At 41.0% G+C, this 71,509-nt stretch overlaps 2 protein-coding genes across 4 annotated transcripts; both read right to left on the bottom strand.

The window, feature by feature from the left end:
• Positions 1–25,724: 25,724 nt before the first annotated feature.
• Positions 25,725–49,660, bottom strand: LOC117472150. Its single transcript, XM_034117285.1, has 3 exons — positions 45,823–49,660; positions 41,879–44,518; positions 25,725–41,276 (listed from the first exon to the last, which is right to left on the bottom strand). Exons 1-3 carry the CDS (start codon positions 49,218–49,220, stop codon positions 26,411–26,413), a joined length of 20,904 nt encoding a protein of 6,967 aa, XP_033973176.1. The 5' UTR covers positions 49,221–49,660; the 3' UTR covers positions 25,725–26,410.
• Positions 49,115–70,272, bottom strand: LOC117472202 (trichohyalin-like). Of its 3 annotated transcripts, none has more exons than XM_034117377.1 (3): positions 70,139–70,272; positions 66,634–68,544; positions 49,115–53,756 (listed from the first exon to the last, which is right to left on the bottom strand). In XM_034117377.1, the coding sequence occupies exons 2-3, from the start codon at positions 68,494–68,496 to the stop codon at positions 49,800–49,802; spliced, it is 5,820 nt and encodes a 1,939-aa protein (XP_033973268.1). In that variant the 5' UTR covers positions 68,497–68,544; positions 70,139–70,272; the 3' UTR covers positions 49,115–49,799. The 3 variants fall into 3 exon arrangements, with proteins under 3 accessions (XP_033973268.1, XP_033973270.1, XP_033973269.1); XM_034117379.1 differs by lacking the exon at positions 49,115–53,756 and adding an exon at positions 60,031–60,069; XM_034117378.1 differs by lacking the exon at positions 49,115–53,756 and adding an exon at positions 65,515–66,356.
• Positions 70,273–71,509: the final 1,237 nt, after the last annotated feature.

Below are 71,509 nucleotides of genomic sequence, written 5' to 3'. Positions count from 1 at the left end.
CTTATTCCTGGGTACAAGTGTTATATTTCTTCCCCCTGGGTGTGTGTGAGACAAGTGAAGTGAGTCAGCCTGCCAACAAGCAGCAGTGTGCTGTCATTTGAAACATGTTACCCCACTGTTTGACACAGCTTTACCCACGTTTCGAGGACTCTTTCCTGGGTCAATGTGTGCTCCAATGTGCCCTCTTTCTCCCCCCTGGGTGTGTGTGAGACAAGTGAAGTGAGTCAGCCTGCCAACAAGCAGCAGTGTGCAGTCATTTGAAACATGTTACCCCACTGTTTGACACAGCTTTACCCACGTTTCGAGGACTCTTTCCTGGGTCAATGTGTGCTCCAATGTGCCCTCTTTCTTCCCCCTGGGTGTGTGTGAGACAAGTGAAGTGAGTCAGCCTGCCAACAAGCAGCAGTGTGCAGTCATTTGAAACATGTTACCCCACTGTTTGACACAGCTTTACCCACGTTTCGAGGACTCTTTCCTGGGTCAATGTGTGCTCCAATGTGCCCTCTTTCTTCCCCCTGGGTGTGTGTGAGACAAGTGAAGTGAGTCAGCCTGCCAACAAGCAGCAGTGTGCAGTCATTTGAAACATGTTACCCCACTGTTTGACACAGCTTTACCCACGTTTCGAGGACTCTTTCCTGGGTCAATGTGTGCTCCAATGTGCCCTCTTTCTCCCCCCTGGGTGTGTGTGAGACAAGTGAAGTGAGTCAGCCTGCCAACAAGCAGCAGTGTGCTGTCATTTGAAACATGTTCCCCGACCTTTTAACACACTTTTTACCCATGTTATGCGTCCTGGAGGTATCAGCCTATTTTAAACAACTTTTCCCCGCCTTTCAAACACTTATTCCGGGGTTTTAGTCAGTCATTTTGCGCGATATCATTTAACATTGACAGTCTCCTGAAAAAGCACATATTCTGTGCATTTTCAGGAAAGCGTCAATGTTAAATGATTTCGTGCAAAATGACTGTCTAAAACTCTCTTCCAGACATTTAAAAATACTTTCCCCGACCATTTAAACATTATTTCTGGCTTGTAAAGTGCAGTTATGCGCCCTGGAGATATTATACTATTTCAAACAACTTTTCCCCGCCTTTCAAACACTTATTCCTGGGTACAAGTGTTATATTTCTTCCCCCTGGGTGTGTGTGAGACAAGTGAAGTGAGTCAGCCTGCCAACAAGCAGCAGTGTGCTGTCATTTGAAACATGTTACCCCACTGTTTGACACATCTTTACCCACGTTTCGAGGACTCTTTCCTGGGTCAATGTGTGCTCCAATGTGCCCTCTTTCTCCCCCCTGGGTGTGTGTGAGACAAGTGAAGTGAGTCAGCCTGCCAACAAGCAGCAGTGTGCAGTCATTTGAAACATGTTACCCCACTGTTTGACACAGCTTTACCCACGTTTCGAGGACTCTTTCCTGGGTCAATGTGTGCTCCAATGTGCCCTCTTTCTTCCCCCTGGGTGTGTGTGAGACAAGTGAAGTGAGTCAGCCTGCCAACAAGCAGCAGTGTGCAGTCATTTGAAACATGTTACCCCCACTGTTTGACACATCTTTACCCACGTTTCGAGGACTCTTTCCTGGGTCAATGTGTGCTCCAATGTGCCCTCTTTCTTCCCCCTGGGTGTGTGTGAGACAAGTGAAGTGAGTCAGCCTGCCAACAAGCAGCAGTGTGCAGTCATTTGAAACATGTTACCCCCACTGTTTGACACAGCTTTACCCACGTTTCGAGGACTCTTTCCTGGGTCAATGTGTGCTCCAATGTGCCCTCTTTCTCCCCCCTGGGTGTGTGTGAGACAAGTGAAGTGAGTCAGCCTGCCAACAAGCAGCAGTGTGCTGTCATTTGAAACATGTTCCCCGACCTTTTAACACACTTTTTACCCATGTTATGCGTCCTGGAGGTATCAGCCTATTTTAAACAACTTTTCCCCGCCTTTCAAACACTTATTCCGGGGTTTTAGTCAGTCATTTTGCGCGATATCATTTAACATTGACAGTCTCCTGAAAAAGCACATATTCTGTGCATTTTCAGGAAAGCGTCAATGTTAAATGATTTCGTGCAAAATGACTGTCTAAAACTCTCTTCCAGACATTTAAAAATACTTTCCCCGACCATTTAAACATTATTTCTGGCTTGTAAAGTGCAGTTATGCGCCCTGGAGATATTATACTATTTCAAACAACTTTTCCCCGCCTTTCAAACACTTATTCCTGGGTACAAGTGTTATCTTTCCCCCCCTGGGTGTGTGTGAGACAAGTGAAGTGAGTCAGCCTGCCAACAAGCAGCACCGTGTTGTCATTTGAAACATGTTACCCCACAGTTTAACACACCTTTACCCACATTTCAAGCACTTACTGCTGGGTCAATGTGTGCTCCAATGTGTCCTCTTTCACCCCCCTGGGTGTGTGTGAGACAAGTGAAGTGAGTGCAAGGTTATGGAGGTGCCACTGTTATGGGGACATGCTGGTGGTCATGAGTCCGTCCTTGGGGGCTCTGTGAGCGGGCAGAGGGAGGTGATTTTCACGGTCTCCGCCCTGGAGGTCTGAAATACACAGAGTCCCACTGTTAGGGGAACATGCTGGAGGTAATTAGTCCGTACTTTGGGGGTCTGTGAGCGGGCAGAGAGAGGTGATTTCCCCCTGGTCTCTCCTGGAGGTGCAGAGTCCCACTGTTGGGGACTGCTGCTGGAGGTCTCTAGTCCGTCCTTGGGGGCTCTGTGAGCGGGCTAGAAAGGTGACCTCTCTGGGTGATTTAGTCAGTTTATGGAGCTTAGCCCACAAATCCTGGATGATCCAGGCCGAATTTGGGTGCTCATATGCGTACATATAAGCACCATAAAAACCACCCCCCTTGTAGAGTCACCAGGGGCACGAGAATACCCTCCACAGAAGGGGTTGTGGTGCCGTGAAGAAGGCCGAATATGGATGCTGATGGGCGGACATATAAGCACCATAAAAACCACCCCCCTTGTAGAGTCACCAGGGGCACGAGAATACCCTCCACAGAAGGGGTGGTGGTGCCGTGAAGAAGGCCGAATTTGGGTGCTCATAGGCGGCCTGCTGCAGAGTCATTTTCAGGCTCCTCTCCACAATTGTCCCCCTAAAATGATTTTAAATCATTATTTTTGCATTTAAATGCATTTATTCTATCATTTATATGGTTCCCCAACACAATGCACATAGTCCGGAGCTCACTGGGGTCCTGCATATAATTTAATCAGGCGTTTTAACACTTTTTCCCATGAAAATGATTTTTAATCACTATCATGGGGCTATGAAAATAAAATTCCGGGTAATGCAGAGCACAAGTGCACCTTTTACTATTTAAATGTATTTGTATTATATATATTTGGGCTAGAAAGGTGACCTCTCTGGGTGATTTAGTCAGTTTATGGAGCTTAGCCCACAAATCCTGGATGATCCAGGCCGAATTCGGGTGCTCATAGGCGGCCTGCCAGGCGCCCCCACCCGTGGAAAGCAAAAAAAAGTGAAGAAAACGCTTAATTATATCTTAAAATAATCAAAAATGAAGTTTTGAAAAATTGTCAACATTTTTCTGAGTGCCAACGGGAGAAGGGGCCAAGTGTTTGGCGCTTCGGGCCGATTTTTCCCCTTCTCCGATGGTTGGTGCAACGGATAAGGGAATGCTCTGGTTTTTGGACAAAATTAACATGGGATCACTCCCGTCACCGGACGTACTTCGTCTCACTGGAATAGTAACGGTCATAGTGAATATAAAATCGTCCCCATGTATCCGGCCAATGACGGGAGAGTTTTGAAAGAGACAAAACACTGTTCCATACATTTAAAAACACTTAAACAATTAAACAATGTTTACCTGCCAACAAGCAGCAGTGTGCTGTCATTTCAAACATGTTACCCCACTGTTTAACACAGTTTTACCTGTGTTTTGAAGACTCTTTCCTGGGTCAATGTGTCCTCTTTCTCCCCCCCCTGGGTGTGTGTGAGACAAGTCAAGTGAGTCAGCCTGCCAACCAGCAGCAGTGTGCTGTCATTTCAAACATGTTACCCCACTGTTTAACACAGTTTTACCTGTGTTTTGAAGACTCTTTCCTGGGTCAATGTGTCCTCTTTCTCCCCCCCTGGGTGTGTGTGAGACAAGTCAAGTGAGTCAGCCTGCCAACAAGCAGCAGTGTGCTGTCATTTCAAACATGTTACCCCACTGTTTAACACAGTTTTACCTGTGTTTTGAAGACTCTTTCCTGGGTCAATGTGTCCTCTTTCTCCCCCCCTGGGTGTGTGTGAGACAAGTCAAGTGAGTCAGCCTGCCAACAAGCAGCAGTGTGCTGTCATTTCAAACATGTTACCCCACTGTTTAACACAGTTTTACCTGTGTTTTGAAGACTCTTTCCTGGGTCAATGTGTCCTCTTTCTCCCCCCCCTGGGTGTGTGTGAGACAAGTCAAGTGAGTCAGCCTGCCAACAAGCAGCAGTGTGCTGTCATTTCAAACATGTTACCCCACTGTTTAACACAGTTTTACCTGTGTTTTGAAGACTCTTTCCTGGGTCAATGTGTCCTCTTTCTCCCCCCCTGGGTGTGTGTGAGACAAGTCAAGTGAGTCAGCCTGCCAACAAGCAGCAGTGTGCTGTCATTTCAAACATGTTACCCCACTGTTTAACACACTTTTACCTGTGTTTTGAAGACTCTTTCCTGGGTCAATGTGTCCTCTTTCTCCCCCCCTGGGTGTGTGTGAGACAAGTCAAGTGAGTCAGCCTGCCAACAAGCAGCAGTGTGCTGTCATTTCAAACATGTTACCCCACTGTTTAACACACTTTTACCTGTGTTTTGAAGACTCTTTCCTGGGTCATTCTGTGCTCCAATGTGTCCTCTTTCTCCCCCCCTGGGTGTGTGTGAGACAAGTCAAGTGAGTCAGCCTGCCAACAAGCAGCAGTGTGCTGTCATTTCAAACATGTTACCCCACTGTTTAACACACTTTTACCTGTGTTTTGAAGACTCTTTCCTGGGTCAATGAGTGCTCCAATGTGTCCTCTTTCTCCCCCCCTGGGTGTGTGTGAGACAAGTCAAGTGAGTCAGCCTGCCAACCAGCAGCAGTGTGCTGTCATTTCAAACATGTTACCCCACTGTTTAACACACTTTTACCTGTGTTTTGAAGACTCTTTCCTGGGTCATTGTGTGCTCACCAGGGGCACGAGAATACCATCCACAGAAGGGGTCGTGGTTCCGTGAAGAAGGCCGAATTTGGGTGCTCATAGGCAGCCTGCTGCAGAGTCATTTTCAGGCTCCTCTCCACAATTGTCCCCCTAAAATGATTTAAAATCATTATTTTTGCATTTAAATGCATTTATTCTATCATTTATATGGTTCCCCAACACAATGCACATAGTCTGGAGCTCACTGGGGTCCTGCATATAATTTAATCAGGCGTTTTAACACTTTTTCCCATGAAAATGATTTTTAATCACTATCATGGGGCTATGAAAATAAAATTCCGGGTAATGCAGAGCACAAGTGCACCTTTTACTATTTAAATGTATTTGTATTATATATATTTGGGCTAGAAAGGTGACCTCTCTGGGTGATTTAGTCAGTTTATGGAGCTTAGCCCACAAATCCTGGATGATCCAGGCCGAATTTGGGTGCTCATAGGCGGCCTGCCAGGCGCCCCCACCCGTGGAAAGCAAAAAAGATTGAAGAAAACGCTTAATTATAACTTAAAATAATCAAAAATGAAGTTTTGAAAAATTGTCAAAAAAATGACAGAGTGCCAACGGGAGAAGGGGCCAGACTATTGGCGCTTCAGGCCGATTTTTCCCCTTCTCCGATGGTTGGTACAACGGAGAAGGGGAAAAAGTCCCTGGGCTTCATTTCCACTTCTCTGTTAAAAAGATTCATCCATACTTTTCAAACTACCGTCTGCACGAAATCGGAAACCCAGTTTTTGGGTGCACTCAGAAAAATAACGGCTGTTGCAAATCATGGAAGAATGTATCCGCTCACCAAGCACTTTGAGTGGGCCTAATTTTGTGGCGCAAGGACCCCCCAGCCTGGTTCTCTCAATACTTAAAGTTTGACATGGAGGAATGCGAGGGCACTTTGCAGGTGACTCTACCCGATTATGAGACACTATTTTGGGGACGTATTTTTTACATTTCTCTGGTTCTCCAAATAGTTTAAGTTCGACATTTTGAGCCATGGAGGAATGCGAGGGCACTTTGCAGGTGACTCTACCCGATTTTGAGGCACTATTTTGGGGCGTATTTTTTACATTTCTCTGGTTCTCCAAATAGTTTAAGTTCGACATTTTGAGCCATGGAGGAATGCGAGGGCACTTTGCCAGGTGACTCTACCCGATTTTGAGGCACTATTTTGGGGTATAATTTTTACATTTTGACCCCTTTGCCCGGTTATCACCAAAGTTGAGTTGGATGATTTCGACCATGGAGGAATGTCAGGGGAGTCCGCGGGGGACTCCTGCGGGGTCATGAGGCACTATTTTGGGGTACAATTTTTACATTTTGACCCCTTTTCCCGGTTCTCACCAAAGTTGAGTTGGATGATTTCGACCATGGAGGAATGTCAGGGGAGTCCGCGGGGGACTCCTGCGGGGTCATGAGGCACTATTTTCGGACACTTTTTTCCCATTTTCCCCCCTTTTGCCTGGTTCTTTTTATTTTTATTTTTTTTCCTGTTTTGGCCCGTTTGACCCGGTTCCTTCTGCCGGGGGCACTGCCCGGTCCCGGGTGCCCCCCCCAGGGCTCGCGTACAGCCGTTTCACCCCCCCACATTGACGGATTTTGACCCCTTTGCCCGGTTCTCACCAAAGTTGAGTGTGATGATTGCTGAGTCATGATGCACTATTTTGGGGTACATTTCCCCCATTATCAACACGGACTAGAGATGTCTCGGAGATGGCTCGGAGCCCACACCCTGGTTCTATGTAACCCTGGAGGAATGTCACATGAGTCGACAGGGGACTGCTGCTGGCTAATGAAGGACTATTTTGGGGTACATTTCCCCCATTATCAACACGGACTAGAGATGTCTCGGAGATGGCTTGGAGCCCACACCCTGGTTCTATGTAACCCTGGAGGAATGTCACATGAGTCGACAGGGGACTGCTGCTGGCTAATGAAGGACTATTTTGGGGTACATTTCCCCCATTATCAACACGGACTAGAGATGTCTCGGAGATGGCTCGGAGCCCACACCCTGGTTCTATGTAACCCTGGAGGAATGTCACATGAGTCGACAGGGGACTGCTGCTGGCTAATGAAGGACTATTTTGGGGTACATTTCCCCCATTATCAACACGGACTAGAGATGTCTCGGAGATGGCTCGGAGCCCACACCCTGGTTCTATGTAACCCTGGAGGAATGTCACATGAGTCGACAGGGGACTGCTGCTGGCTAATGAAGGACTATTTTGGGGTACATTTCCCCCATTATCAACACGGACTAGAGATGTCTCGGAGATGGCTCGGAGCCCACACCCTGGTTCTATGTAACCCTGGAGGAATGTCACATGAGTCGACAGGGGACTGCTGCTGGCTAATGAAGCACTATTTCGGGTACTTTTTTTTCATTTTCACCCAAATTTCCCTGGATGAAATATTTTTTAGTTTTTTTAGTTTTTAGCCCAGTTTTGGCCACAGCGTTGCCTGGAGGATAGGACCGAGATATGACAGACTCTCTGGCCGCCTCACAAGTCACTATTGTCGGACACTTTCTTTGCTTTACCCCGGTTCTATCACTCTTTCCTCCTTTGACCATACAACCCGTTTCCTGCTGGGGTGGTGCCTGGTTCCGGGGTACCCCAAACCCTCTCATGGTCGGGGCACCATGTATTGATGCATCGGACCCAATGTTGCCATCACCAGCCCCGCGTTGGTGCGGAAGGTGGGACCATCTGACCCGGTGGTAACCCAATACCTCCCTTCGGTCCATGCACCATGAATTGATGCATCGGACCCAGTGTCGCAACCACCGCTCACGCTAACGCATATAAACGGAGAACTATAACATAATTTTGATCAAATTCATTATGTGTGTTTCAGTAAGGATGTCATCTGAATGCCCGGTGTGCAGACTCTTCTATCTGGCATTGAACAAACACCTTAAGCACAAGCATGCAGTGCGGAACTTGGAGGAGAGGGGAATCCTCCTGAAAATAGCCAGTGGAAGGATAAATGTTCGGACCAAACCCTGTCCCATCGCTGGGTGTTCGTACGCTGGGAAGAGACTGGACCGTCATGTAAAACATGACCACCCTGAGTTGTCCCGACATGAGGCACAGCAGGTCATGGCAAGGCTGAAGCATAGTGTGGCACTGCAGTTGCTCCATGACCTCCGTGAGACTAACCCCATCATTGGAATGGCTACATCATTGGATATAGACAATGAGGAGGAATACCCCGGGCACCCTCCACCCTTCTCCCCACATACCGAGTGTGACAACGAGGACTGCAGGCAGGTGATGCTGGAAAATGTGGCATTGAGGGCTCAGAAGGATGCCCTCAATGATGAGGTGAAGACCCTGCGCTCCAGGCTGAAAAAGGAGCTAAAACCCAGGAAGCAGAGTGCTGCTGTTCTTGAGGAAGAGGACGAATGTATACGATTTAAGGGCCTGGCAATCCCAAGTACCTCCGGCATAAACACAGTAGCCTCAGGCAGCAATACCCCTGTGAAGAGCCCGGTGAAGACTGTCATGCAGTCCCCAGTAACCTCCGGTAGCGAGACCCCTGTGAGGAGCCCGGTGAAGACTGTCATGCTTGCAGTAGCCTCCGGTGGGAAGAGACCGGTAAAGAACCCTGTGAAGAGCCAAGTGAAGACTGTCATGCTTGCAGTAGCCTCCGGTGGAAAGAGACCGGTCAAGAACCCTGTGAAGAGCCCAGTGAAGACTGTCATATTACCAGTTTCCTCCGGTAGCGAGACCCCTGGGAAGAGCCCGGTGAAGACTGTCATGTTTGCAGTAGCCTCCGGTAGCGAGACCCCTGTGAAAAGCCCGGTGAAGACTGTCATGTTTGCAGTAGCCTCCGGTAGCGAGACCCCTGTGAAAAGCCCGGTGGAAACTGTCATGTTTGCAGTAGCCTCCGGTAGCGAGACCCCTGTGAAAAGCCCGGTGGAAACTGTCATGTTTGCAGTAGCCTCCGGTAGCGAGACCCCTGTGAAAGCCCCGGTGGAAACTGTCATGTTTGCAGTAGCCTCCGGTAGCGAGACCCCTGTGAAAAGCCCGGTGGAAACTGTCATGTTTGCAGTAGCCTCCGGTAGCGAGACCCCTGTATGCCGGAAGACCCGTGCCTCTAAGCTGGCTAATGACTTGCCCTCTCCCTCAAATTACTGGTCCACTGGGTGTGGACGGGGGAATACCATGCGTGAAATCACGTTGCCTAGAAGCATGGAGGCGTACCTTCAGACATACTTGGATCATTGTTTGGGTGTCGCTCCGACAGTAAAACAGAAAGACAATGTTGTGTCGAAGATCAGCCGGATAAAGAACTTCATAGTATACATGGCCCATGGTGTTAACCGCCTGTCAGACTGGCTGTTCCTAAGAAACATGAAGATGATCCGTGGCTGGAGCGAGTATATTGTAAAGCCGGGCCGGGCAGTCACAACATCAGAGTTCTTCCTGAAGAATGTGCACCAGTTCATGGGGTACATGTCTGAGTCAAAGCCCCGGGGGTGCAAGCTCACCCAGTCTGATATGACCCACATAATGAGAGAGGTGAAAGCCAACATGAAACACTTGAATAAGGCAGTCACTCTACATCAGTTTAAGGTGAAGAGGAACAAACTGGATCGTCTGCCGAGCCAGGCGGAGCTTCTCGCCGCCATGGCGGCCGCTGAGAAGCGCATCCCGGAGCTCCTCGACCTGATGGCCGGCACGCCGACCTCAACCACCCAGAAGCTTCTCTATGGCTATCTCACCCTCCATTGGAGCCTCCTGTATGGCCACCGTACGGGCGTGTACGCAAACATGAAAAACAGTGAGGTCTTAGAGGCAGCCATAAGGGGAACTGCTGAGGGCTACATCATCCATGTGCAGGATCACAAGACGGCCAAGACATATGGCGAAGCACAGCTGGCGCTTACAGTAGAGGAGTTTAGCTGGGTCATGCGGTGGATGGGGATTAAAGAGGCATTGCTGGGTCCTCAGAATGAATTCTTCCTTTTCACAAGGGGGAATCGGGCCTCCAAGAACCTGAACGCTCACTTGAAGAGGGCATGGGCTGATGCTGGGCTAGAAACAGCCGTCACCTTCACAATCCTGCGCACTGCCCTGGCTGACAATATCAAGCATCACCAAGATCCAGAAAGCCGGTCGATTCTCGCCAGGTTTATGTGTCACGACGTAACCACGGCGGACCGGTTCTACGCGAATGCGCCAGGAATAAAGGAGGCATTGAGAATCCGCTCCATGTTCAGGGCGTCATCAGATGCGGCAGCAGCTGCATCATCATCAGAAGGATGTCTACCGCTGTCAGATGGGGAGACCTCCGAAGAGGGCTGCTATAACAGTACTGCTTCATCATCTTCACCTGATGGGTCATTGGAGCGGCAGCAGCAGCGGAAGCGGAAGCGGGAGGGAAAGAGGCCAATGAAGTCGGGACCGGGGCTGGTTGACACTCCTGATGATGGGGCAGGGGCCGTGGACTCAACCTGTTTGCCCTGGTGCACCGTAAGAATTAGACGCCTAATTTGGTCCCCTGAATCCCGCTAAACTATGTGAATGTGTATATAATTATTATTATTATTATAGTCCCACTGTTAGGGATGGTGCTGGAAGTCATTAGTCCGTACTTTGGGGGTCTGTGAGTAGGTATTGCACTATTTACAAAATGTATACCCAGTTTTTGGGTGCACTCAGAAACAAAACGGCTGTTGCAAATCATGGAAGAATGTACCCACTCATCAAGTACTCAGAGTGGGCCTTATTTTGTGCCTCAAGACCCCCCAGCCTGGTGCTACACAACGTAGGTTAAGACATTTAGTAGTACTGTTATAGCAGCAGTAGTACATGTAAATAGTTGATGTTTTAGTCTGTGTGTACTGTGATTTTTGTTACTGCAACGTGTAAATAGTTGATGTTTTAGGCTGTGTGTACTGTGGTTTTTGTTCAAATAAAATAAAAAAAAAAAAAAAAACAATAACCTTGATGGTTACCAGGGGCAGATAAAGTGCCACTTTCCATCAGCACCGGGGAGGCACTCTCCTTGGTGCTGAACCCTGTGATGAGCGCTCAAGTGTTGGCGGAGGAGGTGTAAGCCAGAGGAGGGTGAACAAAAGTTAAAGTGTTTGAACCTCCAGCCCAGAAGGGGGGGTGGTGGTGCCAATAAGAAGGCCGAATTTGGATGCTGATGGGCGGACACAGAAGCACCATAAAACCACCCCCTTGTAAGACCACCAGGGGCACGAGAATACCCTCCACAGAAGGGGGGGGTGGTGCCGTGAAGAAGGCCGAATATGGATGCTGATGGGCGGACACAGAAGCACCATAAAACCACCCCCTTGTAAGACCACCAGGGGCACGAGAATACCCTCCACAGAAGGGGGGGTGGTTCTGTGAAGAAGGCCGAATATGGATGCTGATGGGCGGACACAGAAGCACCATAAAACCACCCCCTTGTAAGGTCACCAGGGGCACGAGGTTCTGGTGGGTGTGAATACCTGTGTTTAGTCCGTGGGGGAGTGCTTAACTGTGGGGGCCCGGGGACTCAGGGTGTGCAAGGTTATGGAGGTCCCACTGTTATGGGGACATGCTGGAGGTCTCGAGTCCGTCCTTCGGGGCTCTGTGAGCGGGCAGAGAGAGGTGATTTTCCCCTGGTCTCTCCTGGAGGTGTGAAATAAACAGAGTCCCACTGTTAGGGACTGCTGCTGGAGGTCTCTAGTCCGTCCTTCGGGGCTCTGTGAGCGGGCAAAGATAGGTGGATTTCCCCCTGGTCTCTCCTGGAGCTGTGAAATAAACAGAGTCCCACTGTTAGGGGGGCCATGCTGGAGGTCATTAGTCCGTACTTTGGGGGTCTGTGAGCGGGCACAGACAGGTGATTTTCCCCTGGTCTCTCCTGGAGCTGTGAAATAAACAGAGTCCCACTGTTAGGGGGCCATGCTGGAGGTCATGAGTCCGTACTTTGGGGGTCTGTGAGCGGGCACAGACAGGTGATTTTCCCCTGGTCTCTCCTGGAGCTGTGAAATAAACAGAGTCCCACTGTTAGGGGGCCATGCTGGAGGTCATGAGTCCGTCCTTCGGGGCTCTGTGAGCGGGCAAAGATAGGTGGATTTCCCCCTGGTCTCTCCTGGAGGTGTGAAATAAACAGAGTCCCACTGTTAGGGGGCCATGCTGGAGGTCATGAGTCCGTCCTTAGGGGCTCTGTGAGCGGGCAAAGATAGGTGGATTTCCCCCTGGTCTCTCCTGGAGCTGTGAAATAAACAGAGTCCCACTGTTAGGGGGCCATGCTGGAGGTCATTAGTCCGTACTTTGGGGGTCTGTGAGCGGGCACAGACAGGTGATTTTCCCCTGGTCTCTCCTGGAGCTGTGAAATAAACAGAGTCCCACTGTTAGGGGGCCATGCTGGAGGTCATGAGTCCGTACTTTGGGGGTCTGTGAGCGGGCACAGACAGGTGATTTTCCCCTGGTCTCTCCTGGAGCTGTGAAATAAACAGAGTCCCACTGTTAGGGGGCCATGCTGGAGGTCATGAGTCCGTACTTTGGGGGTCTGTGAGCGGGCACAGACAGGTGATTTTCCCCTGGTCTCTCCTGGAGCTGTGAAATAAACAGAGTCCCACTGTTAGGGGGCCATGCTGGAGGTCATTAGTCCGTACTTTGGGGGTCTGTGAGCGGGCACAGACAGGTGATTTTCCCCTGGTCTCTCCTGGAGCTGTGAAATAAACAGAGTCCCACTGTTAGGGGGCCATGCTGGAGGTCATGAGTCCGTCCTTCGGGGCTCTGTGAGCGGGCAAAGATAGGTGGATTTCCCCCTGGTCTCTCCTGGAGCTGTGAAATAAACAGAGTCCCACTGTTAGGGGGCCATGCTGGAGGTCATTAGTCCGTACTTTGGGGGTCTGTGAGCGGGCACAGACAGGTGATTTTCCCCTGGTCTCTCCTGGAGCTGTGAAATAAACAGAGTCCCACTGTTAGGGGGCCATGCTGGAGGTCATGAGTCCGTACTTTGGGGGTCTGTGAGCGGGCACAGACAGGTGATTTTCCCCTGGTCTCTCCTGGAGCTGTGAAATAAACAGAGTCCCACTGTTAGGGGGCCATGCTGGAGGTCATGAGTCCGTACTTTGGGGGTCTGTGAGCGGGCACAGACAGGTGATTTTCCCCTGGTCTCTCCTGGAGCTGTGAAATAAACAGAGTCCCGCTGTTAGGGGGCCATGCTGGAGGTCATGAGTCCGTCCTTCGGGGCTCTGTGTGCGGGCAAAGATAGGTGGATTTCCCCCTGGTCTCTCCTGGAGCTGTGAAATAAACAGAGTCCCACTGTTAGGGGGCCATGCTGGAGGTCATTAGTCCGTACTTTGGGGGTCTGTGAGCGGGCACAGACAGGTGATTTTCCCCTGGTCTCTCCTGGAGCTGTGAAATAAACAGAGTCCCACTGTTAGGGGGCCATGCTGGAGGTCATGAGTCCGTACTTTGGGGGTCTGTGAGCGGGCACAGACAGGTGATTTTCCCCTGGTCTCTCCTGGAGCTGTGAAATAAACAGAGTCCCACTGTTAGGGGGCCATGCTGGAGGTCATGAGTCCGTACTTTGGGGGTCTGTGAGCGGGCACAGACAGGTGATTTTCCCCTGGTCTCTCCTGGAGCTGTGAAATAAACAGAGTCCCACTGTTAGGGGGCCATGCTGGAGGTCATGAGTCCGTACTTTGGGGGTCTGTGAGCGGGCAGAGGGAGGTGATTTTCACGGTCTCCGCCCTGGAGGTCTGCAATACACAAAGTCCCACTGTTAGGGAGTGCTGCAGGAGGTCTCCTGCATTTAAACAGATTCACCAGTTTCTAACAAGACTTTAGCCCTGATCAGAGCCCTGTTTTCTGGGTAAGACAGCGAGGTGCTGTACCCTGGGTCTCTGGCTCTCTGAGACCCTGCTAAAAGCAGTGACTCTGCTGCCTGCATTTAAACAGATTCACCAGTTTCTAACAAGACTTTAGCCCTGATCAGAGCCCTGTTCTCAAATCGTATTTTCAGAATCTGACCCTCTGCCGTAACTCCGCTCCCCAAGGTCCTAGAGATTCGGCGATGGTACCGTTGGATGCGGGATACGTGTAAATGGGGGGGGTAGAGAAAAAGCCTGAACCGAACAGAGCTTGTTATCAAAAGTTATGGATTAGTAGCAATATTTCACAATGGAGCTCTCCGGGGTGCTGGAGGTCTCTAGTCCGTCCTTGGGGGCTCTGTGAGCGGGCATAGAGAGGTGATTTTCCCGGTCTCCGCCCTGGAGGTCTGAAATACACAGAGTCCCACTGTTAGGGACTGCTGCTGGAGGTCTCTAGTCCGTACTTCGGGGCTCTGTGAGCGGGCAAAGATAGGTGGATTTCCCCCTGGTCTCTCCTGGAGCTGTGAAATAAACAGAGTCCCACTGTTAGGGGGCCATGCTGGAGGTCATGAGTCCGTCCTTCGGGGCTCTGTGAGCGGGCAAAGATAGGTGGATTTCCCCCTGGTCTCTCCTGGAGGTGTGAAATAAACAGAGTCCCACTGTTAGGGGGCCATGCTGGAGGTCATTAGTCCGTACTTTGGGGGTCTGTGAGCGGGCACAGACAGGTGATTTTCCCCTGGTCTCTCCTGGAGCTGTGAAATAAACAGAGTCCCACTGTTAGGGGGCCATGCTGGAGGTCATGAGTCCGTACTTTGGGGGTCTGTGAGCGGGCACAGACAGGTGATTTCCCCCTGGTCTCTCCTGGAGCTGTGAAATAAACAGAGTCCCACTGTTAGGGGGCCATGCTGGAGGTCATGAGTCTGTACTTTGGGGGTCTGTGAGCGGGCAGAGGGAGGTGATTTTCACGGTCTCCGCCCTGGAGGTCTGAAATACACAAAGTCCCACTGTTAGGGAGTGCTGCAGGAGGTCTCCTGCATTTAAACAGATTCACCAGTTTCTAACAAGACTTTAGCCCTGATCAGAGCCCTGTTTTCTGGGTAAGACAGCGAGGTGCTGTACCCTGAGTCTCTGGCTCTCTGAGACCCTGCTAAAAGCAGTGACTCTGCTGCCTGCATTTAAACAGATTCACCAGTTTCTAACAAGACTTTAGCCCTGATCAGAGCCCTGTTCTCAAATCGTATTTTCAGAATCTGACCCTCTGCCGTAACTCCGCTCCCCGAGGTCCTAGAGATTCGGCGATGGTACCGTTGGATGCGGGGTACGTGTAAATGGGGGGGTAGAGAAAAAGCCTGAACCGAACAGAGCTTGTTATCAAAAGTTATGGATTAGTAGCAATATTTCACAATGGAGCTCTCCGGGGTGCTGGAGGTCTCTAGTCCGTCCTTGGGGGCTCTGTGAGCGGGCATAGAGAGGTGATTTTCCCGGTCTCCGCCCTGGAGGTCTGAAATACACAGAGTCCCACTTGTTAGGGGAACATGCTGGAGGTAATTAGTCCGTCTTTCGGTGCTCTTTGAGCGGGCAGAGAGAGGTGATTTTCACGGTCTCCGCCCTGGAGGTCTGAAATACAGTCCCACTGTTAGGGGAACATGCTGGAGGTCTCTAGTCCGTCCTTGGGGGCTCTGTGAGGGGGCAGAGAGAGGTGATTTCACCCTGGTCTCTCCTGGAGGTGTAGAGTCCCACTGTTAGGGACTGCTGCTGGAGGTCTCTAGTCCGTCCTTGGGGGCTCTGTGAGCGGGCAGAGAGAGGTGATTTCCCCCTGGTCTCTCCTGGAGGTCCAGAGTCCCACTGTTAGGGACTGCTGCTGGAGGTCATGAGTCCGTCCTTGGTGGCTCTGTGAGCGGGCAGAGAGAGGTGATTTCCCCCTGGTCTCTCCTGGAGGTGTGAAATAAACAGAGTGCTACATTTTGTAAATAGTGCAATATCTCCAGGGCGCATAACTGCACTTTACAAGCCAGGGAAGGTGCCAGAATCCTGGGTATACATTTTGTAAATAGTGCAATACCTCCAAGGCGCATAACTGCACTTTACAAGCCAGGGAAGATGCCTGAATCCTGGGGTAAACATTGTTTAATTGTTTAAGTGTTTTTAAATGTATGGAACAGTGTTTTGTCTCTTTCAAAACTCTCCCGTCATTGGCCGGATACATAGGGACGATTTTATATTCACTATGACCGTTACTATTCCAGTGAGACGAAGTACGTCCGGTGACGGGAGTGATCCCATGTTAATTTTGTCCAAAAACCAGAGCATTCCCTTATCATCTGAAAGTAAAATTAATTATTATGTTATTAGTGTTAAATACATATAAGTATTTTTACAACTTGTATTTAGAAATACTCCGTTGTAATTATTGATGCATAAATGTGTTCATCCATTCAATGTGGCATCTGCTATAATTGGGTTAATGTATGATATTACTTAATAATACAATACATTATAATATATGATATGATAATTACAGTTTAATTGTATTCATTTCTTATTTCATAGAAACTTATCAAACATGTAATTAAAGAATGGTGATATACACATTGATAGATGTTAAGGACTAACGTTTATAATAAATAGCCTAGTATTTATCCATATTCATAATAATATTTATATATTCAACAACCATTTTTATTGTAAAAGGTTCATAAAATAAAAACACAACACTGTCATTGCAAGTGACACTCAGTTAGTTGACTTTTATGTTCAACTGCTAAATTCGTTACTGATAAAAAAGGGCTTCTACCTTATTACCTTAAATAAACTCACTAATTAATTAAACCAGTTCAATACGCATTATTCTTATTCTTATCATTCTTTATGAGCGCAGAAATAGTCTTAAAATCAGACCTGTTTTTTAAATGAAATCAGACGGCAGGGAGGCAGCTCTGATCACCTAATGATAAATGCGCCACACCTAATCGCCGGCCATTCAGCCACAGCTCTATACAAATCAAACTGTAGACGGTGTGAAAGCACCTATTGTTTTAAATAATGGTTGGAATGTGACCTGTGAGCCTTCTGAATTACCGTGGGATAGCACATTCTAAACTAAAATGTTCAATCAATAAAGTAACATCTTATCTTATCTTATCTTAATAATATCTTCATATTAATAATAATAATAAATCATACAGTATGTGTCCGAAAGGGAGCAGGAGGAAGCAAACACAAAAATATACAAAAAATATACTGTATATTAAAGCAAACGATTGTAAAGGTAAAAGTATGAGTGTGACAAATAAAGAAGTGTAATGTAAACATTTACATTATTATTATGACTATTTAATATATAAAGACTATATATTATTGAATTACAGGATTAGATATACTTTATTTGATCTAAAATATTGATGTGTTCAAATGCTCTTCAAAACACAACTGAAAGTCCATGAAAAGTTGTCTTTTTGTATTTGTGAAATCTCTAAATTGTCAGTTCTGGCGAAGATGCTCGAACGCCTCGTGAGTGAACAAGTAAAGGAGTTTTTATGTAAAAATGATATCCTGTCTAAACATCAGTCAGGTTTCAGAAAGCAACATAGCAACATCACTGCGACAATGAAAGTGGTGAATGACATTACGAGTATTTTAGATAATAAGCAGAGTTGTGCAGCTCTATTTATTGACCTTTCCAAAGCGTTTGACACCGTCGATCATCGCATCTTAAAGCAGAGGCTACTCAGTATTGGCATATCCAGCCATGCAGTAGGGGTGGTTTGTGAACTACCTCTCTGAAAGGTCCCAATGTGTTCACTTTGATGGGCTGTCTTCTGAGTGGTTAAACATTACTAATGGTGTTCCTCAAGGTTCTGTTTTAGGTCCACTTTTATTCTCCATATATATCAACAGTTTAGGTGAAAATGTGGATGAAGCTACTTTACATTTTTATGCGGATGATACCGTGATGTATTGTGCAGGTCCCTCCATTAAGGAGGCGGTTGTTAAATTACAGGCTGTTATTAACATTATTCAGACTCAGCTCTCTGAACTTAAGCTTCTTTTAAATGTTGAGAAAACCAAGGTAATGCCTTAAGTACTTGAAGTGGTTGCCTGTTATAAATACCTTGGTATCTGGCTTGATGATTGTCTTACTTTTAAACTTCAGGTCAATAACCTGCTTAAAAAGCTGAGGGTTAGACTAGGTTTCTTTTTCAGAAACAAGTCCTGTTTCTCACTTGAGGCCAGGAAAAGGCTAGTCACTGTGACCTTTTGACCTGTGCTGGACTATGGTGATCTGGTCTATATGAATGCACTTGCCCATTGCCTGAACAAGTTAGATGCCGCCTATCACAGCGCACTGAGATGTGTCACAAATTGTAAAGCACTTACACATCACTATACCCTGTATGCCAAGGCAGGTCTGCCTTCACTTACTGTACGGAGGCTCAGTCATTGGTACACGTTTATTTATAAAGCTATGCTGGGTAAAGTCCCGTATTATATCTGCTCTCTGGTAACACAGAGAGTTGCAAGCAGCTATTGTCTGAGATCACATGATGTAGTCTTGTTACATGTGCCAAGAGCAAGGACTGTCTTAGGTAAGACAGCTTTTATGTGCGCAGCTCCACTTGCTTGGAACAATCTTCAGCAAGAATTGAAACTGAGCAATCTCATTCCTCTGCATGTTTTTAAAGCTAGGCTAAGTGAAATGCTCTTTGACACTATGGGCACTTGTAAATGTCGATAACTATGTAAATGTAGCCTGTAAATATAATGTATGATGTCCTTTATTGTTTTATGTTGTTTTATGTTTCATGTGGAACCTATTTGCTGCAGGTCTCCCTTGAAAAAGAGATCTATGATCTCAATGGGACCAATCTGGTTAAATAAAGGTTTGAAATGAAAATATGTTATTGTGTTAACACTGTAAACTTGACAGTTTTTTAACCCGCCTAGTGGTTAAAGCACTTTATTGAATTTTTTTGTTGATATGTTATATTTGATGAAAACATAAAAATATTAAGAGTACATACAAAATAGGGGGAAAGTAGAAGGTCAATGATAGAAATATAGATGAAAATATCAAGAAGATACTGTAGTGATCAAATCAAATCAAATCAAATCAGGTTTTATTTATATAGCACATTTAAAAGCGATTTTTGGTCGAGCCAAAGTGCTGTACATGTAATAAAAACACATTACTACAATCACAATAAACGACAATAAATTACAACAGATATATCTTAAAAACAAAATAAAAATAAAACACACGGAAAAGTCAGGAGTCGTGCTCCGCTCTAACTAGAAAGCCAGAGATCTCTACAATAACACAGTTTAGTGCAGGACGTCCAAAGATATTAATAGGAGGATGTGCAAAACAGACAAACTAATTAGGCTTTATTTAAACATTAAAGAATGTTTAAATAAAGATAATCTGGGTAAAAGATAAATAAATAAAACTGTGTGAAGCCCGTGTCGACGTGAACATGGGGAGAAAAAGAAACGCCGGGGCGGTTAATGGTTAAGGTCTTCTTTTAAATAAGAAAAAAGCTTTGGGGGTATCTACAGATAAATATTAAGCCTGACAAAGTACTTAACGTCTAATATATTGCATAATTTGTTTTGGGACTTGACAATCAACTTTCCTGCAATGTTAACTATGTTGAAGAACTTATTTGAACTGATATTATACATATTTATACTCTTATAAGATGTATGTAGATAGAATAAGAAATGTGCAGAATATGACAGTTTAATGGTGGAGGTACACACATATCGATAGATGTATTGTAATGCACTGTTGAGGAACCTGCGACCCAAGTTTTCATCTCTGACCTTGTCAGGTATTGAACATTCAATAAATAAAGAACACAGAATTATTCAATATAAAACACAGAATTAGTGTGAATATACTAAATGATTTACAAATAAACACCACTGCATACTGCAAAATGTGCCTCTGAACCTTGACAAGTGCATGTTTCAAGGCTTATCAATTAACAACAGGAAGGGTCACAGACATAAGACCAGCTGTTACATAAAGCTCTTCTGACCTGAGCTGTCATGTGGATATACTAATGCTGCCCATTATGGACACAAGCAATTTTCACCCATTTATTAATTATATGTTTTAAATTTGAGTGTTTCCTATCCCCTAAACCTCCAGGGGTGTACACAGTTTAATACTGGCAACTTCTAATTGTGGGAAATACGAAAACGTCTTTTAAAACTACAATTCCCAGTAGAGACGTGCCATAGAACATGTTGCGAAACACAATAGACAGCATGTGTAGTTCTGGGGACGGGGTGGGGGAGGGGGTGGACCCGTTCGAATCCAGTTTTGGATAGTCTGCCGTGGTTCCATCCCATTTCAAAGTGCTGTTTGATGCTCGGCGTAACCCTCGGCGCACTGCCACTCAAACATTCAATCACAGAGCTTGAGGACTAATCACGGGGTTTGTGAGGGAGGGGAGGGGAATACTTAATTCCGGGTGTAAAATTCTCTTAAGCAACTACTATGAGCTGCTCCGACTGTCGGTCCTGACGGACTCCAAAAGTCCCACATTATACAATCAAACAAATAAATAAACACAAGGATAAGTGTGTCTTATTGTTGAGTAAATAACAGTGTGTGGTTTAGAAAAGGATACAAAATTAGAAGGAAAAAACGATGAAACAATACAGATTTCAGTATTCTGAGCCCCTACTCTCCCCCTAACTGACGGCAACAAAAGTCAGGCATTATATAATTAAAATAAAGAAGTAAAAACAATAAGTGTGGCTTGATATTGAGTTAGAAAAAGGTTGATAAACGCTGTGAGAATGGATCTGCGGAGAGCATTTCTCCGCGATCTCAACTCGTCTACTACATACGTTCAGGGAGCTCTATAGAAGTCTATGGACATCCCCAAAAGTTTAAATTTGACGCTAAAGGCCCCCCCCTTGCGTTGGAAAGTGACGACAGGGACCCTGACATAACGTCAACATAGGCCGAGTTGGGAGTGAGAATGTGTTGGAATTACATGAGTAATCAGAGAGCCGAACCTAAGCTGACATTGTTTGATAGATATGTTTGTGTAAATTTCCATGGGGAGACTAACTTCTCTTCTAAAGCACGCCATGAAACCACAGCTTTGGGGTTAAACCAATTAATCAAAGGTCTTAATGAAAAGGACCAGAAATACAATTTAAAATGTGTTACTGCCAGCCCCCCATCAAGCCTCCTCCGTTGAGTAGTGGACATTTTGAGTCTAGGCCGCTTGTTGTTCCAAATACATTTTGAAATTGCCGTCTGTAGTTTCTGCCAATGACCATTGGGGGGCGATAAAGGAAGCATTGAACTGATCAAATTAACTCTAGGCAGTATATTCATTTTAATTATTGAAGCTCTGGCTTGTAGTGAGTTGGGCTGGCTCGACCACATATTGAGGTCCTGGAGAACCTTGTTGTACGTGTCTGTATAATTATTCTTTATAGTCTTGTTAAGGTTTGGGAATATTTCAACACCAAGATATTTGAAATGTTTTACCACAGGAATGTTTGCAGGGAGAATACCTGATTTGGCAGCGTCGTTGAGAGGCAAAAAGGCAGACTTGGGCCAATTCATCCTAAAACCTGATAGGTTGCCAAATTCCTCTATTACACTAAGCAGACGAGTTGCAGACGTTGAGGGGTTCCGCATAAAAATCAGTACATCATTCGCGTAAAGGGCAACGTGATGAAGCGAGCCTTAGATAGAAATGGGGATAATATCCTGTGATTGTCTAATAGATTGGGCCAGTGGCTCGAGCGAGATGGCGAAGAGCCCTGGACTCAAGGGGCAGCCGTGTCTGGATGACCTTGCTACAGAAAAAAGTGACGAGATAGTTTTGCCTGTTAAAATCATTGCTGAAGGGGCAGAATAAAGTACTTTGATCATATGGATGAACCCCTTACCTAATCCCATAGACTCTAGAACAGCTCATAGGTATGACCTTTCTAGCCTATCAAAAGCCTTCATAGCATCCAGAGATAATACAGCCGCTGGTGTTTTATCATCTTTACTAGCGTCAATGATGTGGCTAGGCGACCTCTTATGAAACCGGTTTGGTCACAATGAACTAGAGATGTCATAAAGTTCTGTAGGCGACGAGCCAGGACCTTCGCGTACATTTTAAAATCGGCACCAAGTAGGCTTAAAGGCCTGTAGCTGCTACAATCAGATGGATCTTTGTCCTTTTTTAGAAGTAAAGAGATAAGAGCTGTATTAACATCTCTGGAAAAATTACCCCGTTCTATTGAAAATCCAATCATGGAAAGCATCAGCAGGCCCAAAAGGTCCCAGAAGGTCAAATAGAGCTCTGGGGGGATGCCGTCCCACCCAGGCGCCTTATCCCTTTGCATTTTGAGGACCGCTGCTTTAAGTTCCTCCAAGGTAATAGCCTCAGCTTATTGTTTTTAATCATCCTCTGTTAAGCATGGTAATTCCAGCTCATTAACCTCTTAAGCACGGCGGTCCCCCCATTGGACCCCTCCCACCGTTTTTTTTTCGAGATAATGTCTCAGGGCTTCTTAACATTTATGAAACTATTAATGTGTAGCACCAGATTAACGGGAAGAATCTCAGCTAACTGAAGATATGAACCATTTTTACCAAAACAAAACACAAGTCTCATAAGAAGCGTCTAAATTACCCCTGAGCGCGGCACACAATTCAAGATAAAGATACCCTTATTACTTATCGTAGCTGCACATACAATATATCCGATTAAAGCTGAGACTCCACTGGTTATTTAGGTATAGTATCATCACTGAGCGATCCGAACTTGCGACAGGGGAAGCAAACACAGACATCACAACACGTACCTTTACGGAGCTTTTACGGCAGATCGTCTCACCGTAGCTGTCAATTAGGTCAAAAGACGTGTTCAATGGCATTAAAACGGGAAAAGAAATGCTACAACTGTTGATCCATAGGTTGATAATGGACCTGTGCCTTTGAAAAAAGTATTTATAATCCATAATTCCATTTTTTATGTAAAAATCGGAGCGGAAAAGTTAGCTGCTAATGGTAGCCACCTACAGCTTCCGGTTTTGGTAACGCGTCACTCTCACTCCTTATTTGTTAACGTTTTTGTATGTATATAACTTTCCCTCGATTCCATTGGCTCTAGCGGTTATAAAGAGATTACATTCATCAAAATCGAGCAAGGGGGGCCAGAGATAGGTCAAATCCACCCAAATGACCCCAGAAGTGGGTTTTTTTGGCTAAATCTCTCTAAAAAGGTCAAATTTCACTTGTTTTGCATCAATCTTGATACAGGGTACTTATTATATGTTGTACTTTGGATTCCTAAAGCTTTTAGTCTACTAACCCATCATCCAAGGGTAGTTTTCACTATAAGTGAAAAAATGTTTTGGACGGACACTATAATTTACAGTTTTTTACTATGTAAAATCTGAATTTTCTTTAAAATAAAAAACATCTATATTGATTCTGACACTTCTACATCCAACTCACAGATGTAACCTTGCTTTGATAAAATAAATTATTCATATAACCCTTTTAGAAGTTAGGTTGTAGTCATTTGTTTTGGGCATGTCATTTTCGAGCCTGAAACATGAAAAACAGGCTTGGTGCTTAACAGGTTAACCTAATAGTCGATTTTCCCTTTGCCTCCGGCATTCTTAGAACTTTTCAACAGATAATTTGGCGTGAAATGACTTAAATGTGTAATAATAGTGGGATGTTGTCGGGGAGCTCAAGACATTGAGCCATTTAGTTCCCGCGCTCAACCGGAAGTCCCGAGATTCACTCTTCTTAGCACAGCTAATTGTTGAGCTTTGTATAGGTCAGTAGAGGTAGTCATAATAAATTATAAGCACCGTCCGACAGTGGCGTAGCCCAGGCCCGCCCAGTTTACTCATTGGCCTGCTCTGAGAAAGCTTCGGTGTAATTCATTTTTTTAATTTAAATTTTGTATTATTATACATTTTTTTATTCACCCATTCATCCAAGCATTCAAAGTGAAATTTAAGTGAACAAATATCGAGTATAATTAATGTTGTATGTGTTTTATCCTCTGAACGGAACTAATTTCCGGTAAAACTGGTTGTTGGTTCCGGCGCGCGCCCAATTAGTAACGTGAGAGAGCTGCCTGCAAATTATGCTCTCATCTAGCAGCGATCCAGGGCCAAACTCTCTGACTCCGGAGACTATACTGTTACGGCCGCTTGCTCCACGGCGCTAGCAGTGCTCCCTCCCGCTCCCGGTCGTCCACATGAACGAGGTGTAGGCCTACCCGCTGATCTTCTTCACAGCCAAAACTGAAGAAGTTCCCCTACACTGTTAATCATGGAAAAGCAAGGTGCTTCTCATCGAGGTGGTATGAAGATTTTCCCTGGGTGGAATACAGCGCAAGTAGGGACGCGCTTTTCTGTCAAATGTGCAGACATTTCCCCAGCCCAGGAGCTGAAGGTGCATTTAGGAGGGATGGATATGTAGACTGGAAACACCTGCGTAACTCGTTGGAGAGACATTAAAAAAAGCGAGGACCACTGCAAGTCCATGAGCAGGTTTGAATGCTACAACCTATTTTTGCTGTTACCTTGTGCAATAAAAGAGTTACGTAACGATTGTAAATAACCCAATTTGTGTTCTGTGAAACTGAAAAGGATATTACATTGTTTTTGTTACTTTTGTTGCAGTTGTATGTCTTAAATGTCATTTAGGTTAACTTCCTGTGTTATTTAGATGCCTTTATTTTTGAAGGCGAGTTTACGCTGTTGACAGGAAGTTGTTGTTTCTATGGAAACAACGTGACGGAGAAAAGGAGCAGAGATTAACGGAGAAAAGTAATATCTACATATAAAGACAGAGAAAGTAAAGGATAAAGTTTATGTTTAAGTTTAGCACCCCCCGAAGAGACACAAGGTTGGTATTAACTATAATATAAACATGTGGGTTGTGTCCTAATTCGTTTGTAGGCTATGCTGTTTTGTAGCTTTGCTGTCTGTTTACAGTTAACATTTGCTAGTATGCTAAAGTGATTCTAATACAGATGGAACCTAAATGTATTTGTTATTTTTGTGTCTGTATAGCTCTTACGTTGATATTGGAGATTTCAATAAATTCATATCATCAGTCAGGTCTTCGACCATTATTTGGAGGGAAATGCTACAACGATGCTTGGCAATGGCATTATTATATATTATAATGAAGTTGTCTGAAGTCCTCACCACCAGCTGCTCTTGCAGTAACAAGTAGTGTACTTTTCTTACTGTCCTAATGTGCACAATGTAGTGACTGCTTTTTTTGACTGTCTTTTGTTTTCTTAGTTATGTTCTCTGTATTTTATATGTTTGTGTTATGTGTTATGTGTAACGTTGCTGCCTTCTTGGCCAGGTCAGCATTGAAAATGAGATTTTATCTCAATGTTTTTTATCTGGTTAAATAAAGGTTAAATAAAAAAATTAAAAAAAATTATTATTATAGGCCAGGCCTACCTTAAAGTCATTTTTTCCCCCTGGAAAAAGCTGGCCCACCCTATTTTATACAGGCCCGCCCTAAAGTAAATGTCTGCCTACGCTACTGCCGTCCATCAACCTCTAGTTAATAACTAGTCAATAGCATACGAAAGACACTTTTAGTTTATTACAGATCAAATCTGTAATGTTAATGTTTTGTGATATAGAGCATCGAAAAGCATTATGTGTGTTAATGTATGTAGTCAGAAAATGTCTATAACATTTCTTTACATTTACATTTTTTAATGTTTATTTATTTTTTTGTAAATTATTGTTACATATCAATGTTAATTAATGAACATTTTGAAACAGCAAGAAAAACTAAACAGCAGCAACAACAACGTTTTAAGTGTTTAGCATTTTCTGTATTTAAATAGTATTTAATACGGAAGTTTAATGCATTCAATTTAATACTGCAATATAACCTGAAAAAAGCACTCACTCTTTATAATCAAACAATCACTCTTGGTTCACAAAGAACAATACTGTTAAATCTTACTTTGTTCTCCAATAAATTATACATTTGTAAATATGCAAACCAACATGGTGCAAAAGCCAATTTAAGGAAAAGCATTTTCAAGACTTTGGGATGTTAACATTTCCGCACTCTGATGTTCAGAAATACCTTACCTAAAACAATATTATTATTTTTTTAGTTAGTGTATATAATGGTTTTAAAAGGGTTGAATGAGTAGTTTAATCTCACTTAAGTCATTTTTATATATATGGAAACGTCAAGCCGTCATTTTCAATGTCTTCTCTATCTGGACTGCTAGACCAGAACTGCTGGCAGCCAATGTAACAAATATTCAGGTTTCATCCTTGTATTACGGCAAAAGTAAGAAAAGTATAAATAATATATCATGCTATCTACATTTAAGTCATCATGACAGAAACACAGACGTGTCTCTCAGTGTTACTCCTGGCAGACTTGTTTGCAGCAGCAGTGGCAGCAGCATCGGTAGTAGCGCTGCAGCTGACTGAGGAGTCCACTGGAAGTCTCTGGAGCTGCCTTCTTCTCTCCTACCTTTGTCTGTTCTTTATACATTTTTGCAGAAGCTTCTCCTTTTGTTACCTGTAAGTCCTCTGTGGTTACATTGACCTTTAATGTTTGATCATTGTTGGTAGTTCTCTTTGGCCTCAACACTTTTTCTTTGTCAGAGAGTTTGACAATTTTAGTGAGCTTTTGAGCTTTAAGTTGTTGGAGCTGTGTGTGTCTTAAATCAAGCATTGTGCGGTCTATCTTCCAGTCACTTTGGGATGTCATGTCCTTACCTAGTTCTTGTTTGAGCTCCTTCTCCAATGATTCATTTTCTTGTAACCATGGTCTCCTCACAAACTGGTTGATCAACTTTAGTCTTTTCTCTAGGTTATTTCTCATTTCATGGCTCATGATCCTCATTTGATAGATCTCCTTTCGTTCCATTTTAGTGTCCTTCCAGATCTTTCGCAAACAATCCCTTTTTGATCTTTTCTTGTCTGTAAAATAATCTTGTTCTGAAGCTGATAGTTGTATATTTTTTTCATATTCTTTATCCATCACTAGAACATCATCATCCGTTTTCAAGTATTTATTTTTTATTTTAAGATCATGTTTATCTCCTTTGAACTTCTGCTGATCAATTTTTTCAGTCTGGATTGTGAAATCTGGCTGCATAACAACCTGACATTTAAAGTCTTCACGTTTATTCAAAACCTGTTTCTCAACACATGGCTCTTGCTCATGCAATTTTTGCCATGCCACCTCTGTTTGTACAGCCTTGTCAAACTTCACTGTCACAATGTTGTTTTTATCTGTTTGTATCAGATCATAATAACTAGTCATCTCCTTTCTATTTTTATCAAATTCCTTAAACTTGTGTTCCAATAGTAAGTTTAATTGGAGCATGTCAATATATGTTTGCCCTAACACCTCAATATTCTTTGTAAAGACTTCATTGCTCACTTGATTAAGGTGTTTGAGTTTTACTCTTATACCTCCTATGGAGCTCAGTAACCTGATAAGCCACTCTTCTTTTGTTTTAGTATCAGAAAGTTCTCCTTCCATCCTAATTTTTTCATTTAACAATTCCTTCTCACTCTCAATGGTTGTCTTGATTTGAGCCAGTAGTTCTTTCTTTTTGTTTATCTCATCAAACTGAATGTCTGCATGTCCTTTCAACACTTGAAGATCAGTCTTTGTGATTTCCAATGTGTCTGTTTCTTCTTTTATATCTTGTCTCTGTTGTTCCAACATGTCCCTTTGTTTCAGGATGTCCGACCTGATCACATCAAAGTCCAGTTTCTCTTTGTTCATCACCTCACTCTCTCTATCCAGGTACTCTCTTTCTTTCTTCAACTCTGCCTTCAGTTCCAGAAGATTTGTCCTTTCCAACAAGGCCTCTTGTTTCAGTTGAGTTCCCATTTCCTGTCTTTGAGTGACACTTTCTAACAACATGATCTTCAACCTTTCTCTTTCCCTCTCTAACGTCTCAGTGTAACTTGACATATGTGCTTTCTGTTTATCCAGAACATCATGCTTTTGCTCCAAAACACTCAACAGTTTCAATATGTCTTCATTGTTTTGTTCCAGTCTGATCATTTTGATTTGAATTTCTTCACTCATCCTTTCACTCAGCTGGTGAAGTTTTTCCCTCAGAATTTCCATTGATTTCCTCGTATTCAATAGTAGATCTTCTCTTGTTTTCAGGTCCGACGTTCCTCTTTCCATTCTGTCCTTTTCATTGTTGAGCATTGCTATTTCCATGTCAGTAGTACTCTGCATCTGATTGAGTATATCTCTCTCTGAACTGATGGTGTTCATGGCTGTTTCAACCTCTTCATTCTTCTTGTTGAGATCCTTCCTCAAAAGATCCAGTTCTTCTCTTTCTTCCAGCAGACTGCTCTTTCTGGTATCCAGTTCTTGTGTTTGTCTGCTGAACTGGTCCTCCATGAGTTTTTGTTCTTCTTGTTTTAAAACAATCATGCTCATGATATTCTGAAGTTTGTTTTTTTCTGTGTGAAGATGAAGGGTCAGATCTTTAATGTTGGCTTTCTCTTTGTTTATCTCATCAAACTGAATTTGTTCATGTTCTTTCAACACTTGAAGATCAGTCTTTGTGATTTCCAATTTCTCTGTTTCTTCTCTTATATCTTGTCTCTGTTGTTCCAACATGTCCCTTTGTTTCAGGATGTCCGACCTGATCACATCAAAGTCCAGTTTCTCTTTGTTCATCACCTCACTCTCTCTATCCAGGTACTCTCTTTCTTTCTTCAACTCTGCCTTCAGTTCCAGAAGATTTGTCCTTTCCAACAAGGCCTCTTGTTTCAGTTGAGTTCCCATTTCCTGTCTTTGAGTGACACTTTCTAACAACATGATCTTCAACCTTTCTCTTTCCCTCTCTAACGTCTCAGTGTAACTTGACATATGTGCTTTCTGTTTATCCAGAACATCATGCTTTTGCTCCAAAACACTCAACAGTTTCAATATGTCTTCATTGTTTTGTTCCAGTCTGATCATTTTGATTTGAATTTCTTCACTCATCCTTTCACTCAGCTGGTGAAGTTTTTCCCTCAGAATTTCCATTGATTTCCTCGTATTCAATAGTAGATCTTCTCTTGTTTTCAGGTCCGACATTACTCTTTCCATTCGGTCCTTTTCATTGTTGAGCATTGTTATTTCCATGTCAGTAGTACTCTGCATCTGATTGAGTATATCTCTCTCTGAACTGATGGTGTTCATGGCTGTTTCAACCTCTTCATTCTTCTTGTTGAGATCCTTCCTCAAAAGATCCAGTTCTTCTCTTTCTTCCAGCAGACTGCTCTTTCTGGTATCCAGTTCTTGTGTTTGTCTGCTGAACTGGTCCTCCATGAGTTTTTGTTCTTCTTGTTTTAAAACAATCATGCTCATGATATTCTGAAGTTTGTTTTTTTCTGTGTGAAGATGAAGGGTCAGATCTTTAATGTTGGCTTTCTCTTTGTTTATCTCATCCAACTGAATTCGTTCATGTTCTTTCAACACTTGAAGATCAGTCTTTGTGATTTCCAATTTCTCTGTTTCTTCTCTTATATCTTGTCTCTGTTGTTCCAACATGTCCCTTTGTTTCAGGATGTCCAACCTGATCAAATCAAAGTCCAGTTTCTCTTTGTTCATCACCTCACTCTCTCTATCCAGGTCCTCTCTTTCTTTCTTCAACTCTGCCTTCAGTTCCAGAAGATTTGTCCTTTCCAACAAGGCCTCTTGTTTCAGTTGATTTCCCATTTCCTGTCTTTGAGTGACACTTTCTAACAACATGATCTTCAACCTTTCTCTTTCCCTCTCTAACGTCTCAGTGTAACTTGACATATGTGCTTTCAGTTTATCCAGAACATCATGCTTTTGCTCCAAAACACTCAACAGTTTCAATATGTCTTCATTGTTTTGTTCCAGTCTGATCATTTTGATTTGAATTTCTTCACTCATCCTTTCACTCAGCTGGTGAAGTTTTTCCGTCAGAATTTCCATTGATTTCCTCGTATTCAATAGTAGATCTTCTCTTGTTTTCAGGTCCGACGTTCCTCTTTCCATTCGGTCCTTTTCATTCTTGAGCATTGCTATTTCCATGTCAGTAGTACTCTGCATCTGATTGAGTATATCTCTCTCTGAACTGATGGTGTTCATGGCTGTTTCAACCTCTTCATTCTTCTTGTTGAGATCCTTCCTCAAAAGATCCAGTTCTTCTCTTTCTTCCAGCAGACTGCTCTTTCTGGTATCCAGTTCTTGTGTTTGTCTGCTGAACTGGTCCTCCATGAGTTTTTGTTCTTCTTGTTTTAAAACAATCATGCTCATGATATTCTGAAGTTTGTTTTTTTCTGTGTGAAGATGAAGGGTCAGATCTTTAATGTTGGCTTTCTCTTTGTTTATCTCATCCAACTGAATTCGTTCATGTTCTTTCAACACTTGAAGATCAGTCTTTGTGATTTCCAATTTCTCTGTTTCTTCTCTTATATCTTGTCTCTGTTGTTCCAACATGTCCCTTTGTTTCAGGATGTCCGACCTGATCAAATCAAAGTCCAGTTTCTCTTTGTTCATCACCTCACTCTCTCTATCCAGGTACTCTCTTTCTTTCTTCAACGTTGCCTTCAGTTCCAGAAGATTTGTCTTTTCCAACAAGGCCTCTTGTTTCAGTTGATTTCCCATTTCCTGTCTTTGAGTGACACTTTCTAACAACATGATCTTCAACCTTTCTCTTTCCCTCTCTAACGTCTCAGTGTAACTTGACATATGTTCTTTCTGTTTATCCAGAACATCATGCTTTTGCTCCAAAACACTCAACAGTTTCAATATGTCTTCATTGTTTTGTTCCAGTCTGATCATTTTGATTTGAATTTCTTCACTCATCCTTTCACTCAGCTGGTGAAGTTTTTCCCTCAGAATTTCCATTGAGTTCCTCGTATTCAATAGTAGATCTTCTCTTGTTTTCAGGTCCGACGTTCCTCTTTCCATTCGGTCCTTTTCATTGTTGAGCATTGTTATTTCCATGTCAGTAGTACTCTGCATCTGATTGAGTATATCTCTCTCTGAACTGATGGTGTTCATGGCTGTTTCAACCTCTTCATTCTTCTTGTTGAGATCCTTCCTCAAAAGATCCAGTTCTTCTCTTTCTTCCAGCAGACTGCTCTTTCTGGTATCCAGTTCTTGTGTTTGTCTGCTGAACTGGTCCTCCATGAGTTTTTGTTCTTCTTGTTTTAAAACAATCATGCTCATGATATTCTGAAGTTTGTTTTTTTCTGTGTGAAGATGAAGGGTCAGATCTTTAATGTTGGCTTTCTCTTTGTTTATCTCATCAAACTGAATTCGTTCATGTTCTTTCAACACTTGAAGATCAGTCTTTGTGATTTCCAATTTCTCTGTTTCTTCTCTTATATCTTGTCTCTGTTGTTCCAACATGTCCCTTTGTTTCAGGATGTCCGACCTGATCACATCAAAGTCCAGTTTCTCTTTGTTCATCACCTCACTCTCTCTATCCAGGTCCTCTCTTTCTTTCTTCAACTCTGCCTTCAGTTCCAGAAGATTTGTCCTTTCCAACAAGGCCTCTTGTTTCAGTTGATTTCCCATTTCCTGTCTTTGAGTGACACTTTCTAACAACATGATCTTCAACCTTTCTCTTTCCCTCTCTAACGTCTCAGTGTAACTTGACATATGTGCTTTCAGTTTATCCAGAACATCATGCTTTTGCTCCAAAACACTCAACAGTTTCAATATGTCTTCATTGTTTTGTTCCAGTCTGATCATTTTGATTTGAATTTCTTCACTCATCCTTTCACTCAGCTGGTGAAGTTTTTCCGTCAGAATTTCCATTGATTTCCTCGTATTCAATAGTAGATCTTCTCTTGTTTTCAGGTCCGACGTTCCTCTTTCCATTCGGTCCTTTTCATTCTTGAGCATTGCTATTTCCATGTCAGTAGTACTCTGCATCTGATTGAGTATATCTCTCTCTGAACTGATGGTGTTCATGGCTGTTTCAACCTCTTCATTCTTCTTGTTGAGATCCTTCCTCAAAAGATCCAGTTCTTCTCTTTCTTCCAGCAGACTGCTCTTTCTGGTATCCAGTTCTTGTGTTTGTCTGCTGAACTGGTCCTCCATGAGTTTTTGTTCTTCTTGTTTTAAAACAATCATGCTCATGATATTCTGAAGTTTGTTTTTTTCTGTGTGAAGATGAAGGGTCAGATCTTTAATGTTGGCTTTTTCTTTGTTTATCTCATCCAACTGAATTCGTTCATGTTCTTTCAACACTTGAAGATCAGTCTTTGTGATTTCCAATTTCTCTGTTTCTTCTCTTATATCTTGTCTCTGTTGTTCCAACATGTCCCTTTGTTTCAGGATGTCCAACCTGATCAAATCAAAGTCCAGTTTCTCTTTGTTCATCACCTCACTCTCTCTATCCAGGTACTCTCTTTCTTTCTTCAACTCTGCCTTCAGTTCCAGAAGATTTGTCCTTTCCAACAAGGCCTCTTGTTTCAGTTGATTACCCATTTCCTGTCTTTGAGTGACACTTTCTAACAACATGATCTTCAACCTTTCTCTTTCCCTCTCTAACGTCTCAGTGTAACTTGACATATGTGCTTTTTGTTTATCCAGAACATCATGCTTTTGCTCCAAAACACTCAACAGTTTCAATATGTCTTCATTGTTTTGTTCCAGTCTGATCATTTTGATTTGAATTTCTTCACTCATCCTTTCACTCAGCTGGTGAAGTTTTTCCGTCAGAATTTCCATTGATTTCCTCGTATTCAATAGTAGATCTTCTCTTGTTTTCAGGTCCGACGTTCCTCTTTCCATTCGGTCCTTTTCATTCTTGAGCATTGTTATTTCCATGTCAGTAGTACTCTGCATCTGATTGAGTATATCTCTCTCTGAACTGATGGTGTTCATGGCTGTTTCAACCTCTTCATTCTTCTTGTTGAGATCCTTCCTCAAAAGATCCAGTTCTTCTCTTTCTTCCAGCAGACTGCTCTTTCTGGTATCCAGTTCTTGTGTTTGTCTGCTGAACTGGTCCTCCTTGAGTTTTTGTTCTTCTTGTTTTAAAACAATCATGCTCATGATATTCTGAAGTTTGTTTTTTTCTGTGTGAAGATGAAGGGTCAGATCTTTAATGTTGGCTTTCTCTTTGTTTATCTCATCAAACTGAATTCGTTCATGTTCTTTCAACACTTGAAGATCAGTCTTTGTGATTTCCAATTTCTCTGTTTCTTCTCTTATATCTTGTCTCTGTTGTTCCAACATGTCCCTGTGTTTCAGGATGTCCGACCTTATCAAATAAAAGTCCAGTTTCTCTTTGTTCATCACCTCACTCTCTCTATCCAGGTCCTCTCTTTCTTTCTTCAACTCTGCCTTCAGTTCCAGAAGATTTGTCCTTTCCAACAAGGCCTCTTGTTTCAGTTGATTTCCCATTTCCTGTCTTTGAGTGACACTTTCTAACAACATGATCTTCAACCTTTCTCTTTCCCTCTCTAACGTCTCAGTGTAACTTGACATATGTGCTTTCAGTTTATCCAGAACATCATGCTTTTGCTCCAAAACACTCAACAGTTTCAATATGTCTTCATTGTTTTGTTCCAGTCTGATCATTTTGATTTGAATTTCTTCACTCATCCTTTCACTCAGCTGGTGAAGTTTTTCCGTCAGAATTTCCATTGATTTCCTCGTATTCAATAGTAGATCTTCTCTTGTTTTCAGGTCCGACGTTCCTCTTTCCATTCGGTCCTTTTCATTCTTGAGCATTGCTATTTCCATGTCAGTAGTACTCTGCATCTGATTGAGTATATCTCTCTCTGAACTGATGGTGTTCATGGCTGTTTCAACCTCTTCATTCTTCTTGTTGAGATCCTTCCTCAAAAGATCCAGTTCTTCTCTTTCTTCCAGCAGACTGCTCTTTCTGGTATCCAGTTCTTGTGTTTGTCTGCTGAACTGGTCCTCCATGAGTTTTTGTTCTTCTTGTTTTAAAACAATCATGCTCATGATATTCTGAAGTTTGTTTTTTTCTGTGTGAAGATGAAGGGTCAGATCTTTAATGTTGGCTTTCTCTTTGTTTATCTCATCAAACTGAATTCGTTCATGTTCTTTCAACACTTGAAGATCAGTCTTTGTGATTTCCAATTTCTCTGTTTCTTCTCTTATATCTTGTCTCTGTTGTTCCAACATGTCCCTTTGTTTCAGGATGTCCAACCTGATCAAATCAAAGTCCAGTTTCTCTTTGTTCATCACCTCACTCTCTCTATCCAGGTACTCTCTTTCTTTCTTCAACTCTGCCTTCAGTTCCAGAAGATTTGTCCTTTCCAACAAGGCCTCTTGTTTCAGTTGATTACCCATTTCCTGTCTTTGAGTGACACTTTCTAACAACATGATCTTCAACCTTTCTCTTTCCCTCTCTAACGTCTCAGTGTAACTTGACATATGTGCTTTCTGTTTATCCAGAACATCATGCTTTTGCTCCAAAACACTCAACAGTTTCAATATGTCTTCATTGTTTTGTTCCAGTCTGATCATTTTGATTTGAATTTCTTCACTCATCCTTTCACTCAGCTGGTGAAGTTTTTCCCTCAGAATTTCCATTGATTTCCTCGTATTCAATAGTAGATCTTCTCTTGTTTTCAGGTCCGACGTTCCTCTTTCCATTCGGTCCTTTTCATTGTTGAGCATTGCTATTTCCATGTCAGTAGTACTCTGCATCTGATTGAGTATATCTCTCTCTGAACTGATGGTGTTCATGGCTGTTTCAACCTCTTCCTTCTTCTTGTTGAGATCCTTCCTCAAAAGATCCAGTTCTTCTCTTTCTTCCAGCAGACTGCTCTTTCTGGTATCCAGTTCTTGTGTTTGTCTGCTGAACTGGTCCTCCTTGAGTTTTTGTTCTTCTTGTTTTAAAACAATCATGCTCATGATATTCTCAAGTTTGTTTTTTTCTGTGTGAAGATGAAGGGTCAGATCTTTAATGTTGGCTTTCTCTTTGTTTATCTCATCAAACTGAATTCGTTCATGTTCTTTCAACACTTGAAGATCAGTCTTTGTGATTTCCAATTTCTCTGTTTCTTCTCTTATATCTTGTCTCTGTTGTTCCAACATGTCCCTGTGTTTCAGGATGTCCGACCTCATCAAATAAAAGTCCAGTTTCTCTTTGTTCATCACCTCACTCTCTCTATCCAGGTCCTCTCTTTCTTTCTTCAACTCTGCCTTCAGTTCCAGAAGATTTGTCCTTTCCAACAAGGCCTCTTGTTTCAGTTGATTTCCCATTTCCTGTCTTTGAGTGACACTTTCTAACAACATGATCTTCAACCTTTCTCTTTCCCTCTCTAACGTCTCAGTGTAACTTGACATATGTGCTTTCAGTTTATCCAGAACATCATGCTTTTGCTCCAAAACACTCAACAGTTTCAATATGTCTTCATTGTTTTGTTCCAGTCTGATCATTTTGATTTGAATTTCTTCACTCATCCTTTCACTCAGCTGGTGAAGTTTTTCCGTCAGAATTTCCATTGATTTCCTCGTATTCAATAGTAGATCTTCTCTTGTTTTCAGGTCCGACGTTCCTCTTTCCATTCGGTCCTTTTCATTCTTGAGCATTGCTATTTCCATGTCAGTAGTACTCTGCATCTGATTGAGTATATCTCTCTCTGAACTGATGGTGTTCATGGCTGTTTCAACCTCTTCATTCTTCTTGTTGAGATCCTTCCTCAAAAGATCCAGTTCTTCTCTTTCTTCCAGCAGACTGCTCTTTCTGGTATCCAGTTCTTGTGTTTGTCTGCTGAACTGGTCCTCCTTGAGTTTTTGTTCTTCTTGTTTTAAAACAGTCATGCTCATGATATTCTGAAGTTTGTTTTTTTCTGTGTGAAGATGAAGGGTCAGATCTTTAATGTTGGCTTTCTCTTTGTTTATCTCATCAAACTGAATTCGTTCATGTTCTTTCAACACTTGAAGATCAGTCTTTGTGATTTCCAATTTCTCTGTTTCTTCTCTTATATCTTGTCTCTGTTGTTCCAACATGTCCCTGTGTTTCAGGATGTCCGACCTGATCAAATCAAAGTCCAGTTTCTCTTTGTTCATCACCTCACTCTCTCTATCCAGGTCCTCTCTTTCTTTCTTCAACTCTGCCTTCAGTTCCAGAAGATTTGTCCTTTCCAACAAGGCCTCTTGTTTCAGTTGATTTCCCATTTCCTGTCTTTGAGTGACACTTTCTAACAACATGATCTTCAACCTTTCTCTTTCCCTCTCTAACGTCTCAGTGTAACTTGACATATGTGCTTTCAGTTTATCCAGAACATCATGCTTTTGCTCCAAAACACTCAACAGTTTCAATATGTCTTCATTGTTTTGTTCCAGTCTGATCATTTTGATTTGAATTTCTTCACTCATCCTTTCACTCAGCTGGTGAAGTTTTTCCGTCAGAATTTCCATTGATTTCCTCGTATTCAATAGTAGATCTTCTCTTGTTTTCAGGTCCGACGTTCCTCTTTCCATTCGGTCCTTTTCATTCTTGAGCATTGTTATTTCCATGTCAGTAGTACTCTGCATCTGATTGAGTATATCTCTCTCTGAACTGATGGTGTTCATGGCTGTTTCAACCTCTTCATTCTTCTTGTTGAGATCCTTCCTCAAAAGATCCAGTTCTTCTCTTTCTTCCAGCAGACTGCTCTTTCTGGTATCCAGTTCTTGTGTTTGTCTGCTGAACTGGTCCTCCATGAGTTTTTGTTCTTCTTGTTTTAAAACAATCATGCTCATGATATTCTGAAGTTTGTTTTTTTCTGTGTGAAGATGAAGGGTCAGATCTTTAATGTTGGCTTTCTCTTTGTTTATCTCATCCAACTGAATTCGTTCATGTTCTTTCAACACTTGAAGATCAGTCTTTGTGATTTCCAATTTCTCTGTTTCTTCTCTTATATCTTGTCTCTGTTGTTCCAACATGTCCCTTTGTTTCAGGATGTCCGACCTGATCAAATCAAAGTCCAGTTTCTCTTTGTTCATCACCTCACTCTCTCTATCCAGGTACTCTCTTTCTTTCTTCAACTTTGCCTTCAGTTCCAGAAGATTTGTCCTTTCCAACAAGGCCTCTTGTTTCAGTTGATTTCCCATTTCCTGTCTTTGAGTGACACTTTCTAACAACATGATCTTCAACCTTTCTCTTTCCCTCTCTAACGTCTCAGTGTAACTTGACATATGTGCTTTCTGTTTATCCAGAACATCATGCTTTTGCTCCAAAACACTCAACAGTTTCAATATGTCTTCATTGTTTTGTTCCAGTCTGATCATTTTGATTTGAATTTCTTCACTCATCCTTTCACTCAGCTGGTGAAGTTTTTCCCTCAGAATTTCCATTGATTTCCTCGTATTCAATAGTAGATCTTCTCTTGTTTTCAGGTCCGACGTTCCTCTTTCCATTCGGTCCTTTTCATTGTTGAGCATTGCTATTTCCATGTCAGTAGTACTCTGCATCTGATTGAGTATATCTCTCTCTGAACTGATGGTGTTCATGGCTGTTTCAACCTCTTCCTTCTTCTTGTTGAGATCCTTCCTCAAAAGATCCAGTTCTTCTCTTTCTTCCAGCAGACTGCTCTTTCTGGTATCCAGTTCTTGTGTTTGTCTGCTGAACTGGTCCTCCTTGAGTTTTTGTTCTTCTTGTTTTAAAACAATCATGCTCATGATATTCTGAAGTTTGTTTTTTTCTGTGTGAAGATGAAGGGTCAGATCTTTAATGTTGGCTTTCTCTTTGTTTATCTCATCAAACTGAATTCGTTCATGTTCTTTCAACACTTGAAGATCAGTCTTTGTGATTTCCAATTTCTCTGTTTCTTCTCTTATATCTTGTCTCTGTTGTTCCAACATGTCCCTGTGTTTCAGGATGTCCGACCTTATCAAATAAAAGTCCAGTTTCTCTTTGTTCATCACCTCACTCTCTCTATCCAGGTCCTCTCTTTCTTTCTTCAACTCTGCCTTCAGTTCCAGAAGATTTGTCCTTTCCAACAAGGCCTCTTGTTTCAGTTGATTTCCCATTTCCTGTCTTTGAGTGACACTTTCTAACAACATGATCTTCAACCTTTCTCTTTCCCTCTCTAACGTCTCAGTGTAACTTGACATATGTGCTTTCAGTTTATCCAGAACATCATGCTTTTGCTCCAAAACACTCAACAGTTTCAATATGTCTTCATTGTTTTGTTCCAGTCTGATCATTTTGATTTGAATTTCTTCACTCATCCTTTCACTCAGCTGGTGAAGTTTTTCCGTCAGAATTTCCATTGATTTCCTCGTATTCAATAGTAGATCTTCTCTTGTTTTCAGGTCCGACGTTCCTCTTTCCATTCGGTCCTTTTCATTCTTGAGCATTGCTATTTCCATGTCAGTAGTACTCTGCATCTGATTGAGTATATCTCTCTCTGAACTGATGGTGTTCATGGCTGTTTCAACCTCTTCCTTCTTCTTGTTGAGATCCTTCCTCAAAAGATCCAGTTCTTCTCTTTCTTCCAGCAGACTGCTCTTTCTGGTATCCAGTTCTTGTGTTTGTCTGCTGAACTGGTCCTCCATGAGTTTTTGTTCTTCTTGTTTTAAAACAATCATGCTCATGATATTCTGAAGTTTGTTTTTTTCTGTGTGAAGATGAAGGGTCAGATCTTTAATGTTGGCTTTTTCTTTGTTTATCTCATCCAACTGAATTCGTTCATGTTCTTTCAACACTTGAAGATCAGTCTTTGTGATTTCCAATTTCTCTGTTTCTTCTCTTATATCTTGTCTCTGTTGTTCCAACATGTCCCTTTGTTTCAGGATGTCCGACCTGATCAAATCAAAGTCCAGTTTCTCTTTGTTCATCACCTCACTCTCTCTATCCAGGTACTCTCTTTCTTTCTTCAACTTTGCCTTCAGTTCCAGAAGATTTGTCCTTTCCAACAAGGCCTCTTGTTTCAGTTGATTTCCCATTTCCTGTCTTTGAGTGACACTTTCTAACAACATGATCTTCAACCTTTCTCTTTCCCTCTCTAACGTCTCAGTGTAACTTGACATATGTGCTTTTTGTTTATCCAGAACATCATGCTTTTGCTCCAAAACACTCAACAGTTTCAATATGTCTTCATTGTTTTGTTCCAGTCTGATCATTTTGATTTGAATTTCTTCACTCATCCTTTCACTCAGCTGGTGAAGTTTTTCCGTCAGAATTTCCATTGATTTCCTCGTATTCAATAGTAGATCTTCTCTTGTTTTCAGGTCCGACGTTCCTCTTTCCATTCGGTCCTTTTCATTGTTGAGCATTGCTATTTCCATGTCAGTAGTACTCTGCATCTGATTGAGTATATCTCTCTCTGAACTGATGGTGTTCATGGCTGTTTCAACCTCTTCCTTCTTCTTGTTGAGATCCTTCCTCAAAAGATCCAGTTCTTCTCTTTCTTCCAGCAGACTGCTCTTTCTGGTATCCAGTTCTTGTGTTTGTCTGCTGAACTGGTCCTCCTTGAGTTTTTGTTCTTCTTGTTTTAAAACAATCATGCTCATGATATTCTGAAGTTTGTTTTTTTCTGTGTGAAGATGAAGGGTCAGATCTTTAATGTTGGCTTTCTCTTTGTTTATCTCATCAAACTGAATTCGTTCATGTTCTTTCAACACTTGAAGATCAGTCTTTGTGATTTCCAATTTCTCTGTTTCTTCTCTTATATCTTGTCTCTGTTGTTCCAACATGTCCCTTTGTTTCAGGATGTCCGACCTGATCAAATCAAAGTCCAGTTTCTCTTTGTTCATCACCTCACTCTCTCTATCCAGGTCCTCTCTTTCTTTCTTCAACTCTGCCTTCAGTTCCAGAAGATTTGTCCTTTCCAACAAGGCCTCTTGTTTCAGTTGATTTCCCATTTCCTGTCTTTGAGTGACACTTTCTAACAACATGATCTTCAACCTTTCTCTTTCCCTCTCTAACGTCTCAGTGTAACTTGACATATGTGCTTTCAGTTTATCCAGAACATCATGCTTTTGCTCCAAAACACTCAACAGTTTCAATATGTCTTCATTGTTTTGTTCCAGTCTGATCATTTTGATTTGAATTTCTTCACTCATCCTTTCACTCAGCTGGTGAAGTTTTTCCGTCAGAATTTCCATTGATTTCCTCGTATTCAATAGTAGATCTTCTCTTGTTTTCAGGTCCGACGTTCCTCTTTCCATTCGGTCCTTTTCATTGTTGAGCATTGCTATTTCCATGTCAGTAGTACTCTGCATCTGATTGAGTATATCTCTCTCTGAACTGATGGTGTTCATGGCTGTTTCAACCTCTTCATTCTTCTTGTTGAGATCCTTCCTCAAAAGATCCAGTTCTTCTCTTTCTTCCAGCAGACTGCTCTTTCTGGTATCCAGTTCTTGTGTTTGTCTGCTGAACTGGTCCTCCATGAGTTTTTGTTCTTCTTGTTTTAAAACAATCATGCTCATGATATTCTGAAGTTTGTTTTTTTCTGTGTGAAGATGAAGGGTCAGATCTTTAATGTTGGCTTTCTCTTTGTTTATCTCATCCAACTGAATTCGTTCATGTTCTTTCAACACTTGAAGATCAGTCTTTGTGATTTCCAATTTCTCTGTTTCTTCTCTTATATCTTGTCTCTGTTGTTCCAACATGTCCCTTTGTTTCAGGATGTCCAACCTGATCAAATCAAAGTCCAGTTTCTCTTTGTTCATCACCTCACTCTCTCTATCCAGGTACTCTCTTTCTTTCTTCAACTCTGCCTTCAGTTCCAGAAGATTTGTCCTTTCCAACAAGGCCTCTTGTTTCAGTTGATTTCCCATTTCCTGTCTTTGAGTGACACTTTCTAACAACATGATCTTCAACCTTTCTCTTTCCCTCTCTAACGTCTCAGTGTAACTTGACATATGTTCTTTCTGTTTATCCAGAACATCATGCTTTTGCTCCAAAACACTCAACAGTTTCAATATGTCTTCATTGTTTTGTTCCAGTCTGATCATTTTGATTTGAATTTCTTCACTCATCCTTTCACTCAGCTGGTGAAGTTTTTCCCTCAGAATTTCCATTGATTTCCTCGTATTCAATAGTAGATCTTCTCTTGTTTTCAGGTCCGACGTTCCTCTTTCCATTCGGTCCTTTTCATTGTTGAGCATTGTTATTTCCATGTCAGTAGTACTCTGCATCTGATTGAGTATATCTCTCTCTGAACTGATGGTGTTCATGGCTGTTTCAACCTCTTCATTCTTCTTGTTGAGATCCTTCCTCAAAAGATCCAGTTCTTCTCTTTCTTCCAGCAGACTGCTCTTTCTGGTATCCAGTTCTTGTGTTTGTCTGCTGAACTGGTCCTCCCTTGAGTTTTTGTTCTTCTTGTTTTAAAACAATCATGCTCATGATATTCTCAAGTTTGTTTTTTTCTGTGTGAAGATGAAGGGTCAGATCTTTAATGTTGGCTTTCTCTTTGTTTATCTCATCAAACTGAATTCGTTCATGTTCTTTCAACACTTGAAGATCAGTCTTTGTGATTTCCAATTTCTCTGTTTCTTCTCTTATATCTTGTCTCTGTTGTTCCAACATGTCCCTGTGTTTCAGGATGTCCGACCTGATCACATCAAAGTCCAGTTTCTCTTTGTTCATCACCTCACTCTCTCTATCCAGGTCCTCTCTTTCTTTCTTCAACTCTGCCTTCAGTTCCAGAAGATTTGTCCTTTCCAACAAGGCCTCTTGTTTCAGTTGATTTCCCATTTCCTGTCTTTGAGTGACACTTTCTAACAACATGATCTTCAACCTTTCTCTTTCCCTCTCTAACGTCTCAGTGTAACTTGACATATGTGCTTTCTGTTTATCCAGAACATCATGCTTTTGCTCCAAAACACTCAACAGTTTCAATATGTCTTCATTGTTTTGTTCCAGTCTGATCATTTTGATTTGAATTTCTTCACTCATCCTTTCACTCAGCTGGTGAAGTTTTTTCCGTCAGAATTTCCATTGATTTCCTCGTATTCAATAGTAGATCTTCTCTTGTTTTCAGGTCCGACGTTCCTCTTTCCATTCGGTCCTTTTCATTCTTGAGCATTGCTATTTCCATGTCAGTAGTACTCTGCATCTGATTGAGTATATCTCTCTCTGAACTGATGGTGTTCATGGCTGTTTCAACCTCTTCATTCTTCTTGTTGAGATCCTTCCTCAAAAGATCCAGTTCTTCTCTTTCTTCCAGCAGACTGCTCTTTCTGGTATCCAGTTCTTGTGTTTGTCTGCTGAACTGGTCCTCCATGAGTTTTTGTTCTTCTTGTTTTAAAACAATCATGCTCATGATATTCTGAAGTTTGTTTTTTTCTGTGTGAAGATGAAGGGTCAGATCTTTAATGTTGGCTTTCTCTTTGTTTATCTCATCCAACTGAATTCGTTCATGTTCTTTCAACACTTGAAGATCAGTCTTTGTGATTTCCAATTTCTCTGTTTCTTCTCTTATATCTTGTCTCTGTTGTTCCAACATGTCCCTTTGTTTCAGGATGTCCAACCTGATCAAATCAAAGTCCAGTTTCTCTTTGTTCATCACCTCACTCTCTCTATCCAGGTACTCTCTTTCTTTCTTCAACTCTGCCTTCAGTTCCAGAAGATTTGTCCTTTCCAACAAGGCCTCTTGTTTCAGTTGATTTCCCATTTCCTGTCTTTGAGTGACACTTTCTAACAACATGATCTTCAACCTTTCTCTTTCCCTCTCTAACGTCTCAGTGTAACTTGACATATGTGCTTTTTGTTTATCCAGAACATCATGCTTTTGCTCCAAAACACTCAACAGTTTCAATATGTCTTCATTGTTTTGTTCCAGTCTGATCATTTTGATTTGAATTTCTTCACTCATCCTTTCACTCAGCTGGTGAAGTTTTTCCCTCAGAATTTCCATTGATTTCCTCGTATTCAATAGTAGATCTTCTCTTGTTTTCAGGTCCGACGTTCCTCTTTCCATTCGGTCCTTTTCATTGTTGAGCATTGCTATTTCCATGTCAGTAGTACTCTGCATCTGATTGAGTATATCTCTCTCTGAACTGATGGTGTTCATGGCTGTTTCAACCTCTTCATTCTTCTTGTTGAGATCCTTACTCAAAAGATCCAGTTCTTCTCTTTCTTCCAGCAGACTGCTCTTTCTGGTATCCAGTTCTTGTGTTTGTCTGCTGAACTGGTCCTCCTTGAGTTTTTGTTCTTCTTGTTTTAAAACAATCATGCTCATGATATTCTGAAGTTTGTTTTTTTCTGTGTGAAGATGAAGGGTCAGATCTTTAATGTTGGCTTTCTCTTTGTTTATCTCATCAAACTGAATTCGTTCATGTTCTTTCAACACTTGAAGATCAGTCTTTGTGATTTCCAATTTCTCTGTTTCTTCTCTTATATCTTGTCTCTGTTGTTCCAACATGTCCCTTTGTTTCAGGATGTCCGACCTGATCAAATCAAAGTCCAGTTTCTCTTTGTTCATCACCTCACTCTCTCTATCCAGGTACTCTCTTTCTTTCTTCAACTTTGCCTTCAGTTCCAGAAGATTTGTCCTTTCCAACAAGGCCTCTTGTTTCAGTTGATTTCCCATTTCCTGTCTTTGAGTGACACTTTCTAACAACATGATCTTCAACCTTTCTCTTTCCCTCTCTAACGTCTCAGTGTAACTTGACATATGTTCTTTCTGTTTATCCAGAACATCATGCTTTTGCTCCAAAACACTCAACAGTTTCAATATGTCTTCATTGTTTTGTTCCAGTCTGATCATTTTGATTTGAATTTCTTCACTCATCCTTTCACTCAGCTGGTGAAGTTTTTCCCTCAGAATTTCCATTGATTTCCTCGTATTCAATAGTAGATCTTCTCTTGTTTTCAGGTCCGACGTTCCTCTTTCCATTCGGTCCTTTTCATTCTTGAGCATTGCTATTTCCATGTCAGTAGTACTCTGCATCTGATTGAGTATATCTCTCTCTGAACTGATGGTGTTCATGGCTGTTTCAACCTCTTCATTCTTCTTGTTGAGATCCTTCCTCAAAAGATCCAGTTCTTCTCTTTCTTCCAGCAGACTGCTCTTTCTGGTATCCAGTTCTTGTGTTTGTCTGCTGAACTGGTCCTCCATGAGTTTTTGTTCTTCTTGTTTTAAAACAATCATGCTCATGATATTCTGAAGTTTGTTTTTTTCTGTGTGAAGATGAAGGGTCAGATCTTTAACGTTGGCTTTCTCTTTGTTTATTTCATCAAACTGAATTCGTTCATGTTCTTTCAACACTTGAAGATCAGTCTTTGTGATTTCCAATTTCTCTGTTTCTTCTCTTATATCTTGTCTCTGTTGTTCCAACATGTCCCTGTGTTTCAGGATGTCCGACCTGATCACATCAAAGTCCAGTTTCTCTTTGTTCATCACCTCACTCTCTCTATCCAGGTCCTCTCTTTCTTTCTTCAACTCTGCCTTCAGTTCCAGAAGATTTGTCCTTTCCAACAAGGCCTCTTGTTTCAGTTGATTTCCCATTTCCTGTCTTTGAGTGACACTTTCTAACAACATGATCTTCAACCTTTCTCTTTCCCTCTCTAACAGTCTCAGTGTAACTTGACATATGTGCTTTCTAGTTTATCCAGAACATCATGCTTTTGCTCCAAAACACTCAACAGTTTCAATATGTCTTCATTGTTTTGTTCCAGTCTGATCATTTTGATTTGAATTTCTTCACTCATCCTTTCACTCAGCTGGTGAAGTTTTTCCCGTCAGAATTTCCATTGATTTCCTCGTATTCAATAGTAGATCTTCTCTTGTTTTCAGGTCCGACATTACTCTTTCCATTCGGTCCTTTTCATTCTTGAGCATTGCTATTTCCATGTCAGTAGTACTCTGCATCTGATTGAGTATATCTCTCTCTGAACTGATGGAGTTCATGGCTGTTTCAACCTCTTCATTCTTCTTGTTGAGATCCTTCCTCAAAAGATCCAGTTCTTCTCTTTCTTCCAGCAGACTGCTCTTTCTGGTATCCAGTTCTTGTGTTTGTCTGCTGAACTGGTCCTCCATTGAGTTTTTGTTCTTCTTGTTTTAAAACAATCATGCTCATGATATTCTGAAGTTTGTTTTTTTCTGTGTGAAGATGAAGGGTCAGATCTTTAATGTTGGCTTTCTCTTTGTTTATCTCATCAAACTGAATTCGTTCATGTTCTTTCAACACTTGAAGATCAGTCTTTGTGATTTCCAATTTCTCTGTTTCTTCTCTTATATCTTGTCTCTGTTGTTCCAATATGTCCCTTTGTTTCAGGATGTCCGACCTGATCACATCAAAGTCCAGTTTCTCTTTGTTCATCACCTCACTCTCTCTATCCAGGTACTCTCTTTCTTTCTTCAACTCTGCCTTCAGTTCCAGAAGATTTGTCCTTTCCAACAAGGCCTCTTGTTTCAGTTGATTTCCCATTTCCTGTCTTTGAGTGACACTTTCTAACAACATGATCTTCAACCTTTCTCTTTCCCTCTCTAACGTCTCAGTGTAACTTGACATATGTGCTTTCTGTTTATCCAGAACATCATGCTTTTGCTCCAAAACACTCAACAGTTTCAATATGTCTTCATTGTTTTGTTCCAGTCTGATCATTTTGATTTTAATTTCTTCACTCATCCTTTCACTCAGCTGGTGAAGTTTTTCCCTCAGAATTTCCATTGAGTTCCTCGTATTCAATAGTAGATCTTCTCTTGTTTTCAGGTCCGACGTTCCTCTTTCCATTCGGTCCTTTTCATTGTTGAGCATTGCTATTTCCATGTCAGTAGTACTCTGCATCTGATTGAGTATATCTCTCTCTGAACTGATGGTGTTCATGGCTGTTTCAACCTCTTCATTCTTCTTGTTGAGATCCTTCCTCAAAAGATCCAGTTCTTCTCTTTCTTCCAGCAGACTGCTCTTTCTGGTATCCAGTTCTTGTGTTTGTCTGCTGAACTGGTCCTCCACTGAGTTTTTGTTCTTCTTGTTTTAAAACAATCATGCTCATGATATTCTGAAGTTTGTTTTTTTCTGTGTGAAGATGAAGGGTCAGATCTTTAATGTTGGCTTTCTCTTTGTTTATCTCATCAAACTGAATTCGTTCATGTTCTTTCAACACTTGAAGATCAGTCTTTGTGATTTCCAATTTCTCTGTTTCTTCTCTTATATCTTGTCTCTGTTGTTCCAACATGTCCCTGTGTTTCAGGATGTCCGACCTGATCACATCAAAGTCCAGTTTCTCTTTGTTCATCACCTCACTCTCTCTATCCAGGTCCTCTCTTTCTTTCTTCAACTCTGCCTTCAGTTCCAGAAGATTTGTCCTTTCCAACAAGGCCTCTTGTTTCAGTTGATTTCCCATTTCCTGTCTTTGAGTGACACTTTCTAACAACATGATCTTCAACCTTTCTCTTTCCCTCTCTAACATCTCAGTGTAACTTGACATATGTTCTTTCTGTTTATCCAGAACATCATGCTTTTGCTCCAAAACACTCAACAGTTTCAATATGTCTTCATTGTTTTGTTCCAGTCTGATCATTTTGATTTGAATTTCTTCACTCATCCTTTCACTCAGCTGGTGAAGTTTTTCCCTCAGAATTTCCATTGATTTCCTCGTATTCAATAGTAGATCTTCTCTTGTTTTCAGGTCCGACGTTCCTCTTTCCATTCGGTCCTTTTCATTGTTGAGCATTGCTATTTCCATGTCAGTAGTACTCTGCATCTGATTGAGTATATCTCTCTCTGAACTGATGGTGTTCATGGCTGTTTCAACCTCTTCCTTCTTCTTGTTGAGATCCTTCCTCAAAAGATCCAGTTCTTCTCTTTCTTCCAGCAGACTGCTCTTTCTGGTATCCAGTTCTTGTGTTTGTCTGCTGAACTGGTCCTCCATGAGTTTTTGTTCTTCTTGTTTTAAAACAATCATGCTCATGATATTCTGAAGTTTGTTTTTTTCTGTGTGAAGATGAAGGGTCAGATCTTTAATGTTGGCTTTCTCTTTGTTTATCTCATCCAACTGAATTCGTTCATGTTCTTTCAACACTTGAAGATCAGTCTTTGTGATTTCCAATTTCTCTGTTTCTTCTCTTATATCTTGTCTCTGTTGTTCCAACATGTCCCTTTGTTTCAGGATGTCCGACCTGATCACATCAAAGTCCAGTTTCTCTTTGTTCATCACCTCACTCTCTCTATCCAGGTACTCTCTTTCTTTCTTCAACTCTGCCTTCAGTTCCAGAAGATTTGTCCTTTCCAACAAGGCCTCTTGTTTCAGTTGATTTCCCATTTCCTGTCTTTGAGTGACACTTTCTAACAACATGATCTTCAACCTTTCTCTTTCCCTCTCTAACATCTCAGTGTAACTTGACATATGTTCTTTCTGTTTATCCAGAACATCATGCTTTTGCTCCAAAACACTCAACAGTTTCAATATGTCTTCATTGTTTTGTTCCAGTCTGATCATTTTGATTTGAATTTCTTCACTCGTCCTTTCACTCAGCTGGTGAAGTTTTTCCCTCAGAATTTCCATTGATTTCCTCGTATTCAATAGTAGATCTTCTCTTGTTTTCAGGTCCGACGTTCCTCTTTCCATTCTGTCCTTTTCATTGTTGAGCATTGCTATTTCCATGTCAGTAGTACTCTGCATCTGATTGAGTATATCTCTCTCTGAACTGATGGTGTTCATGGCTGTTTCAACCTCTTCCTTCTTCTTGTTGAGATCCTTCCTCAAAAGATCCAGTTCTTCTCTTTCTTCCAGCAGACTGCTCTTTCTGGTATCCAGTTCTTGTGTTTGTCTGCTGAACTGGTCCTCCTTGAGTTTTTGTTCTTCTTGTTTTAAAACAATCATGCTCATGATATTCTCAAGTTTCTTTTTTTCTGTGTGAAGATGAAGGGTCAGATCTTTAATGTTGGCTTTCTCTTTGTTTATCTCATCAAACTGAATTCGTTCATGTTCTTTCAACACTTGAAGATCAGTCTTTGTGATTTCCAATTTCTCTGTTTCTTCTCTTATATCTTGTCTCTGTTGTTCCAACATGTCCCTTTGTTTCAGGATGTCCGACCTGATCACATCAAAGTCCAGTTTCTCTTTGTTCATCACCTCACTCTCTCTATCCAGGTACTCTCTTTCTTTCTTCAACTCTGCCTTCAGTTCCAGAAGATTTGTCCTTTCCAACAAGGCCTCTTGTTTCAGTTGATTACCCATTTCCTGTCTTTGAGTGACACTTTCTAACAACATGATCTTCAACCTTTCTCTTTCCCTCTCTAACGTCTCAGTGTAACTTGACATATGTGCTTTCTGTTTATCCAGAACATCATGCTTTTGCTCCAAAACACTCAACAGTTTCAATATGTCTTCATTGTTTTGTTCCAGTCTGATCATTTTGATTTGAATTTCTTCACTCATCCTTTCACTCAGCTGGTGAAGTTTTTCCCTCAGAATTTCCATTGATTTCCTCGTATTCAATAGTAGATCTTCTCTTGTTTTCAGGTCCGACGTTCCTCTTTCCATTCGGTCCTTTTCATTGTTGAGCATTGCTATTTCCATGTCAGTAGTACTCTGCATCTGATTGAGTATATCTCTCTCTGAACTGATGGTGTTCATGGCTGTTTCAACCTCTTCCTTCTTCTTGTTGAGATCCTTCCTCAAAAGATCCAGTTCTTCTCTTTCTTCCAGCAGACTGCTCTTTCTGGTATCCAGTTCTTGTGTTTGTCTGCTGAACTGGTCCTCCTTGAGTTTTTGTTCTTCTTGTTTTAAAACAGTCATGCTCATGATATTCTGAAGTTTGTTTTTTTCTGTGTGAAGATGAAGGGTCAGATCTTTAATGTTGGCTTTCTCTTTGTTTATCTCATCAAACTGAATTCGTTCATGTTCTTTCAACACTTGAAGATCAGTCTTTGTGATTTCCAATTTCTCTGTTTCTTCTCTTATATCTTGTCTCTGTTGTTCCAACATGTCCCTGTGTTTCAGGATGTCCGACCTTATCAAATAAAAGTCCAGTTTCTCTTTGTTCATCACCTCACTCTCTCTATCCAGGTCCTCTCTTTCTTTCTTCAACTCTGCCTTCAGTTCCAGAAGATTTGTCCTTTCCAACAAGGCCTCTTGTTTCAGTTGATTTCCCATTTCCTGTCTTTGAGTGACACTTTCTAACAACATGATCTTCAACCTTTCTCTTTCCCTCTCTAACGTCTCAGTGTAACTTGACATATGTGCTTTCAGTTTATCCAGAACATCATGCTTTTGCTCCAAAACACTCAACAGTTTCAATATGTCTTCATTGTTTTGTTCCAGTCTGATCATTTTGATTTGAATTTCTTCACTCATCCTTTCACTCAGCTGGTGAAGTTTTTCCCGTCAGAATTTCCATTGATTTCCTCGTATTCAATAGTAGATCTTCTCTTGTTTTCAGGTCCGACGTTCCTCTTTCCATTCGGTCCTTTTCATTCTTGAGCATTGCTATTTTCATGTCAGTAGTACTCTGCATCTGATTGAGTATATCTCTCTCTGAACTGATGGTGTTCATGGCTGTTTCAACCTCTTCCTTCTTCTTGTTGAGATCCTTCCTCAAAAGATCCAGTTCTTCTCTTTCTTCCAGCAGACTGCTCTTTCTGGTATCCAGTTCTTGTGTTTGTCTGCTGAACTGGTCCTCCTTGAGTTTTTGTTCTTCTTGTTTTAAAACAGTCATGCTCATGATATTCTGAAGTTTGTTTTTTTCTGTGTGAAGATGAAGGGTCAGATCTTTAATGTTGGCTTTCTCTTTGTTTATTTCATCAAACTGAATTCGTTCATGTTCTTTCAACACTTGAAGATCAGTCTTTGTGATTTCCAATTTCTCTGTTTCTTCTCTTATATCTTGTCTCTGTTGTTCCAACATGTCCCTGTGTTTCAGGATGTCCGACCTGATCACATAAAGTCCAGTTTCTCTTTGTTCATCACCTCACTCTCTCTATCCAGGTCCTCTCTTTCTTTCTTCAACTCTGCCTTCAGTTCCAGAAGATTTGTCCTTTCCAACAAGGCCTCTTGTTTCAGTTGATTTCCCATTTCCTGTCTTTGAGTGACACTTTCTAACAACATGATCTTCAACCTTTCTCTTTCCCTCTCTAACATCTCAGTGTAACTTGACATATGTTCTTTCTGTTTATCCAGAACATCATGCTTTTGCTCCAAAACACTCAACAGTTTCAATATGTCTTCATTGTTTTGTTCCAGTCTGATCATTTTGATTTGAATTTCTTCACTCATCCTTTCACTCAGCTGGTGAAGTTTTTCCCTCAGAATTTCCATTGATTTCCTCATATTCAATAGTAGATCTTCTCTTGTTTTCAGGTCCGACGTTCCTCTTTCCATTCTGTCCTTTTCATTGTTGAGCATTGCTATTTCCATGTCAGTAGTACTCTGCATCTGATTGAGTATATCTCTCTCTGAACTGATGGTGTTCATGGCTGTTTCAACCTCTTCCTTCTTCTTGTTGAGATCCTTCCTCAAAAGATCCAGTTCTTCTCTTTCTTCCAGCAGACTGCTCTTTCTGGTATCCAGTTCTTGTGTTTGTCTGCTGAACTGGTCCTCCTTGAGTTTTTGTTCTTCTTGTTTTAAAACAGTCATGCTCATGATATTCTGAAGTTTGTTTTTTTCTGTGTGAAGATGAAGGGTCAGATCTTTAATGTTGGCTTTCTCTTTGTTTATCTCATCAAACTGAATTCGTTCATGTTCTTTCAACACTTGAAGATCAGTCTTTGTGATTTCCAATTTCTCTGTTTCTTCTCTTATATCTTGTCTCTGTTGTTCCAACATGTCCCTGTGTTTCAGGATGTCCGACCTGATCACATCAAAGTCCAGTTTCTCTTTGTTCATCACCTCACTCTCTCTATCCAGGTCCTCTCTTTCTTTCTTCAGCTCTTCATCTAGTTTTTTTAAATCCAAATGTTTTTCAACAAGGTTTAGATTACTCTGCTTTGTCACATTTTCACTCTCCATATTTGAATTTCTTATCAGTCCTTGTTTTTTTAGAAGCTCGATTTCATTTGCACCATTTTTCCCCTCTTCATCCAATTCCGGTTCTTTTTTATTTTCCGGCTCAATTTGTTCCTTTTGAAGATTTGAAGTTTTCGGGATTTTTTGTCTTTTCTGATTTCCAACATCATTATTCGGCCTTTTCATTTCTCTTTTTTTTTTTTTCTCTCTCTGGCCTTCATCTTTGACCATCAATGCCTCAGTTCTGAGATCCTCTTTCCCTAGCTCTTCCTTTCTCTCTTTTATGATACTCACCTCCTCCTGCTCCAAATGTCTTTGCTTTTTTTTCATGCTCTTTAAAGCACATATTCTTTTTTTCTGTCTTTTAATCCCAATCTTGATATTTCCTACGTCTTCTCTTCTCTGGGTTATGTTTTTCGCCTGGTCCACTATGTGCTGTTTTTCATCTGTCACTTCTCCATTCCATTCTTCAATCAGTTTTTTCTCAATACTTTTCTGAATTAGCTCCCAGTGCTTTGGAATTGAATTTTGAACTTTTGTGGCTGTGGCCATGCTGGAGACTATAGCTCCACCTTTGCTCTGTTCGCTTTCTCTCAGCAGCTTCAGTTTCATGATCTCCAGTTCATCCCTCTTTCTGTGTATTCTCTCCAATCGCTGGTCAAGGTCTTTTCTCCTCTTCTGTACCTCCCTCTTGAAAGCATGTTTTTCTTCTTCGAGCTGAGCCAACATATTTTTTACATCCTGCTCTTTTTTAATGCTTCGTCGAATCATCTGTTGATTTTCAGTTATTTTGTTCTCCAACTCATACTTCAACACTTCAACCTCCCTTTTTTCTCTCTTAACTTCTTCTAGTCGGATTTCAAGCCCCTGTTTTTGTTTTTGGATACTGTCTTTCATGCTGACCATTTCATCCATCTCTGCTTTTCCTTTATCAGTAGTTTGTTCTTTTACTCTCTGCTTTTCCTCAGCCATCTCATCCTTCTGCCGTTGCAGTTTTATCCAGAATATTTCTGACTCATCCCTCTCTCTCTTGATTTCTTCCAGTCTTTGGTCTAATTCTCTTCTCATCTTTTGGGTCTCTCTTCTCAATTCTCCCTTTTCTCTTTGTATGACATTCCACTTTGTCTGCATATTTCTTCTAAATATCTGGTCACTTTCTTTTTTCTTAATTTCCAGCTCTGACCTCAGAATCTCCATTTCTCTTATTTCTCTTTTGGTAGTTTGCGTTCTGTCAACAAGCTCCTGTTTCTCTCTTTTTATACTCTCCCTTAAACAGTTAATTTCATATGCTTCTGCCTCAGCTTGCTCTCTTTCTATTATCACACTCTCCCTCTCAACTTGAATCTGTTGTTTGAGGATCTCAATCTCTTTACTTTCAGTCTCTAGTTTCACTTGTTCAGTTACAGACTCTTTCAGTTTTTCAATTTCACAGTTTTTCTGATCCAGTGTCAGTTTCATTTCTTTCTCACGTTTCTCCTGTTCTGATATAAGTCGAGTGATGGCATTTTCCATTTCCTCAATATTCTTACCCATTCTTTTCTCTGGCATGTTGTCCATTTGTGTGTCATGTTTTTTTTTGTCTCCCTTCAGTGTCTCAATACTTTCCAAGGAAAATTCTCTGTCCTCTTTCTGCCTGAGTTCAGTGTTGAATTTCAAAAGGTCAGTTATTTCTTTGGATATGAAAGCATGTCTTTTTTCCAGTTCTTTTTTGGTAGTCTCAATTTTACAGCTCAGGTCTTCCAACTTTTTCAGTTTTACTTGGGTCTCCTTCCTAACAATATCTATGGCCTGACTTGTATGTCTAGTCCTAGCTGTGACTTTCTCTATGGTGCCCTTAACTTTAGCTAGTTTTCTTCTAACTTCAGTTTGTTTCTGTGTTTTTATTTTTAAAACTTCAAATTCATCTCTGTCTCTCATTATTTTCTCTAACCTCTGATCCAGTTTTCTTTCCTGTATTTTTGCTGTAGTTTTCCTCGATTTCATGTTGCTGATTTCTTCTTTCAGATACATTTCTCTTTGCCTTATTGCTGTTTGTACCATTTTTAAAAGCTCTTGGAATCTTTTCAGTTCTTGTAGCAATCCTTCAATTGTGCCGTCTTTATCCTTATGATCTTGGTTGATATGGCTTTCTTCAGCTTGGTTGTCAAGATCTAGGTTAACTAGTCTAATGTTTTTTTGTGTTTTATAAATCTCTGCCCTAAGTCTTTGAATATCATCACTTCCTGTGTCCTTTGTAGCAAACCCTTCCTTTATCTTATCAGTATTGGTCTGCATATATTGTGTTGAATCCTGACTTTGTTTTTGCTCATGAACATTATTAACAACTTCTTTTTTCACCCCTTTGCCGTTCTCCTGTTTTTGAACTTTTACTTCAAATTTGACGATCTCATCTGTGGTGCTTTCCCTGCCTGTAATTCGTAACCAATTTTCAGTCTCTGGTTTCTGGCTCTGCAGGTCATTTATATATATAATAAGCTTTTTAATCTCTTGACTTTCTTCCTCCATGTTTTCCATAGCAAACTTTATTTGCTCCCTTATTTCCTCCTCTCTTTTCTTGAGTTTGCACATCTGGTTCTTCACTTCCCTTTCGTTTCCTACACGTATCGCAAGTTTTGTCTTTTCTTCATCCATTATTGTTTTTTCTTGAAGTTCTGTCTGCATCTGCAAGAAAACATTGTGCTCCTGCTTCTTTATATCCTCAATTAGATGCCGGTCTGCTAATGTTTTAGATTGTTGCAAAGATATCGTTTCTTTTGTAATTGCATCTTCTATGCCGTCTCTGTCCGATGGAATTTCAAAAGTTTGATCCTTGATAGAGGCTGTGTTTTTGCCTGAAAAGGCGTCTTTGGTAGATTTGCTCACCTGAACTTTCATGGAAGTCATCATATCCTTTAGAAAAAAGAAATAATTGTCAGTGTTTTACTTAAATATTCTCATGAAATATAGTAGATCAACAAACTAAAGAATGCCTTTCCTTGAGACATTTATTCTATTCATTTATATTATGCTTGGTTGTAATAACATATATTTAGAGCAAAAACAGATGTGAGTGTAAAATAGATCCTTAAAGGGCCCATGTCATGCTTTTCCGGTTATTACCCGTCCCCTTGTGTGTTATGAAGGTTTTTATGCATGTAAACGGTCTGCAGAGTCACAAACCCTCAAAGTAGACCCTGTAGCGAGTAAAACTCTAACACAGAAAATACCTCCCCAAAACGCCTCGTTGGAGATACGTCATTGTCCATTTGATTCTTCCATTTCGTTCCGGGTACGGCATGATGTCATGCCGTACCCGGAACGAAATGGACCAATCCGTGGAGCCGTTACGTTACGTCCACGGAGCCGTTACGTTAAGCCCCCGCTGATTGGTCCAAATTGACCAATCCACGGACTTCCTCACACACACACACTCAGTGCAGGCAGCTCTGCTGATTTCTTCTCCCTGTGCAGGCTGATAACAGACAGTTGGGATCGCGGCGAAATTCTCTCTGCAGACCCATTCTCACAGAGTTTATCAACCTTTTTCTTATTCAATATCAAGCCACACTTATTGTTTTTACTTCGGCTGTGAGTTTGTGTGTGCTCAGGATGAGTTTGGCTGTGTTTCGTTGTGTATCGCTAAACAAGGAAACCACACCTCCACGGAGCTCAGCGCGATTCACAACGTCCCGACCAATCAGAGCACACTGTGCTCACAGGGAGGGTGGGGGCTGGAGCTATTGGAGCTCCAACGAGCCGTTAAAGGCAGAGAGTGAAATTCAGTGAATACACGTAGTTTACAGAGATGCTGTATGAGAAAACAATGTGAGTTTGGAAAATTGCACAATATAAATCTATTCTAGTAGACCTCAACAATGGAATTATGATCAGTGGAAATGGCCATGACATGGGCCCTTTAAAATGTTTTATTTGCAATTATACATCCAAGAGTGGTGGATTAGGCATTCACATGTTTGTGTTAAAGCTCACCTATTATGCTTTATTTGAACAATATATTTCCGGGCGCCGTACATAATGGCAACTCACTGCTCCTAACACTAGGATGGGTCAAATGCAGAGAAACCGTTTCATTACTAGTAGGTTACTATGTAATGACAATTAAGTTGAATCTTATCTTATCTTATCTTATATTATAGGGCCATATCTATACAAAACATGTCTCTGAAGTGTTTTGCCCAAAATACCAAACAGATCACCCATTGTAGCATGCCTCATACCCCTCTATTTCAACCCTGTTACTAAAGTGCTGATTCTGGGTCTGGCCCTTTAAATGTAACCGAGCTGCTGCTGGCCACACCCCTTTGGATCTGCTAAAGGCGTCCGCATGCAAGCAGTGAGCTCTGTGAAGAGAAGGCTGTCTACCAGCAGAAACTCAGCTAAATGCTGCAGCAACATTTTATATCCTGCTACTTTACACATATTCTCTCCAGTACAGCGTTAGCTCTGAGTGTTAGCGATGCTTGCTAATGTAAACACAGACCATATTTCGTCCAAAACACGTTGCGCATTGTTTCTGATAGGACGTTTCTGATAGGACCGTGGGTGTAAAGCCAGCCCACATTTCAGATATTACGTAATATTGACAACAAATCTGGATCAGCTCCGTTGTTCCCCCGTTTTTAGAGATGTGGTTACGGAGGAAAAGAGAGAGGGTTGTATTTTCTGACACTTTGTGAGTTTTCTTACACACCGGTAACCTGTAGCTGCTCCGTCCACGCTCACAACAACGTCATACAGACATAAATAAAGCAGCGACTGTATTCGCCATGACATAGACAGTCTGTGGTTTGTACATGTTTAACTTTTGTCCAGTTTCTGAACAGATATGAGGAGCTGTGAGCTCTGAGTGTGTGCTAACAGCTAACGGCTGATGTGTTGGGACATGTTGCGCTGTCGGGTGCTGACCAATCACGAAGCGTCATTTCTTGACTGGCAGCAAAAACAACCAATCACAGCAGTGCTTCTCTGGCTGGCTCTGTCCAATCACAAACAAGAAGTGTTCTCCCTAAAGGAATACCCTTTCCGTCCAATGTGAAATGCTGTGGTGTTTTGTGAAATGCTGTTGTGTTTTCTGAAATGCTGTTGTGTTCTGAAATGCTGTGGTGTTTTCTGAAATGCTGTTGTGTTTTCTGAAATGCTGTAGTGTTTTCTGAAATGCTGTTGTGTTTTCTGAAATGCTGTGGTGTTTTGTGAAATGCTGTGGTGTCTTGCACTTCCGGGCCACCGTATATAAAAGACGTACAAAAGTGCATTTTGCATGATAGGTCCCCTTTAAACAGTGAGAACCTGTATACCTCCGAGGCAAGTAGCAAATAATTAGTCGACGACTTATTTAGTTAAATTGAAATGCCCTCCTTAGATGAATCAGACAAATCTGCACTGGAAAGAAAAATAACTAACAGAGATTGATTACGCAATTCAAAAAATTAAGCCCGGAAAAACACCAGGCCCTGGGTATCCAAGTAAATAAAAAATAAAAAGTTAACTAAACGCTATTGGTAAAGGTATTTGAAGAGGTCTTGGTAAAGAAGGATCTCCCCCCATCTATGACGCAGGTCTCTATCTCATTATTACTCAAAAAGAATGAAGATCGGTTGTTCTGTGAGTGATATCGCCCGGTTAGTCTTCTATGTTAAGACTATAACATTCTAACCAAGGTCAAGGCAGGGAGGCTTGAGAAAATGATGCCTAAATTAATACATTCAGATCAGACTGGTTTAATTGTGGGTAAACAGCTATCAAGCAACGTTCGCCGTGTATTCAATGTCATCTATCAGTCCAATCATGTCGAACCAGAGGTTATTATATCCTTGGTGACCAAGCAATACTTGTGGGGTCCGGAAGAACATTTAGAAAAATAACCCTTAAATTATGACTTCTAGTAGTTACCTCTCAGTGTATAGATGGGAGCAACGCATCCGGGTACTTTCCCTCTACGCAAGGCCATGCCCCTTTTGGGTGAAAACACTTGCTGTCACTTGAATGGCTGTAAATACAGACTCTGACGTTTTCGGCAATCACATCAACAAATGAATACCGCGCCTTTTTTATCTACAAGCAGCCCAGCTACGATGGTCAGACAGGCAAACTATTAAACCATGTTATTGGAGATCATTGACCGGCGTTGATTTACGGTTTAATTTAAATCAGTAGGGGATGGATGACCGGTCAGTCTGCCGGGGTAAGAGTGGCAGGCAGCAGGTTTGCACTGAAACTGTGATTTCTAAATCAGATCGTTTCTTTTACTGTCCTTTTTCTGTAGAGGTAGTGAAGAATCCGTAACTCGGGATTTCTTTGTTGTTTGACGTGCAATATAAGACTCAGCAGCTTTAAGACTTGAAGAAACTATTATTTTCCGCTTCGTTCTAATTCCTTGTTTTCACCGGAAAGAGGGCAGGGCCATAATTTCGCCCGGAATAAATGCACTTTTATTTGGAAATAAACGTTGCCTAAATAAATATGGAATCACCTTTGTGTCATTAAGATAAAGCAACACTTTCTCAGAATCAAGCAAAACTAAGGGTTTAAGACAGGGGTGGGGAACCTCTAGATTTTAAAGAAATCTAGACCGCAAAATAATTAAACAAGCGAGTGCCTGTTTTTCCTGGCACTGACTCAAGGTCAGGGTCCTTGAACACAACACAAGACTAACGTGTCATCACGTGGTATATGTCTCGTCTGACAGGGGTGTAGTGCTGACGGAGAGCACCAGAACGCCGCTCCGGCACTTCAGAAATTGCAGTACCCATAAGGAGCTGTTCACATGCCACAGTTTTTGCGTGGCTGTGTCTTTAGTTGAAAGCCCAGTGGGCGATCTGTTCATCTGTCATACCAGGGTTGCCAACTTTGGGTACCTGGCTGGAGTGAGATTTTGATATCATGAGTTTAATTACACATATGTGACCCGCTCTATCGAAATCAGTCGGATGTCGCAACGGCTCATTTCAAAATAAACGTGGATTTGCGTAAAAAACTATTTTTTCGGGGTTCGGGTGTTTTGTTTGATTTTAAATAAACGAAGTCTTGGCTTTCAGAATATGAAACTTTTATTTCCAAAATCACACGATAAATACATTTGTGAAGCTTGTGAAGGGAAGATGACAGGCACCTCTCGCTCGCAATCTGCTCTTCCGTAGCGCAGCCCCCCCCTCCCTCCGGCTGAAATTATGAATGTAAGGCATATAGTTATCTAGATAACACGGCGGGGTCCGTTACAGTTTGTTTTCATCTGATTTCAATTAAACAAAGTCTTGGCTTTCAGAATATTAAACTTGTTTCGGCAAATTTAGATGATAAATACAACTATGAAGCTTGTAACGGCATATTTACAAGCGGAGAACGGAGTCATTTAACGTCACAGCAAGCATAACAACAGCCGGTGTTTCTCGTGAGTGTTTTCCCCGGGAAACAAACACAATACACACAAACGCAAAAATACACAAACACACACACACACATACACACACACACTCGCGAGCTTCCCCCAGACCAGTAATCCAAACGGAAATATTTCCCCTCCGGATTATTTTGATCATTTGCTCCGCTAATAATCAATCAGATCGATGGATTCCAGAGAAGAGGAAACTTTGAAGGCCTTTTTCTCAAAATGATGACTCGGTGACAGTCATTATATAATGTGACATATTTTGCTTAATATTTGGAGTACAAAAACAATCTTGATATCATTAGAAAGCTAGGAATCTCCTCTTTCCAACAGTGTATACAACTCAAAATGTGTCTTCGGGTCAATGCGACTGATTTCGATAGAGCAGGTCACATATGCGCACTAAATGACTGCTATCGTGTCAGTAGCGGGACCTTAGCATATATATAGGATATATATACAATATATACAAATACACAATATTGGACACAGACTATAAAGGGCACACAGTTTCATTCACTAAAGAAAGTCAAACACATGTTTGTTGCCACTGTTTTATTGTGTGCCTGTCACGATAAGCAAATAATTGACTTATCGTTCGATAAATAAAAATGAACTCGATAAATTGCCATTTACATGAGGATGTGACTAGCAGTTATAGTTATATTATATATTATCATTATGTCAGTGGTCGAAAATGGTCATACAACGGTGCTGACAATATTATCGTTTATCGCAATAATTTCCGGGAAAATGTATCCAACAAAATTAATTATCGTGAGAGGCCTATACATGAAACACACACACACAAACAAATCTACAGACTTACTCCAAACTGCCAAATATATTAATTAACACACTCTCACTCTGATATACTCTTTGACTCGATTTTGGCCTAGTAGAACCGTATCCAGGATTTCCTAAATACTGAGGTCCAAACATGCTAGGGGGGTTTGGGGGTATACTCCCCCGAGATTTCCGGGATTTCCATGATCTAGTTAGGTGCTTTTTAAGTCCTGTGGGGGGTCACAAATTGGATGATATATCGATTTCAAACCATGTCAGTGGGCTGCAGCATCAATTATTTTGAATCAGTTAATTGTTACTATTAATGATCTGGACATGCAAAAGAGGCTAAAATGATCACAAAACATTGTCAACATTCATTTTCCATGTCTCTCTCCTTTCCATAACCTGCACCCTCTCTTCCATCTTCTTTAGTCTCTCTGTCTTCTTCCTGTTCATTACTCTCTCTGTCCTCTACTCTTTCTCTTTGTTCAATCTCTCCCTCGTTGTTCACTCTTTGCTCAATCCTGTCGCTCCTGCCAGTGAATTCAAAGCAATTCAGCAATTTAGTTCATTTCACTTGATTGTTTGATTTTTTTTTTTAAATCTGTTTTGTTTGATTCTCAAAAGAGAACAAAGATGTAAGCTAATTGTGTTTTATACAATTGTATGTTATTATGACATCATAACTGCAATAGATGTAAGTTGTTTTAAAAATGATGCATATTGTCTATATTGTAAATGAAGACTAAGTTATAGATAGATAGATGGATAGATAGATAGATAGATGGATAGATAGATAGATAGATGGATAGATAGATAGATAGATAGATAGATAGATAGATAGATAGATAGATAGATAGATAGATAGATAGATAGATAGATAGATGGGGTTATTAAGCCTACATTCTTTTTGTGTGACTGTACCTGCAGTTCCTCCCTGACTTCCATCACTTTCTCTCTCTCTTTCTCTCTGTCCTGTCTCTTCCGTACCAAAGCTGAGCTTCGACTGACGTAGTCTTTTCATTATATCTGAGTCAGTGTAAAAAGAAAACAATACAATGTTATATCTTCAATGTTTTACTCAAATTGAAATGAAAGAAAAGCATTACAACGTTTGTTAAAAGGTAATCCTTCTGACATTGGATGAATGAAATTAACTTTAGCTCTCTAGCTAGTTTATTCACGCAATTTAAACCAAAGTATAGCCTATGGCTGCAATATAAGTTAGTGTGCATGTTGTCGGACGTCCACTGACTAACGTAGTGCGTTCACACAGGATCTGCTGGTCATATGATGTCCTGTGAGGAACAGAAACACAAGCAGCCCACTGGACTCAGATCTCTAGATACCTCATCACTCCTCCGCTGCTCCGATACAAGTCCGGGCTGCGGTGGTTTGTTGATATATGTCGTCTTCTTCTGTTTGCTTTAATCGAGGCTACGTAGTTATGCAGCGCCCCCATCGTCAGTAAATGGAAGTACTGTAGTGATCATTGATTCATACACTGGGTTACATAATCCAATCATGGAACTACAGGTTGGGGGTACTGTTTCCACACGGACATATACTGCGTGCCCTCCCTTTCGCTTTCTCTTCTCTTCCCGGGCTGCGACCCGACAACATGTCAGTTTCTGCTGCTCATTAACCTGTTACGCACCGCCCCCCCGGTACCGGGCGGATAAACGCATCATTTGCAGGAAACAACGTCTAAGGAATCTTAATATTTAATAAACTATGAATGTTTTATATCCATGTAACGGGAAGAAACGCAGCTAACTGATCTTTTACATTTAAAAAAAAAAAAAAAAAACACAATGCTAACACTCAGCCTCTGAATTAGCCACGAGCGAAAAAATGTAACCTATCACTGCACCTAAACTCACTCATAACTCCCTTATTACTTATCCTAGATGCACAGCCAACCCCTCGATTAGCATCTCCTGGAGACACAGAATCTGGGGGTGCCCACCTCAACACTCAGTGATAAACATTTGCGACGCTATAAACGAAAACGTACATCAAAACATGTGGCGCTAGGTAGCTACAAATGCTAACATGGCTTACCTTGGTCAAAACTGGTCTTCAATGGCATTAAAACGATAAAAAACGATGTTGTAGTTAATCCATAGGTTAATCCAATGTGTCTGTGTCCTCTTTGAAATGATTTCTGATAATCCATAAGCAATAAAACTGCTTTTTCGTTTCCAAATGTCAGAGCGAGAGATCGCTTCACTCTGGTGCAAACCTGCATGCGGGAAGCCCCCACCGTTTGTCTTCACAACGAGTGTGTGTGGGGGCCTCCCCCTTCGATTCTATTGGCTCTAACGGTCAGAAAGAGGTGTCAACCATCAAAATCGACCAAGGGGGGCCAGAGATATGAAAAAAAAAACATTTTCACCCAAATCACCTCAGAGGTGGAGTGGTTTTGGCTAAACCTCTCTAAAAAGGTCAAATGTCACTTGTTTTGCATCAATCTTGATACAGGGTACTTATTATATGTTGTACTTTGGATTCCTAAAGCTTTTAGTCTACTAACCCATCATCCAAGGGTAGTTTTCACTATAAGTAAAAAAGAATTCTTGGACGGACACTATAATTTACAGTTTTTTACTATGTAAAATCTGAATCTTCTTTAAAATAAAAAACATCTATATTGATTCTGACTTTTCTACATCCAACTCACAGGTTTATCATTACTTTGAGAAAAAAGATTATTAATTTAACCCTTTTAGAAGGGAAGATATGGTCATTTGTTCTGGGAATGGCATTTTCGAGCCTGAGACCTGAAAAACAGGCTCAGAGCTTATCAGGTTAAAGTTCCCATTTGCACCTTCGATGCACCGCCTCCGACTCCTATCTCTCGGCACTACAGTACCACAAATAATGCTGTCAACTCAACATTGTAAGTAACCAGCCAAAAACGATCGCCGGTTCATCTTGTTTTTGGCGTGAGAATAGTTTGGGCAGCGTGAGAGCGTGAGATTGAGAGTGAAAGCGTGTGTCACACGCCAGATGCGTGAGAGTTGTCAACCCTGGTCATACTGATCATACAGTCAATAACTTTGTTGTTATTAGCATCTGGTTAGCTAGCTATGCTAACAAATATAAGAAGCTTTTTCTACAACCAGTGAGGTAAAGGCACATATTTATATGATCATTATAGTTATAAAAAAATAAGAGAATAAAGTAAACAGGTATAAAATACTATATGACAGTAAAAAAAAGTTGTTATTAATAAACAAGAATACAGTTTAAAAGGGGAGTGATTTGTAAAATATCCATAAATAAAAATAAAATCTGTTTACAGTTCTGTTTCATATGGATGTTGAGAGATGTATCAATAGATCTCCTAATGATGCTCTCAAAGTGCACCAGAGGGGAGCATACCCCCCGACCCCCCTAGAGGAGGTTAAGTCCCCCCCCCCCCCCCACTTAAATCATGTTCACATGGATAGGAAACTAAATACATTTGCACACATCTTGTGTCCATATCTTTCTGTTGTGGTGGTCATGCCACAACCGTGCACGTGCATGCATACGCGAGTCATGGTAAGATATCTGGATTAAGAGGTTGCTTTTTCTTTGCACAGCATGAAAGAAAGGCCAAATGAATGGGCTGTGATTTAGTATTTTTAAGCTGAGGTCAATAATTTGTACGGCCCTCGGAGGATGTTGAAAAAATTGAAATGGCCAGTGTTTGCAGTTCTCTTTGCTTCTTTCTCAATGATCAGACTTTTTCTCTCGCTGCAGCTCTCTCGTTTGCGCTCCTTCATTTTTTGTTTGCGATTCTGGCACAAACAGCTCAGGTGGGCGGGACTTTCAGGGGTGCGTCCCCATTGGCTACTCCGTTTTGAGTGACAGCCCAGTCCTCCAGCGATTGTACAGTGCAACTGCGGTAGCTCAGCATGGACAGAAGACCCCCAGAAGAACAAGCATTGCAAATATTACAATACTACAAGGGAAAAATATATGTAAGTATTGATCATGTGTGTTGTTTGTGCTGTACTATACGTTATGTTTCTTTCTTGTGTTAAGTGAGAACAAACACTAAACAAAGCTGTGCTATTAAAGTTAGCTTTTGCTAACTTTAGATCCATAACAATGCAAGCTAAGTAGCCTAGCAGCAGGGACAGTTATGGCGCATTTCCACTACAGCGCGGAGCACGGTTTAAGCGTGCTGTGCCGTGCCCGGCCCGTTTTTGGTTGCGTTTCCACTAGGCGTAGTTCCGGCTAGCGGATACTTTTTCACAGTTTTTCTGGCTCTCCAAAATCGAGGTTCTTTCCGGGCCAACAACCGGGCTGAATATGCTAAACTAGTGAGAGAATCGCTGGCAACTACAACAAAATGAACATATTTTACCGTGATTTAATTGTAATACACGTTTCAAAATGATGCCGAAGTAACAACATACTGATACCGGTTAGTAAAAACCATGAATTAATGCTTTGACAAGTCTGCAGACAAGATGGAGATCGGCTAAGCTAACATTGTATTTGCTCCGACCGTCCACACTCACAACAACGGCCTATACAGACATAAATAAACCAGCGACTGTATTCGCCATGACACAGACAGTCTGTGGTTTGTAATTGTTTAACTTTTGTCTAGTTTCTGAACAGATATGAGGAGCTGTGAGCTCTGAGTGCTAACAGCTAACGGCTGATGTTGGTTTTGTGTTTCGCATTGAAGATGACGTCACGGCTCCGCCTACACTGCGTTACTGTAGTTACTAACCCAGTTCCTAAACTGTAATGGAAACGCAGCATAAAGTGAGCCTGGCCTACCAAGGCCTAACTATACCGTACTAAGCCGTGCGAGGCCCTGCAGCGGAAATGCGCCATTAGCTACTTAGCTAGCAGTGCGTGAGCGTTCGGACACCGGCAGACACACTCAAATGGACTCGTGTGCCTGACTCTACCAACATGCTTTCATGATTCTGTTTAGATATGCAAGTATAAGCCATGATAGCTTATTTTATTAAAATGCTAATTTGATATGTAAATGAATGGAGGCTGAGTTTACTACTTCTCTTTGTAGGAAAACCTACCGTCCATGACTGCCTCTGAGCTGAGTTTTATTTGTCATACAAATGTTGAACTTTGGCTTCTCTTTTATGAATTGCAAAATTCTACAAATAGGATACTCGTATTAAAGGTCACCTTTTATGTAAAATCCACTTTGTCCTGTCTTTTATACATAAACATGTGTCCCCTCTGTGTAAAGAGATTCTGAAAGTTTCAGGAAAAAAGATTCGCTCACTTTTGGTCCTGATCCATTTATATAAAAACCTGTCTGAAAATGAGCTGATCAGATTTTGGCCACTTTATGATGTCATAACGATTTTTTGGCTTGTGTAACCATTAGCCAATAACCAACCAAGGTAACCCCCCCCCCCACCTTATCACCTGAATCTCCTAGAGCACCATTGTGTTTTTTTTTACCAAATATCTCGCAGAGGGGCGTGGGGAGTGGCTCCTTATTTTCATCTAAAGTAAAAGACAGAGAATCAGCACTTTTGAAAAAGGGCTGAAACAGAGGGGTTTATAGGATGCAACAATGCATGATCTGTTTGGTATTTCGAGGCCAAACACTTCACAGACATGTTTTGTATATACCTGAGACCTATACTAAAGTAATGAAAAACAGTATAATAGGGGACCTTTAAGTATCAGATTTGAGCTCTCTTCCTATTCATTTACAATTCCATTTTTTAAATGTGTTTGAATTAATGGCACAATTATTTATTTATTTTCTATATGGACACCTTTTGATAGTTAACTTAATATTTTTCCTTTCCTAAAACAATTATTTTCCTTCATATTAACAGTGTGGATCATTGAGACAGCGTGGTCTCCAGAGGTCTTATCCCGTTTTCCCACTTCCAGTGAGGGGACAGCATCAGATCCACTGAGGGGGCATGAAGAAAGACCTGCTCCAGCTTCATCCACGCTGGGCGTAGCTGTTATTACTGGCTCAGTGTCATTTCATTTGACCAAATGTCTTTACATATACATAATAGATTTGATTATTATCCACCTTTTTGTTGTACGTCCTTTTATTTAAAACATTCTTTGAGACTTAATCTTCTGTTTCAAATGTCAATAAATGTAATTTGTATAATCACTCTTTAGTCTTTATTCTACATGAAAATGTTAGAGATTCCATTCAAATCTGTTGATTATTCATATCTTCCTCAGGCTAGGAATAGTATGTCGAGTTTTTTATGCTAAATGTATATCATTTTCTCACATAATATAGAATGAGACAACACAGTTTTTATCCATTGTGTATGAATGCTTCAGCTCTTCAGACCAACATGTGAGCATGTTCCTAATTGTGTTGGTATGCAGCCTAGGTCTGGTCTGTTTAATAAAGCAAATCTGCCACTTTTATATTGTAGAATTTGTTAAAGGAAAGCAGTCTTTAATTATTTGTCCTAAACATAGCCATATATGCTTTTGAAATGTAACATGTCTTTAAAAAAATAACAGTATACAGTTTATATTTTGTATCACCTTTAGCTTGAAAATACATAGTGTTTTTTATCTGTAAAATAAATAGATAGACAGACAGACACTTTATCGATCACAAATTGGGAAATTATTTTGTTACAGCAGCAGTGTGCATCAGGCGCAGTCGGGACCCAGCCAGCCTAAGTCACATGTTTTGGCTCTGTCCAAAATGTACCCTGTTCTGGACTGGTATATTTAGAACCTTTTTGTATATGTGTAATACGGATATTGACCGCATTATTTGGCATGGTCCCAAAGGAGACACGAATAACAACTGCTCACGCTGAGGCTGTGGCGTTCTCTACCTTACTTGCTAGATGTCTGATACTCCTTAGTTTGAAGAAGGCTGCACCACCATCTCACAAGCGCTGGGAGGAAGTAATGTCCCATCTTAAGCTTGAACAGCTAAAGCACACTGCCTGGGGCTCTATCCAGAATAAGGTCTGGCAACCATTTTTGTCCTATTTTGAGATTGAGTTATCTGCCATTAATACAACGTTGTACAATGAAAATTCAATACAAATATTTGAATAATAATAAGAGAACATTATTCCAAAAAACCTGATCCTGCTCACCCTGTTGCCGATATTTTTTCATTTATGACCAGCTCGCTGCACATTATCACTTATTCAACACAGGCTAACTGCAGGTAAATCCACTTTAATAGCAGGGTCTGTTTGGATGTTTTGAAGTATGAAACATTATAGCCCAGTAGTTATACGTTTGCAATTGATTGCTTAATGGGGAGAATTATTGGATGTAAGTTTAAGATTTATAACCAATAATTGAACATCTTGGTGCATCTGGAGGGACATTTACGAAGTTATGACAAAACATGGTGATGACAAAATATTAGGTGATTCAGTTATAAAATGTAATATGCATGTATAAATGATCTATCCATTTGGATTAATAAATGCATTGAATGTGTATGGATGATGACGATTTATATCCTTCTACTCTGTCAATTATCAACGACGAATAAATGATGTACATATAGTCTTAGAATCTGACTATGTTGAATTCAACATGTGTAGACATTCTATGTTAAGAAGGCATATGTATTACTTATTGACTTACCCTAAACTTGTTGATGTGTTCCTTGTTCTGATCCATCTCCCTTTGGACTTTGAGCATCTCCTCCCTGGTTTTCTTCATCTCTGTAGTAGCTTTTTCAATGCTAGCTTTTATTTCATCCATATTCAGAAATGCAGTTATTGTATCTTTTAGTTTTTGTTCAACCTCTTCCCTGAGTTTCTGTATCTTTATCTTCGTGACATCCAGCTCATCTCTTTCTTTATTTGTCTTCTCCAGCTGTTGGTCAAGCTGTCTTTGTTTTTTTTTTAATTGAAAATTCATCCATTGGATTTTCCTCTCTTCTGTAAAGTCTGTCCTGCTTCGCTCTGTATCTTCTCTCACCCCACACAGCATCTTTCTGGTTTCTTCTCCTTCAAGAATCACTCTCTTCATGTCAGTGTTCACTTCCTGTGTTATGTCTATGGTTCTGTCAGCCAGAGGAAGTTGTTTCTTCTGCTCATCAGATGTGTCCTCCACGTTCACCTGCTCCTTAGTCTTATCTTGTCCTTCCTGCATGTCTTGTTTAACAGGCTCAGCCTCTTCCATCATGCTGCTGAACTCTTTCTTTTTTCTCTTGCTCATTCTTATCATTTTTACTAGCTCCTTTTTCTTTATTTCAATCTCAGTGTTCAACTCTTCCTTCTCTCTTATTTCTTTCTTTGTCCTTTGTAACTTGTCATCCAGCTCCTGCATTTGCCTTTCAGTACTCTCCCTCACACACGTCAATGCAATCATTTCGGCTCTAGCTATCTGCCTCTCTCTCTCAATGTCCTCTCTCTCAGTTTGTATGTTAGTCTTGATTTGATCAATATCATCCTTTTCACATTTGGCCCATGCCAACTTTTCCTCTTTGTTTTGTTGTTGCCTTTGCATATCAGCTTCCATGTCTGTTTGCCACTGTTTTATTTGAATGTTTACATCTGTGTCTTCTCTTTGCTTTTGAGAGTCACATGTAATGTTTGCCATTTGACTGCTCTCTGTCTTCAGCTCCTGCTCCTCTGTCAAAGTCACCTCCAGCTCATCCCAAAGCTTCTTCATCTCCTTCTGGAATGTGCAGAGGTGAATCTTCACAATGCCAAAGGTGTGTCTTCCTTCTTTCTGCCTTTCTCTGCCTCTCATCTCTGGGACTGTGGCTTCCTGCAGCTCAACTCTCTCAGCTCTTTCAATGTCTGCCCACCTTCTCTTCATCGTGTTCATTTTTAAATGTATATTATGTTTGATGTGCTCAAGTTGATCTCTATGGTGGGAATTATTATTTGTAATAATAATCAACTCTTGCTTTATGTCTGTAATGATTTTCTCCATATGTTCTTTTTCCTGCTTTGTTTCAAGCATTACTTTGTTATTTGTGTTGATGAGGCTGAGCAGACTGTCTGTTATCTCCTGCTTCCTTTCTATCTGCTCCATGGCTTCTTTTGGATCAACACTTGTTTGTGTTGTCTTATCAACCTTGATCATTTCTAACTCATGTCGCTCATTGATGAGCTCATAACGTCTTTTTTCCAGGGTCTCTTTTTCTCTATATATTTCAGTTCTCATTTTAAGAAGCAGCAATTTTTCTTGAGCCGCTTCATTTTTATTCTCTTCAAGTTTCTCAAAATGTTTTTCTATCTGTGATCTCAGTTTATTTATTAATATATGCTGCTTTTGATTTTCAGTTCTCAGTCTGACGATGTCCTCCTGTTGCTGCTCTGATTTTTTCTCCAGGTAGTCTGTTTCATTTCTTTCTCTTTGTGCCTCTTCCCAAAGTTGTTCAATCTTCCCCATTACTTCCCAAGTCAATTGTCTTTGTCTTTCAATAATCTCCATTTTGGTTTTCATGTCCACTATGGTTTGTTCATCTTCTAATTGCTTACAGTTTTCCATTGTCCACTTCTGTTCTGTTTGCTCGTCCAAATCTTCTGTTGCTTTGCTCTGTCAGTCAAGAAAATGGACAGAATATTACTCAACACTGCATCCTATATTGTGTAAAACCTAGTCACAGAAACTCTCCTCTCCAATTGGACAACAAATGAGATGGTAAAAGAAGTACAGAGTAATTTAAGAAAGAGTATGTATGTCTTCTTTGGTGACACAGGTGTTTGTTCGCAACAGAATGACACATTTAACATCACAAAAAGCTAATTTTCTGTTTAGCAGGCCACTCACACTGGCCAGAACATTAAAATTCAATAATTCTTATAATCAGTTGTTGTTTTTTCTGCCTTTGCTCTCTTCTTTGAATATTCTTTTTACCATTTCTTTCAGTTTTCAGGGTATAATTTCATGTAAAACATGTGGAAGTTGACATGACAGCAGGTTAACGTGATGGTAAAGTGGTAAATGTGTTTTTTACACAATAAACCATGTTTTGCTTGTCAAAGTAAATGTTAACATGTCAGGTATGATAACTGTTGTGTCACAGTAAATCTATCCAGGTCTGAAAATATGTATCATATTATTCATATTATTATATTATTTAGCAAGGTGTAAAACCATGTCAATCATTTAGCTAAAGATTAGCATGAATGACTAAACTAGACCGTTTTTATTCCAAAAAGTGGCTGTGGGGCAAAGTGAATCAGTGGTTCAACTTAATCCCACCTGAGGCACTGAAGTTAAGTTAACTCACTAACTAAATGTAGTTTTACACAACTGATGTGTTTTTTATGTTTTAAACATTGTAGAAAAGCTATCATGCCAAGAAAGTCCAAAAGAAATACTGAGGAGATGGACAGAGCCACTGATGGCAAGGCTGGAAAATCCATCAGAGCAGTGGCAAAAGACAGAAATATCGACAGCCTGCATAAACACATAAACGGGAAGGAGAAAAGGAAATGAAAACAGTAGGTACAGTCGAACAGCAGAGGAAAGAGGGTCTTCACACAGGAGAGAGAAGGAAACATTTGTAATTGGCTGACCAGTTCCATGGTCTTACTCCAGAGAAATGCTGTGAACTGGCCTTTAAATTACAGACATAAACAACATACCTGTACCAAACAACAGGTTTAAACTTGAAAAAGTCAATTTTTCAATTTACTACCTTGTCTCGGATCAATGTATGATGGGGCAAGTTAAGCCAGAAGACAATTTTTTTTAGAAGTCATATTTGCATGGCCCTTTGTGATAGATGCATTATTCTCAGTTTGATTGACAGAAGACATCCTGAAGTAAAGGTTTTTCCTTTCCTAGAGGACAACCAGGGGTGTAGTGCTATCGGAGCGCTCTGGCACCTAAACAATTGCAGTACCAGTACCCATAATGAGCCGTAGACAAGCCGCGTTTTTTGCGTGGCTGTGTCTTTAGTTGAAAGCCCAACCCCTGAGGGCAACATATTTAAAATTGGCTCATCTTACCATACTCTCCCCTACCATGGTTTCCAAATATATATGTACATATCCACATACACATTTAAAACAGGTGTTTCCCATATGATCACATATTTGATTGGAATTATATAAATTTGAACAATTCTGGTAAACTAGCACAATGAACAACATAACTAACATATTGAAATCTTTTTTTTTACCTCATGTCCCTTTGGTCCAGAGAAAAGCTGGTATTTTGGAAGGTCTGCTTAGATGTTCTGCTCGGTGCATATCTGAACCTGAACAGTGTTGATCTCTTCAGCACGCGCGTGTTCACCACCAGTTCCGATGTGACACGAGATGTTTGGGTGGGGAAACAGTCTGCTATGAGCTGATAAGGGTGGGGTCCATGTTTGGATTGGTGGGTTCGCCTGATGTATATTAGCAATGAGTTATCGCTATGAACACATATGGCACTTCCTCCCAAACTATATTTTGTATTATTTAAATATGGCAGAAAATAACATCACTAGAATGTATTCCATGAACTATTATGGATAAGATAATATTATATGCAACAATCTTGGTTTTCAACCATGCATCAGAATCACAAAAACACATGACTACACTGCACATGCAATGAGGGGACACTGGGCAAAGGTGAGACATGTTCACTCTTTTGGGACTGTATTTGCGAGTTGTGTAAAGGGCCCACTTCTGAGAAACATGAGAAACATTTGTAACTACTCCCTTTCTGTGCACAAAGATAACTCCAAAGCTAACCCAAAACACGACCTCAGATAAAAGATGACTTTGTTACAGTCATCAGAGAGCATACATTTTAGGGGACAATGAATGATAGATTAAATGTATATATTTCCTTAAATGTACACATAAAGCAAATTGACTTGAGGTAATTTAGGTGATTTTACTTAGAAAGTTAACCTGACTTATTTAACCTATTAACCTGTTAAGCACTGAGCCTGTTTTTCAGGTCTCAGGCTCGAAAATGACATTCCCAGAACAAATGACCATATCTTCCCTTCTAAAAGGGTTAAATTAATAATCTTTATTCTCAAAGTAATGATAAACCTGTGAGTTGGATGTAGAAAAGTCAGAATCAATATACACTGTAAAAAAAAAATGTTTTTTTACAGTTTTTCCCCCAAAAAAATTACAGTTTTTTATTGTATTTCATAATTACAGGAAATCATATTCAATTTACAAGAATAAACGGTTTATTGAAATGTGTCATGTATTTTAACAAAAAAAAACTGTAGAAATGGACTACATTATTTATCTGTTTTTTAGCAGTTTTTAAATGCGAATTTAACAAAACTAACCGTAAAGATAAATGATTTTCTGTTTACAAAATTAGCTGCATTTTCTGTAATTTTACTAAAAAATACTTTTGTTATGGCTATATATAACTGTCAAATACATAACAAATACTGTTAATACTCATTTAAAAAATTTATAATTGCAAGAAAATATATGAGAAAGAAATATTTTGTAATTTTGCTTAATTTAACCACTACTTTACATTGATAAACTGAAAAAACACAGGTATTGACTATCCTATTATAGTAAAA

This window comes from Trematomus bernacchii, unplaced genomic scaffold, assembly GCF_902827165.1.
Source record: "Trematomus bernacchii unplaced genomic scaffold, fTreBer1.1, whole genome shotgun sequence".
Classification (NCBI taxonomy): domain Eukaryota; kingdom Metazoa; phylum Chordata; class Actinopteri; order Perciformes; family Nototheniidae; genus Trematomus; species Trematomus bernacchii.
Note: the sequence above shows the minus strand (reverse complement) of the source record. Positions and strands in the feature narration are given on the sequence as shown.

What these genes read in the sequence shown, in the direction of transcription:
- LOC117472150 (XM_034117285.1), bottom strand. Translation starts at nt 49,220, where the DNA reads ATGAGTGAAGAAATTCAAATCAAAATGATCAGACTGGAACAAAACAAT. An exon ending in ACTGGATACCAGAAAGAGCA is followed by an intron (nt 44,519 to 45,822) that starts GTCTGCTGGAAG and finishes TGGATAAACTAG; the next exon opens with AAAGCACATATGTCAAGTTA. An exon ending in GAAAAAACTTCACCAGCTGA is followed by an intron (nt 41,277 to 41,878) that starts GTGAAAGGATGA and finishes CAAAAACTCAAG; the next exon opens with GGAGGACCAGTTCAGCAGAC.
- LOC117472202 (XM_034117377.1), bottom strand. Translation starts at nt 68,496, where the DNA reads ATGGAAAACTGTAAGCAATTAGAAGATGAACAAACCATAGTGGACATG. An exon ending in AACACATCAACAAGTTTAGG is followed by an intron (nt 53,757 to 66,633) that starts GTAAGTCAATAA and finishes TTTTTTCTAAAG; the next exon opens with GATATGATGACTTCCATGAA.